Consider the following 71,119-nt stretch of genomic DNA (forward strand, 5'->3'; position numbering starts at 1 on the left):
TGAACCCGTCTTAATGTACCCTGGATGGTTGGGAAGTGTGATTCTGAGCCATGAGGTATATACAGAACATTTTGCCCAATTTCTTCTCTTTCGAGTCTCACCCCTGCTGTCGGCAGCAACAGCCTTAGCTCACCTTTCTCCTTTGGGGAGTGACTGGCAACTTCCTGCATCTGCCTGGGGTTGATTTTATTTTGAATTTGCCTAATTTGGGACAAAATGTTCTTTCCTGATTGTCTCACGACTAGTGTCACGTGAAGATTGACACTGTGCTCATTATTTGGGTCGTGCTGGCCCCCAATCACCGATGAGCCATTTCCCAGTGCACGCGAGTCCACGCGTGACGGTGGGAACTTGGAAGAGGAGATCTGTCAGTGTTGGTCTGGAACGTGGCTGTAGGTTCCCTCCAAGGCACAGGTGTGCTGTACGTGGTATATGGAAAAAAAATCAAGCGAAGCAAATGATAAATTCCACATAACTATAAAATTCTAGGCTTACAGAACAGATTGTTCTCTAGGTGAACAATCTTGTCCAAATCCCTTTAAAGTGCGAGTCTACATCCTCTGGGCTGACAGCTCAGACACTCAGGTGCATGCCTTTTATCTGTAATAACGATTAGACAGTGTTGGCGATGTTTGTAATTGCCAGGTATTGCTCAACAGCGCTGCAGAACAAGTCATCCCAAAGCTCAGGGTTCATAAAGCATTTCTTTGTGTGTTCGCACTGTTTGATTATAGGTCTGCAAGTCGTCATCGGGAGGCTTTGCTTCAGGCTATGAGTCAGCCCAAGGCCATGTCTCTTAAGACATCTGATTAGATCACTTCCACGGATCACATCACCTCTTCTGTCCAAATCAAGACACATGGCCAAGCCCAAGGTCAGTGGAGCGTGGAAGTGTGCTCTGCCCCAAGGGGAAAGGGGAGGGGAGTGAATAGTAAATTCATCCTTCTGAATTAAATTCCGACTGAACAGGAATCTAATCCTTCGTGGTGCTGGTGCTCAGATCGGAGAATGTTTTTAACAAATGAAGTTCAGAAAAGTCGTCTTTTTTTTTTTTTTTTTTTGCTGTGTTGGGTCTTCGTTGCTGCGCGTGGGCTTTTCTCTAGTTGTGGTGAGCAGGGGCTACTCTTCGTTGCAGTGCATGGGCTTCTCATTGCAGTGGCTTCTCACGTTGTGGAGCATGGGCTCTAGGTGTGCGGTCTTCAGTAGTTGCAGCATGCAGGCTCAGTAGTTGAGGCTTACGGGCTCTACGGCACGGGCTCAGTAGTTGTGGTGCACGGGCTTAGTTGCTCCGCGGCATGTGGGATCTTCCCGGACCAGGGCTCGAACCCGTGTCCCCTGCATCGGCAGGTGGATTCTCAACCGCTGCGCCACCAGGGAAGCCCCAGAAAAGTCGTCTTTTAAAGACTTTTAAAAGACATTAAAAACCTTGTTCCAACTCTAATGAAATCCCCTGAGAAATCTCAAATCATTACCTTAAAAAAAAATAAATACAGTATTCCTTGCTTTTCACGTATTCTTAATAAAATGAGTAAGCTTAGAAGGGGGAAAAAAAACGATTACAAACAATCTAATTCATCAAAATTCTATTCTACTCACACATAACTGCAGTGATACAGGTATTGTGAATCTGTAACAATACAAAAAACTCATTTTTTCAAGTTGTATATTTTGTGATATATAGTATTGGTATCTAAGCTAGACTGGTCAGGAGGCACCACTGACCCTTCCGGGATGGAAGGGATCCAATGTAATCACCTGCCATGAAGGGCCTGGTTAGTCTGCTTGAGGGACAGTGTTGTAATGGAGGGCTCAGCATCCGTCTCCATAGCAGCTGCTACGTCAGCCTCAGTGGAAGGGAGCCTGTGGTGAAAGGCAGCCGTGCTGGGACATGCCCGGCTTCTTTCTCTGCTACCATGGCTGTTCCAGTCTATGGCCATTGTACAAAGACTGGGGTAGCTGAGGACAGAGGCTGGCTGATGTCTCCTAGACAAGCCATCCTGTCTGTTCAGTTTAACGTCTCTGCTAAAGGAATGCTCTGTGGTGGACATTAACATGTGATAAAAGACCCTCACATGCTACGGCCACTCCCATACGTTTATCCCAGGCCCCTTCCCCAGACCTGCTTGTCTCTGATATCCCAGATTTGCTCCTTCTAGGTCCTGATCACCCACCAAGCCATGTCCACTGCACGAGCCTGCGTGTATCCTGGCTGTGAACCCCTCTCTCTGACAAAGGAGATGTTGGCTGGGTACCCCGCCTGGACCCCTGCGCAGTTGGGATGCTTTCCATCCCACTCGATCTCCTAACAGCCTCCCCTTCCCCCGCCAGGGGGTTGAGGTGACGCATCGCTCCTTTGTTGACTTGTACCAACACTGAACATCCCTGTGTGAACAAAGCTTGGGGTTTTCCTCTGTCATCTGGCCACAGGGGACTTCCTGTATGTGTGAGCTGACAGAATGGAACTCGTGCAGCAGTGGAAGGTGACAGGGAGCCGGAGTGGCCTGTCCGTGCCCCTAACTTGTGCCTTCTGGGCCTGTCAAGCTCGATCCTGGATATACCACTTCCATCCTGTGATAGACGGAAGCTGGCTTTGCCTCACCCTATGTCCTGGTGAGTGAGACGGTCCTCATTTAACGTGGGGAGATCTTGCTGCATAGTTACTTGATGCTCTGCAGCCAGATGCTTCATCTCTACCAGGGCCCAGCTGGACCCAGGAGCTCATTTCCTACTATGGATGGGGCGGTCTTGCTCCAGAAACCAGGAAGCGTGCCTGCATCTCTCCCGTTGGATTTCCAGTGTGATGGGGGCTTCTGGGTCGTACGGCCCAGGTAGTGGGGATGGTTATCCCACAGCGCATGCAGCTCTGCTGCAGAGCCCTTCTTATTCTAAGCCACTGAAAACCGCTAGCCTGCCCCCCAGCACTTAGTGTGGGTTGGTTGCTGAAACCCTGGGCGGCACTGAGGGAAGCTTTATAAGGAAGGGGAAAGAGCAACGCCAGGCGTGGGCAGGTAAAGTCTTACCTTGAGCCCGGCTCCGCTGGGGTGGAGGGGGCACTCTGGAGCTTGAACTGTATCACTGAGTCCACTCCTTGTGCCCCGAGTGAAACAAACACAGGCCCTGAAGGGGCACTGGCTCAGTCAGGGAGGAAGGAGTCTGAGGAGAAGGTCACAAGCATCAGCTGCTAGGAATCCCTTGCGTCGGCTGCGGTGGGTGTATCACGGGCTAAAAGGGGTCTGGGGAGGGCCCCCCGGCAGAGATCCTCATTACAATTTGAGAGATACAGGAAGGAGAAGTGGAAAAAAGCACCCTTAGTCACATTACCCACGGAGGCAACACCAGAGAGATTTGGGGTGCATGTCCATAAGCGTTTCTCCAAATGATGTTAAGTTGTTTTAAATTTTATTTTATGTAGTTATGATTATGCACAATTTGTTTTCCTATCTTTAGAAGGCCTGTATCAATTGTCAGAAGCACTTCTCAATCATCATAGGAGTTTTTAGAAACATAATTTTTAATGTAATGCAAACATGTAACACTTCTCAATGACAAGTTTAAGAGTGAGTAGCAAATCTCTGATTTCATGTGCTATTGAAAAAAATAAAGCTCTGGATGGGGCTTGTATGAGCATCCAGGTCGACAACTGTCCCTGGGCAGGTATGAGCAGAGAGCGAGGGTGCTGGGCGGGTAGGCCCAGACCTGCAGGACATGGAGGGTTTGTGCAGAGGGGCTTACATTTCCTGGCAATGCGTCCACATCAAGACAGCAAAGGGACTATATCCACAGGGAATATGACACCAGCATCCAAAATCTGAATGTCTGCGTGGGCAGGCAGGTAACGTGAACAGATAAATACCAGGCGAAGGGAAAGGGTGCATGATGCCCAGAGGGGGGAATTACCAAAGCACATTGTCATGGAACATCTTCTGAATGCTTTAGCTGGAATCCAAAAGAGAAAGAGAGTGAGAGAGAGAGCGAGAGCGAGAGCGAGAGCGAGAGAGAGAGAGAGAGAGAGAGAGAGAGAGAGAGCGAGAGCGCGCGCGCGCGAGAGAGAGAGAGAGAGAGAGAGAGAGAGAGAGTGTGTTTGTGTGTGTGTGTGTGCGCGTGCGTGTGTGATCTTAGTAAAAGAAACTCTTGGAAAATTAGGGATAAAAGAGAACTTTCTTCACTTGATAAAGTTTATATACTAAAACATTTTATACTTGTTGAACTGTAAGTGTTTGTTTGTTTTTTTTGTTTTTGCGGTATGCGGGCCTCTCACTGTTGTGGCCTCTCCCGTTGCGGAGCACAGGCTCCGGACGCGCAGGCCTAGCGGCCATGGCTCACGGGCTTAGTTGCTCCGCGGCATGTGGGATCCTCCCGGACCGGGGCACGAACCCGCGTTCCCTGCATCGGCAGGCGGATTCTCAACCACTGCGCCACCAGGGAAGCCCGAACTGTAAGTGTTTAACTGTATAAACTTTATACTTAATGAAGAAGCTTTACATACATTCCTCTTAAAAGCAATATAAAGCTTTTTTTCTTAGCTGTAAGGAAGGCTTTTATATTTATGTATTTGGACTTGTTAGCCCTTCCTTTGAGGTTTAACTAGACAGGCTTCCCCTACTCCAAGGCTCTATTTGAATTTTCTTATGTTTTTCTTCCAATACTTTCATGTATTTTGAATTAAAATTTCTCATGTTTTTCTTTATGAATTGAATTTATAAATGGAATATTCTCATGTTTTTCTTCTGGTCCATTTAAATCTTCTATTTATTTGAAGTTTGTTTTACTGTTGTGTAAGGTATCCAGTTTGTTTTCCTATTGTCCCAATTCCATTAATTTAAAAAAATCCCATCTTTCTACCACTTTGCTGCAGAGCCCTTTCTTACTCCGGGCCACTGAAAACTCCCAGCCTTCCACCCACTCTACAAATAGGTTGGTTGGTTAATACTGAAATAAAACCCAGTTAGATTTATAAATGAACTTTCATACACTTGCTCTAAAAATTTTATGCAGGAGTTAAGATCTAAGGCCCATGATAATTTAAGTCAACCTTAGAAAGAATGCATTGATGAGTTTTCCACCAGACACTGAGAAAGCGAGAGGCTTATCGATTTTGCTGATCTCCTTTGCTGCTTCCTCTGGTTTTGAGCATGTTTTGTGATTCCATTTTATCTCCTCCGTTAGCATTATATTGATTTTTTCTACTGTTTTCCTCTTTTCAGTTTTATTGATTTCGATTCTAATTTTTACTGTTTCTTTACCTGTGCTTACTTTGGGCTTAAATTGCTCTTCTTGTTTTTGGTTTCTTATGGTGGAAGCTTAGGTTGTTGTCTTGAGAGCTTTCTTCTTTTCTCATTGATACTTTTAATGATACAAATTTCCCTCCATACATTTTGCTAAGTTGTATTTTCACTTTCACTTAGTTCAAAATACGTTTTATGTTTAAGTTTCTCTTGAGACAGGTTATTTAGAAATATGTTGTTTAGTTTCCACATATTTGTGGGCTTTCCAGATATTTTTCTGTTACTGGTTTCGAGTTGAATTCCACTTCGGTCAGAGTACATATTTTATATGATTTCCATTTTTGTAAATTTGTTGTGGTATCTTTTATGGCTTGGTATGTGGTCTCTCTTGGTGGATGTTCCAGATGACCTTGAGAAGAATGTATATTCTGCTGTTGTTGGATGGCATATTTTATACTGATAGTGCTGTCCAGATTATCTGTATCCTTATTGATTTTCTACTTGCTTTATCTGTGCATTACTGATTGAGGGATATTGAAGCCTCTAACTATGATAGTAGATTTAAAATTTCTCCTTTCAGTTCTATCAGTTTTTGCCTTATATATTTTGACTCTCTGTTGTTAGATACATACGTATTTAAAATTGTTATATGTTCAGAGAGAATTGACCCCTTTATCATTAAGTAATGCTTCTCTCTATCCCTGATAAACTCCCTTGTTCTGAAGTCTGCTTTGTCTGAAGTTAATATAACTACTCCAGCTTTATTTTGACTAGTATTGTTATGGTATATCTTTCTTCATCCCTTTACTTTTAACCTGAGTCTTTATGTTTAATATATAAATTATATATGTAATATATAGTTGAGTCCTGTTTTTTTAATCCACTGTGACAATCTCTGTCTTTTAATTGGTGTATTTAATCATTACATTTAAAGTGATTATTTATGTAGACGAATTAAGGATGTCTACTGTTGCATTTGTTCTTTGTTTCTTTTTTTTCCCCTCTTTTCTGCCTTCTCTGGTTTTAATTGAACATTTTATATGATTCTATTTTGTGTCCCCACTTATCAAATTGATTATACGTCAGAAATTTTTTAACGGTTGCTCTCGAGTTTACAATATGTAGTTTTAACTGATCTAAGTCCACTCTGAAGTAAACTGTATAGTGTTCTGCGGCCTGCAGGTACCTTATAACAGAGTATTACCAATTCTTTCCTCCTGTTCTTTGTGACATTGCTGTTATTCATTCCACTTATCTACATGCTATAACCATATAATACATTGATGCTATTATTCCTTTAAACACATAATTATCTTTTAGGTCAATTAAATAATAAAACTAAAAAGTTTTGTTGTACCTTCATTTATTCCTAACATTATTCCTTTCTTTATATAGATCCACATTCAGACCTATGTAGCATTTTTCTTCTCTCTGAAGAACTCCTTTTAACATTTCTTGCTTATAAGATAGGTTTACTGGTGATGAATTCCTTCAGTTTTTGTTTGTGTGAGAAAGTCTTTCTTTCTCCTTTACTTTTGAGGGATAATTTTGCTGGATATAGAGTTCTAGGTTGGTAGTTTTTTTCCTTGAACACTTTACATATTTAAATTCCACATTCTTCTTTCTCACATAGTTTCTAATGTGAGAAAGCACCCTGAAATTCTTATCCTTGTTCCTTTAGCTGTAAGGTGTTTTTATTCTTTGGCTTCTTTAAAGATTTTTCTTTAAAATTTTTCTCTTTTTTTTTGTCTTTGATTTTTCTGTAGTTAGAATATGATATATGTGTGTGTGTGTGTACGTGTGTGTTTGGTATTTATCCTGCTGTTGTTCTCTGAGCTTTCTGAATCTGTGGTTTGGTGTTTGTCATTAATTTTGGAAAGTTCTCAGCCATTATTACTTGGAATATTTCTTCTGCTTTCTACTCTCTTTATGTTCTGGTATTCCAGTTATACTGATACACATTTGAAATTGCCCCACAGTTCTTGGATGTTGTTTTCCCCCATCTTTTCCTCTTTCCATTTCAATTTGGGAACTTACCATTGATTCGGCTTTAATTTCATTGATTCTTTCCTTGGCTGTGTCTAGTCTACTAATGAGCCCATGAAAGGCATTCATTTCTGTTACGGTGCTTTTGAGTTCTAACTTTTTTTGGATTCTTTCTTAGAGTCTCCATCTCTCTGTCTACATTACTCTGAGGGGTGTTTTCCAACACCACCAACTGAGTTGGGAAGACTGCCGCACTCACAACACTTCTGACACCAGATGTGTGGGTTTCCCCCCCCCCCACAAAGTAATCTTCCAGTTCTCAGTGGACACTGACCGGGTGTCTTATAAATTAACACAGTGCTGACACTATCTACCTGGAGATAGCATCTGATCCTACAGGTTATGGACTCGGTCCCGTAAGACTGCCCCCACTGCAGATGCCAATTGTAAGCACAGGTTGTCACCTGTGTTTCTGACCAGCTGGCTTGACACTGCAGGTTCCCATGACTCCTTTTTCCAGTTTGATTAATTTGCTAGAATGGCTCACAGAAATCAGAGAAACATTTACTGACATTTATGAGTTTATTCTAAAGGATACAGATGAGTAGCCAGGAGAAGAGGCCCATAGGGCAGAGCTGGGAAGGGTCTCGAGTGCAGGAGCTTCTGTGCCCATGGAACTGGCGGAGCCCATCCTCCAGCCATGGGGATGCATTCGCCAACATGGAAGCTTTCTGAAGGCTGTCCTTTGGGTTTTATGGAGGCTTCATTACACAGGCATGATTGATTACATCACTGGCCATTGGTGACAGATTCAACCTCTGGTCCCGCCTCCCTCCCCAAAGGTTTCCCAGGCAACCAGCTTGCACCCTTAGGGGCTTTTCAAAAGTCCCCTCGTAAATATAAACTCAGGTGTGGGTGAAAGGAACTTGTCAGATGAATAATAGGGCACCCATTTCATCTTTATCTCTCTTATCACTTAAGAATCACGAGGGTTTTAGGAGCTCTGTGCCAGAAATGGGGAAGAGGAATATATATATCTTAATCTAAATCACAGTATCACAATTATGTGCATATTTGTGCATGTTATCTACTTTTTCCATTAGAGTCTGTAATATATTAATCATAGTTATTTTAAATTCCTTGCCCAATAATTTGAACATCTGTGTCATATCTGAGTCTGGTTTCAATAATAGTTTGTCTCTTTAGACTGTTTTTTCTTGCTTTTTGGCATGCTTTGTAATTTTGGGTTGAAAGCCAAGCATGTTTTATTGGGTTATGGGAACTGGGGTAAATAGGCTTTTGGTGTGAGGGTTGATGTTAATCTATTTAGGGGCTGGGCTATATTTAATGTTTACTGTAGCTCTAAGTGCCAGAGGCATCAAATCCCTCTATGGCCTTTGTTTCTGTCTCCCCTCTGGTCTTTGGGTTTCCCTAAGTATTTCTTTTTAGAGAGAGAGCTTGTATGTTGCAATGTTTTCAGCTGTAATCCACTGTTATTAAACTGGAGCTCTGTTGGTGTGCAGTAAGGTGTGGGGAGAAGGGTAGCAGTCTACAAACTTCTGACTGAACCTCACCTTCTAGGGGACCTGTTTCTCAGAGCTATAATCTTCATAAATGTTTTCCAGGAGTGTAGCTTTTTCCCTGTCTGTCTTCTTTCCCTGGCTGCAGTGTTCCCAATCCACTTCCTGGAAGCCCTGGCCTGAGTTGACTATTTTCTCCTCTTAGGTGAGACAGTAGAGCTGGAAGCAGGTAGAATGACCTTCGTCCTGCTGAGATAAGGCTTTGGCAAAGTTCTTTCCCCTGGAGAGTGCTTTGTGTGGGGAAGGCCCTGGGCTTCTTTCACAATCATCCCTCTTACCCAGAGCCAGGAAGGGATCTTTCTCAGACCTTCACTGTGAGAAACTGCTAGGATTCCCAGAGGTAAAGCCCACGTAAGTGTGAGGGCCCTTAAGACTTTGATTCCCAAGAGTTTCTCAGTGTCATATGAGTTCATCCTCAGCCTCTAGCAGTTTGTCAGAATGGACATTTAAGTGTTCCGACCACTTTATAGCTCCAGTGGTTTCTGATCCAGGTAAGTAGCTCTTGGCTCCGTCTCTCTGAACCAACTTCTCCAGAGTTTGCAGTGGTGGTTTGCCCTCAGTTTTCTTCTTCTTCTTTTTTTAATGTTAATTTCTTTTTATTGAGAGGTTTAAATCATTAAACTAATGATCTCATCCATATTTTGCAGCAAGATAATAAACCACATGCAGCTATAATCACATTTAACCCCAAAACTACACAGAATTTGGTATAAAAGATTCCATTATATATTTTATTATTTTTTCTTAAAAATTTTAATTGAAGTATAGTTGATTTACAATGTTGTATTAGTTTCAGGTGTACAGCAAAGCGATTCAGTTTTACATATATATGTAATATATATATATATATAAATTAAATATATATATATTCTTTTTCAGATTATTTTCCCTTATAGGTTATTACAAAATATTGAGTATAGTTCCCTGTGCTGTACAGTAGGTTTTGCCCTCAGTTTTCTGACGGGTCAAAGAAAAGTAATTTATTTTCAGTTTATCCAGATTTTGTTGTTTAAGATGAGAATCATGACTTCATGTCAGAGATGAAACCTGACGTTTAGAAGACGAAACCCAATGTTTGGAAGATGAAACCTGAAACCAGAAGTTGGCATCTATCAGCTAGTCCTGCGTGCTTATGTTTAGCACTGTTTTTTTAGAAGATAAAGTTCCTTACCCTCCATGTTTACAGCTTTGTGGCTTCAGCCAAAATTTCAAGATGTCAAGAAAATGTTCCATTCAATAGCCTGTAACATATATTAAATATTTGCACACCTAGTACATAGTACTTTGCAAAGTGACTGAAATGTAATTTTTTTGAAAGGAAGAGATAGAGAGACAGAGAAGTTACAAAGGAGGAAGTCAGAAGGAAAGAGAGAACAAATAGGAACCATAAGGAGAAAGAGAATTAAGATCCAAAGTTTATCCAAAATTATATCAACATAAGTGGCCTACGTAGAGTATACTGAATAGTAACATGAATAAAAATCAAAGCAGAACATTATATTTTCTTTTTTTGGGGTATACTCCCAAAGGTAGGCAAATTCTTTTAGATAACAAAGAATTAAAATAATATTATTCTATAAAAATCCATAGCTCCAGGACTTCCCTGGTGGCACAGTGTTTAAGAATCCGCCTGCCAATGCAGGGCACACAGGTTTGAGCTCTGGTCCAGGAAGGTCCCACATGCTGTGGAGCAACTAAGCCCGTGCACCACAACTACTGAGCCCGCGTGCCGCAACTACTGAAGCCCATGTGCCTAGAGCCCGAGCTCTGCAACAAGAGAAGCCACCGCAATGAGAAGTCCGTGCACCACAATGAAGAGTAGCCCCCTCTCGCCACAACTAGAGAAAGCCTACGTGCAGCAGCGAAGACCCAACGCAGCCAAAAATAAATAAAATAAATAGGGCTTCCCTGGTGGCGCAGTGGTTGAGAGTCCACCTGCCGATGCAGGGGACACGGGTTCGTGCCCCGGTGCGGGAAGATCCCACGTGCCGTGGAGCGGCTGGGCCCGTGAGCCATGGCCTCTGCGCCTGTGCGTCCGGAGCCTGTGCTCCGCAACGGGAGAGGCCACAACAGTGAGAGGCCCGCGTACCGCAAAATAAATAAATAAATAAATTTATATATATATAAAATCCATAGCTCTAAATAAATACTAAAATACCCTTAACAAACGGGTTAAAAAATGTCAATGGAAATGTGTTATAAAGAGATTTCAAGTGGTACCAGACTCGATGCTACAAACTAGAAGTTTAAGGTCAGAGTTTACATAGGGGACATAGTAGAAACTGATGTTTATTGAGTGTTGGTGTGTACCAGACCCTACATTAGGCATTTTAGCACTGTCAACTCATTTAATCCTTGTGACAGTCAAAAGAGGAATTACAGTCATTTGCAGAATTGGAAAAGGGTTTCAGAAAGTTCAAATCACTTGACCTAAGTTGCATAGCTAAACTGATTCGAAACCTCTTCTATGACTTGGGAGCGCCTGTGGCCAAGATTACTAATGCTCCTTTTCCCACGTTTAGAAATCTCCGCCGTTATTAGACAGAGTCATGGCCGCTGGAATAAACGCTACAATCCCTAGTCTCACTTGCATCTAATACTGTTTGAAGAGAGTGTTGTGTGGCTGTTTCTAGAAATATCCTTAAAAGGCAAATTGGTGCCTATGTCATTTTCATCCTTACCCTTCCTACATTTGCTGCCTAGAAGGTCCTATGATGGCTGCCATCTTGGCGGTGATGGTAGTGGCCACACTGCAGGGATGGTCGAGTGAGGAGCTGTCCGTGGCCCAGGTCCCTGGAACTTCATAGAGCAGAACCGGCAGAGAAGGCATCACCCACTCACCTCTGGACTCTCACACAACAGAGAGAACACACTCAAAGTTCCTACCTCACTGTTATTTACGATCATTATTATGGCTGAACATCATTTTAAAATTAATATAGAACTCAGTACCTTGTCGAGCAGCGCTGCATATGGCAGAAATGAAAATATGTGGTGTAAGTTCAAGTTCTCAGGTGGGAGGGGGCAAGGGCTCAGAATCATACAGACTAGGAATCTGGTGATCGTGTTTGGAAGTGGAAACATTCCGTTCGCGTTGACCTTACTCTACCTTGAAAGCTCTGTCACCTGCTGCGGGAGATTGTAGCATGAGGGGAAAAGCTAAGACAAATTCAGAATTTTGCTATGACTTGGATGTTTCTGCTGCTTTCAGTGGAGTCTCCCAGAGTTGACCCCAGGCTGGAGAGCAGCGTGTGTAGACGGAGGTGTGAGGGAATAAAAGTCTGTTCCAGGAGGCCCTCTCTACCTACAATCTAGAGCCTCGGATGGTTGAAACAGCCAACACCCTCTGTGTCTGATGAGAAGCCCTTGGAAGTGTGGATTCCAGACAATGGCCTTAGCAGAGTAAGACTGTGGTCCTAAGCCTTTTTCCAGCACCTTCCATTAAAGGTTGTTTGCCAGACATGGTATCCAGCACAGTAGCAATCATCGAATGATAGGTTTTTCCCCTAAAGCTATGCTTCAGATGGCCCCAAGAGAGGCTTTACTAAGTGGGGAGGGACGGGGGGAGAGAGAGAGAGGCAGGGCATAGGTGCCAGTAACAGAGCAGAGCCAGGACAGAGCAAAGTTCTGCACTTTGCAAGACATGCAGTGAGTAGGAAGGGCTTTGAGGTGGAGTGGGTCTGTGGGTTCCATCTGATAAGAGGATACATAGATATCTAGGGAAGCAGACTGTGACAGAGCTGTAAGTTGACACCAACACCTGTTTTTATCCTTTTCTACAGTGATATAACCCCTGATCTTTAGCTGGTTCATTCAGGGCAAAACGGGGACCACACTTAGCCTCCATGGCAGGCTGGTTTGGTCACGTGACTAATTCTGGCTGATAGGATGTGGTGTTTGAAGGCCTGACTCCTAGTGTGATATTTGGAGATGGAGACTTGGGGAGGTAACTAGGGTCAATTAGGTCATGAGGGTTGAGCCCTCATGACAGGGTTAGTGCCCTTATAGGAAGAGGAAGAGCATGATCTCCCTCTCCGTGGCCACATACGGAAGAAAGGCCGTGTGAGAACACAGTGAGAAAAGGGCTGACCACAGCCAGGAAGAGCCCTCCCCAGAAACTGGACCAGCTGGCACCTTGATCTCGCCTTTCCCAGCCTTCAGAACTGTGAGGAAAAAAACGTTTGTTGTTTAAGCCCCCCAGTCTGTGGTATTTTGTCATGGCAGCCTGAGCTAACTCATACAACATCACAATGTAAAAACCAAGCCCCCCAAACCCCCCCAAACCATGGTCACACGATTTTCCCAGCCAAACTCCTTCTAATACCAAGCGTTCTTCCTCGTTCTTGAGCGGCGCGCCGACTACAGGATGATGCCGCCTGGAGGCCAGGGGTGCCCCCTTCTGGGGACAGCCCTTGTTTTCCAGCCTTTCCAGTCTTAAGGCCTCCCTAGGTGTTGGGCTCTCGATCGTGGCTTCATTAGGATCAGATTTCAGGTGGAAGCTGCTCGGAAACACACACTGAGGACACTTGCTGCTCAGTGGTATTAAATCAGCTTGTTATTTGTTACCCTCTAGAACCCTCTAATTTACACGTGGTCTCTTCTCCTGTGAATGCTTCGGATAAATCCGAATTCACTCAGACAATCGTATGGGTCCTGTAAGACCACAGTTAAATTTCAGGCCAAGATGCACCCCAATTAGCAATCATTGCTGTTAACGCTGTTATGTCGTGGCGGCGCCCCCTCTGCCCCAGACCTTGGTTCTACAAAACCCCCTGAGCGTCTCTTCTTTGTTCTTCAACTAAATAGATAGGCCCCCGAGAATACACGCTTTTAGCATTGTAATATAGGAGCGACAGTGTGCCTCTTAATTAACCTTGTGAACCCAGGACTTGGAACACGAGTTGGCTGGTGTGAGCGGGCCTTTGATGCTCCGAGCGCGGACGCCACCCCCGTGAAATCAAACGCCTTTGCTTCTTCGGCGCTCGCCAGATACCTTCACGACTCCACTTTAACGGAGTACCGTGCGGAGAGCGCTTAGCTCCGTGCCAGGCGCGCTGAATATGAGCTGTGGTTTTTAGGATCACAAAAGGAGTTCTTTTGAAAGGCTTTCTGAAGGGGAAGGAAATACAGGGGCGGAGGTGTCGGAGCCACGCAGGAAGCTCAAGAGGAATCAGTCCACGATGAATCCCAGACGCCGCATTCCCTGCTCCGCTAAGAGAATCTTACCCCCAAGATATTCAAACTCTGATTTCTTTTTGACTCTCACAGGGTCTTCCAGGATATACTTGTCATCCCTTCCCGCGCTCCACCAAAGGATGGGAAGAGACAAGGCTGCTCTTTCTCCTGCAAGGCAGGCGCTCCTACCAGCCTGGGTAGGAGCTCCAGGGATACGGTAATTAACGTGTTTCTCTTAATCTTGCTTTTATAGTTCATCTCCAAAGCGTGAAAAGAGTTGGCCAGTTGATTAAACTGTAAGCATACAATAGATCTGAAATGAAGGCAGCCCTGAGGAATGCAAATGGATAAAATGTTTCATTCTGTGATAAAAATACCTCACAGGGACCCCAAGTTGAAATACTAAATGAAGCCCTTGAAATTACCCACATGAATATGATTTCTGGCTTAATAGGGAACAGGTCATCTAACTCAGTAGAATATCATTTCTTCAGGGTAAGAAGCAACCATTCCTGAATCTCTTCTAGGAAAGAAATGTGACCCTATTTGGAGTGTGGTCTAGAAGCACTGCCCCTGGGTCACCCGGGGAATGTGCAGGAAGGCTCCCTGGCACAGTGGCCCTGGTGTACCCTCAGCGGGAAACCCAGGGCTGTAGAAGCAAGCATCTGTGTGGCTGCTGTGCAGAGGGGGACATGGGAGGCTGGCCTTTCTACACCAGGCGGCACAGTTTCAACAAGGCGAGGGCTGAGAGCAGGGCAGTGGGGGGTCCAGAGCTGTGTGTCCTCTGGAGAGAGGGCGCCCAGTCCAGCACTCACCCGTCAGCCCTCATCTCCGCCGCCCAGGGCGGGCTCAGCCACAGCCATTCCCGTTTGAGCCGCCTCCCCAGAGACCAAAGCGAAAGGCAGCTCACGAGAGAGAGGATTATCTCACTTTCACATCTGTCGCAAGCAAATGACAAAAACGGGCTGTTTGCTTTTTATTTAAAAAACTCAACAGAAAAGCAGTACGCAACATTATTTTCAAAGGCATTGGTTGAAAATACGAGTCCGGACAGCAGACGAAGAACTTGTGGTTTCCAGATACATTCTTCCGGACAAAGACACTTCTTCATTGAAACAGACATGATGTAGCTTTGCGTATCAGGTGACATCAGCCAGAGTTGGTCTTTAGTCTTTCTTCTTATGGCCTCGGCCAGAGAAGCCATCCATTGAATTAAAGACACCCATATACTCAGCCAAAAGCATTCCAAGCTTGGAAGGCAAGAAACTAAAGAGAACACAAGAGTGAACTTTCCTGGTTATAATTCATGAAAAGCATCTCTACCGGCTCCGCTGAGAAGCAGGGCCACTGACTCGTTGCAGAAGTCACTCACACACGCCCACCTGAACGTCCCTGCCTCACGGCCACTCGGGGCTTGTCCACCACGTGGGAGGACACTGGCCCAGGGTCTCTGTACCTCTCCTTGCTTTAGTTACACTATTCAGTCTCCAAGGCCTCACTACACTCTGTAACGATGGATAGGAAGCCGTGAAGTCCTGTGGAGTCGTGAGCCTGGCTTGCATCCTAGTTCTGTCCCTTGCAGTGTTAGACTCAGTTCCCTCCCCTGGCAAAAGAGGTCATCGCCCTCTCTTTCTGGGGCCACTGGGAGGATTAGATGCGAGAGACCCTCCGAGCTTTGGCAATGACCCAGCTAAGACTGTTCGTCTTCTCCACCCTGCTCACCCCTCCTGACACTCTGACCCCGTCCATCCCGATCGGATGTTCACACTGCAGGGTGAGGAGAGGCACAGTAAACAAACCGGAGACTTGTCCTAGGAGTGGGGTGAGGAAAAGGGCCCTGTGTTCCTTGTCCCTCCGAGGGCAGCCCAAGATATCCAGGTGGTTCCTGCCCTCCCCGGCTTCAGGCCTCTGGTCAAATGTTACCCTTCTCCATGAGACGCCCGTATATGCACCGTACTGACAATTAAATCCGGACGTGCACTGTTCCACCTCCTGCTCTGGGATCATCTTCTCCCGCTTTGTATCTCCTTCACAGCACTTATGACCACCCAGAATATCTTTCTTTTACTTTACTTTTTTGTTTGTTTGTTCCCTCCACCAGCAACCCCCCCCCCCCCGGAGGAGAGAATCTCCAGCGAGAGCAGGAACTCTTGTCTCTCTTGTTCTTTGCTGTAACCCAGATCCTGGGTTGGCCAACAGAGCATGGCACACACTAGCCACTCTAGTGATGACTGAATGGATATTTGAAGGAGGGTGTGATGTGGTTCCCTGTCACTGAACTTCTTCAGGTTTCCAAAGCCTTCTCAGGACCTATGCAGATATCTCCCCAACTGGGCCCAGAACTAACAGCTTATAAAAGTAAATGTAACCTCCATTTTCTGACTCATGGGAAGCACTGCAAGTATGCAAATTTGAGATTGTGTCAGCAAATGGGAACAATCAAGGGATGAAAATTCATTCATTTAACAGATATTTTTTAAGTGGCTCCCCTCTGTAGGATCTGGAGTAATCTGTTGATACGACTGACACATTACAGAAGTAATAGAAGCAGATACCGTTACCTTTTTAAAAACACTATGAAGTATATAAACCTTGGCATATATAAGTACGGTTTTTCTTGCAGGATAGCATCTACTGTCTTCCTGACTGCATATTCTGGTTCCAGAATCGGTAACAGATAAGGACAGCTAGGGGGTCAAAAAAAAAAAAAAAGCGCCATATATTAAGAAATTAGTAAAAGCAATTCTTAAAAATAGGATAAAAGTTGTAAGACATTATCATTTATTTGCTTCTTTCCCTGCCAGATTTGATCTTTTTCTATACTTAATTCCTTATCTACCTGGCAAATAATAGCATAACTAGGATTTGAAATGGAAAGTGATTCTAATTAATACACCGATGTTACAATATGCACATATGTGAAACCATATTAAATGCACGGTCTAAATGTTGTAAAGCGAGTCTTTGAGAAATCACTGCTGGGACTTCCCTGGGAGTCCAGTGGGTAAGACTCCACGCTCCCAATGCAGGGGGCCTGGGTTTGATCCCTGGTCAGGGAACTAGATCCCGCGCGCACGCCGCAACTAAGACCTGGAGCCGCCAAATACATAAATAAATAAATATTTAACAAAAAAAAGAAAAGAAAAAAGAGAAAAAAAGACCCGCCTGTCATCTCATGAGCGCACACTGGGTATTTATGCGCCTTCAACAATTTCTGGTCCTTCTGTGGAATCGGGGATGAAGGCGGGATGGAGTCAGGTGGCAGGAAGGGGGTGCGATGGGAGTGCCGAGGAGATGGGCAAGGAGGTCCGGGCCACGGGGGGGCTGCAACCTGGATACAGCCGTGATAACCCACTGCTATTGTACCCAGTGTCTTAAACACAACCGCGTTTGAGGAAGGAAATTCTGAAACCATTTATAACTCAGGCTGCATGCATGCTGGAAAAATCTTTTTAAACAACTTTAGAAAACAGAACAAAATAAAATGGATGGCCAATCGTTTTTCAAAACATAGTTTCTTTGACATCGGAGGACATGCTTACCCGGTAGTACAACCGTCAAACATTCCAGTTTTTATAAAAAATGGGCACACAATAGTGGTTTTGATCCCGTTTTGTTTCTTGGCAAATGTTTCCATAAACACCGATTCAGCAAATCCAAAGGCTGCAAATTTACTTGCACAATAATCTGAAAAAAGACAAACGATGCTAATGTATAGCGTCAAGTTTTAAAATGTCATTACCTTCAGGTTTCCTCGTAACACGAATACCAACAGAGAATGGGACGGCCATTTCAGAGTTCTTATTCTGTATGATCTTGGTCTGCTCCCCTGGAAGGGGCGAGGAGTGAGTGGGAAGGACCACGGTCACCTCAAGGTCAGGTTACAATGACCACGTCGATTCGCGGAGAAGCAGGGCTGCGGGGCGCCCGCTGAGGGGCGGGTCACACAGCTGGCCTTTACTCCCGTGTTAGTGATGGTCACACACTCTGCCAGCCGTGACGTGGGGCACGAGACGTGCGTCCTGTCCCTGTCCCAGAGAACTGCAGCCCAATCGGGGCAGGAAGACACACAAAAGGAGAAGTAAAATAATAGGTCAAGTGGGAGTCTAGGCAGTGGAGATCGGTGTGGGCCATGATACTCAGATCAGATTTTTCTTCTGACTCTAATTCTCCCACTTCCAGAAGAAAAACAAAGGACTCTGTCCCTTCCACCTCAACTGCTCAAGTATCTTCAAATGCAGGGGGAGGGGAAACTGCTATTTGCGTCAGTTTTGCGCTCTCAGTCCTCAGTTACACTCACTTCAAGTAAACACCTGAATATTCAATTTGCTAAGCGGAGACGTGGGGAGGAGAAGAGGGGTTTAGGCGGACTTATCCTCTCCTTTGCCTCACGTGATGCACACGTCCTGGCTCCGGCGGGAAGCAGCGCCTCCAGCGGGCAAGACCCAGGCTCCACATGCCAGCTGTGGGGGGTCGGGCCCTGCTGCTGCCCAAGACGGTGCGAAAGCCGACAGAAGAAAGGGTGGGTGGGGGGGTGTCCTGAGCCGCTTCTGGGATCATCTGAGTCGTTTGGTAGAAATGCAGCTCTCTGAGCTCCTTGACCCCCGAGATGAAGAGGTGTGGGTACGGCCCAGGGCCAGGGAATCTGCATTCTAAGTAGCATACCTGGGGTTCTGACACAGGAGAGCCACCGCTCACACTGTGGGAACTCAAAAGGCTTACACTTGTTCCTAAGGGGAGCACGGGTGGGAGAGACGTCCGTCTGAAGACAGAGATGTTGTGTCCAAGAAAAGGATCAAGAGGAGCTGTAAACACACTCGTATAATTTCAGAGACCTGTGGTTTCTCAGATGTACAAGAGAGAGGTAATACTTACACCTGATGAACTCTAAGGAGGACAGAGGAAGGGAAATCCAGGGTACAGGGAGATGTGTACAGACCGCTAATACTTTGGGTGATGGGTGGTTCCGGAAACCTATCCATGTAGCTGAGACGTAGTTGCTGAGACTAGTGTTGTGAACCTTCAACCACACTGCTCAGCTCAAAAGCACTAGGCAGGGCCCGGTCGGCCAGCTGGGCCGTCCGCTACTGAGTGCTGCGGTTAGGGTTCTGGTGGGTGAGCCTCCGGGAGGGACAGGACTTCCGCTCCTCCGAGAACCAGCTCCCCGATGGGCCGCCTTCACCTCTCTGTCCCCTCCCCACCGCTAATGTCAAGTCAGTTGCCCGGGAAATCAAAGTCACAACAAGTTCCTGCAAGTCTCCAACCAATGGAAAAGCAAAGAGGTTAATTTTCGGTTTCCTGGGGTGAAGACCTTTTCTCTAAACTCAAGGCTAGGGGAGATCACTTAATGGAAACTTAGGAGGGATGAGAGTCCTGCTGACCATCCTGATCACAGCACCGGGTGAGTTGGGGGGACGGCGAGTGTGCTGGTCACTTGTGTAAGAAATTTATCCGTAGGGTCTCGCTCGTTCTCTTTTCGTAAACCCAAGGGATTGCCTAAGACCTAATGCTTCCGAAGGGCACAGTTCAACTTCGTGTAAGTATAACCTGCTGGGTGATTTTGCTGGACCATGAAGCTCTCAACCACTTACCTTACTGAATATCCCCCTTCATCTATTATCCTTTATTATTAGCGCATAAGGTCAGTGCTGATTACTTAGAGCTATTACTCAAGTTAAAGTTACAAGAAACTTTGCAATTGTGAAATATCACATTTCTCTTACCGGCCAGTCCACTTACTCCAATCAGTCCAGCTGAACTTGAAATGCAAACCAAATGTCCATGGTCATTAGCGATCATAGCAGGTAGAAAGGCTTTATAAGTCTAAGAAGATCAAGGTAAAATGTTTAGCATTGTATGCCACATTTTATATTTTTTTCAGATGTTTACATGATCGCTGTGATTGAAAAATAAATGTTTAAGCTCAAAGAAATACCTGAAGGCACTGGGATATTCAAACTTAAACGTCTGGGAAATACCCATCTTAACTTGTTTAACCTGTGTCAATGTTTTCCTGATGGCAATTCCAGTATTATTAAAAATAACTTATTCAGACTTATATTTTGCTCATATTTGACTTTTAAAAACACAATAATATTAAGACAATAATTGCAGCAGTATAGGAAACTCCTAGTTGAGGCAGCCACAATCCACAAACCAACAAGAGCACTCAAGGATATGCTTATTTCGATTCATGGGGCCTTTTTTCCTCCCTGGGCTTATATTTGAATTTCAAATTTTTCTGAACATTGTTCACAGGACATGCGACTGCTGGCTTCAGTTTAAAAATATCACTTTATTTTTAAACTCATCTATACTTCTTTGAATAATGGTTTCTTATTTTTATTCCATGTCATAAAGGAGACTATCTGTTAGAGGAGACACACACTGTGTCTCAGTATGTATTATATAGAATACCTTCACCTTTCCTGTGGGACCTGGGAAAAAAAGGTAAAAGAGAAATAAATGTTGGGTCATGTATTCTGCAACAAAGGAATAATGAATCAAATATGGATAGTTGCATATTTATATGAAATAAATCATATTCACATTTTCAAATAGGAATAGTATGAATAAATATGAGAAAAGGGATCTCGAATAAAAGTCAAACAACCTTTGTCTGTCTGCATCTCAATGAGTCTCAGAGACGAACGGAGAGAAAGACAGAGAGAGAGAGAGAAGCGGAAAGTCAAAGAGGCGCCAGCAGCCCAGCGTGCCTCACGGCACCCCGAGTTCCGATCGGCGTCCATATGATGAGGGACGTCGCTGCTCCGTGGGACACGCCCCTGGGCGGCTCGGCCGCCATGAGCCCTCTGACCCTCAGCAGTCACGTGCCTACTCCGGGCAGGTGCTCTAAGGGCGTGTGCGAACTTGCCTGGGAAGCGTGTACACGGTGTGAGGACTCGAGGGGATGACGGGGGCCAGGGAAACACCAGCAGCTCGGGAGCAAGTAGCAGGGGAGAGAGAACGAGCAGAGCAGGACGGAGACGCGGACAGCGGTGGCGAAGGAACGCAAAGCCCCGGGCGCGGACACTCAGGAGGCGACGCCCTCATCTGCATGCTGACTGTACCTTCTCACTTCTGTCTCGAGAAGGATCGGGGCATTTGCAACAAGACATCAATCACTTGCAGTCGTTCCTGAAGGAACTCGGTGGCCCCTTAGCTCGGAATCTTTCCATCTTTCTCCCAAAAACGATACGGAACGCTGAAACTACCACCAGCAGCATTACCTTTTTGGTGAAGACGGGGGACAGAAAACCTACAAACTCCAAACGGCATGTGAAGGCCGTCACAGGAGAGGTGGGCAGGAGCCCCCGAGGTTGGCGCGGGGAGAAAGGAGGGCGTCTTGGAAACGTCCAGCAAACGCTCACTCCCCGATGCAGAGAGCTGCTCTGGGGGACGGGCTGTGATCTAGAGCTGGCGGGGGGGGGGGGGGTGCGTGCGGGCAGAACGGGGGCACGTGCGCGGCCGGGGAAGCTGACGTGACCGGTCTTTGCAAAGGCCAGGAAGACGCGGCTCGAATGTGGGCACGTCGCCTTGGAAGTCAGGGCTGTGCGTCACGTTCAAGGCACCTAGTCACCAGGTGGGACTGGTGGGAGCTCTCCTTCCCCTGGTTGGGCACCGAGTAAGGTGACCGCGTGTCCTGCTTTGCCCAGAACAGACCCGACTGATGCTTGCTTGTTCATTACGCCTCCTTTCACTTCAAGAGCCTTCTAGCCAGGAACTCTCTTAGGCAAACGATAAGGTCACGTGGTCATGTCTAGGCACGGTCACTGTTAACTTCTATGGTCCCTTGTCTCACTGGGCTGTTTTAAGGCTTCTTCATGAGGTGCCTGGGATAGTACCTGACACAGGTTGGCCTTCAGCTCATGATTATGACAGGAGGAGAGGAGAGTTGTGTCTTTGTAGGGTTCTCTGAACAGAGGCGCTGGGAGGTGCAGGTTAAGTTGGATCAGGAGAGGACAGCTCAGGCTAGAATTAAGAAGTCTGCGCTTGGGCTTCCCTGGTGGCGCAGCGGTTGAGAGTCCGCCTGCCGATGCAGGGGACGCGGGTTCGAGCCCCGGTCCGGGAGGATCCCACGTGCCGCGGAGCGGCTGGGCCCGTGAGCCGTGGCCGCTGCGCCTGCGCGTCCGGAGCCTGTGCTCCGCGATGGGAGAGGCCACGACAGTGAGAGGCCTGCGTGCCGCAAAAAAAAGTCTGTGCTTTATTTAGAGACCAATACTACTGTAAGAGAACAAGAGGAAGGTGCTTTAAAATGACAGAGTAACTTTATATTTATAATGAGAAGAGAAAATAATTACCCATAGATGTGCTTTGAAATTCACATCGAAAGACTTTTCCATAAGCTCATCTGGGCAGTCGAGGAACTTCTTGCCTGTTACGATTCCGGCATTGTTGATGAGGATTGAAACGTCGCCAACGTCTTTCTTAACCTGAATTGAATAAGGAGAACAGCACCACCAGTGCAGCACAGGCAGACCCCTCGGAGATACTTCGGGTTCGGTCCCAGACCTCCGCAGTAAAGCAAATACCGCAATAAAGCGGAGTCACACGAATTTTTCGGTTTCCCGGTACATATGAGAGTTATGTTTACACTACACTGTAGTCTGTTACGTGTGCAATAGCATTATGCGTAAGAGACAAGTTGCCTTAATTAAAAATGGTTTTTTGCTGAAAATACGAAACATCATCTGAGCCTTCAGTGAGTTATCGTAGTAACAAAGATCACTGATCGCAGATCAGCAGAACAGACATAATAATGATGGAAAAGTGTGAAATACTGTGAGAATTACCAAAATGTGCCCCCGAGACGAGAAGTGAGCAAATGTTGGAAAAATGGGGCCAAACACCGTTGCTCAAGGCAGGGCTGCCACAACCTTCCATTTGTTAAAAACCTTCAAATGGTTAAAAACCCCACAGTATCTTTGAAGTGCAATGAAACGAGGTATGCCTGTAATTCCTTCCATCACCCAGGTTCGCTTCCCCATAGTTCTATATGCTTCCTGTCCTTGTTCACTCAGACTGAGTTAATGCGCTCTAAAAACAAAGTATGTTTATCTCCTTGGCAGAGTTTATGGCGCATCAGAGATCTAAGTCTGATGCCTCTCTACTCATTTTCCTCCCGTCCTATGATGGTTCCAACACTGCAATGCGACTTTCCTTCTACACGTAGAGCTCCTCTTATTCTCAGTGATTAGTAACTTGGTCCTATGCTAAAATGATGTATAAGCAGCACACCATTCTAATGAATGCGATGGCACATCAGGCGTGACGGCCATGCCATATAAATCACGACCTGGCCCGCACTGCGATGGGGGCGAGGGGGGGGGGAACGGAGGGTGTACGATATCCACATGCGTGTTTCAAACACACCGTTGAGCTCGGAACCCGTCCGTCCTGGTTTCACCAGCTGGCTGGTTCTCTTCTCCCCAACACAGACTTTCAGGTGTAAGATCTGTGAAAGGAGGATCAGAGGGGGTCCCGTCTGCTGCTGTCACACTGGCCAGAGTTGGTGTCAATAAACTTCAGGAATAAAAATTCTGGGAGCCACGCCGGAGGCTTCCCCTTAGAGCAAACCTTCAGCGTGCGACCCAGGCCCTTTGTCAGAAACGACCAACAGGATTTTCTAGGCTTGACGGCAGGGGGTGCGGCTGTCCCTCTGCCTTTGTGTTTTGAATTTCATTCCTGTAACTTGTGTCGCACAGCAGGGGCCCTGCCCGCCCCCACCCCCGAATCAGAGGGCACCACCGGTTGCAGCGCCGCTTACATCTCTAGCTCTGTGTGTTGTGTGCACACGTGTGGGTGTGCGCGTACGGGGGTGAACCTGCCTATGGGATGGTGCAGCTGGGCACGGGCAGGCTGTACTACTGAAGCCAGGCGGAAGCCGCCACCTTCCTCATCTGCTGTCGCAGAAGGCCCGGGGCCCAGCAAGGAGGCTGACATGCTGGGTATCCACTAGCCAATGAGATCCGTGGCCTGGGGGAAATTTAGGATGCAATCGAGAAAGTTTCTGGCTCTGAAAGTTTGCCCCTTGTTTACACCTTTTTATGGGGAAAAAAAAAATCTCTGGTACCTCTCGTCTATCAAGAACGAGAAGTGGAAATGGCTGCTTTATAGTATCAATATCTTAAGGTCTTCTGTGTTTCAGTATGAACCAGGCACTGCTTAAGAGCGGCTGGAGACGTCGGTCATCGCCAGTGGAAGCCAACGTGCCGGGCGACTGGCGCTCCAAGTGCAAAGCGCTTCCTCTGTGAGCGTGGCCGCAGCAAACAGCCCTGCGCTTTGAAGGGTGGTCCGTGCACAAGCCCGTTTGTTAGGTTTGGGTCCCCAGACTCTGCTGGGCGGCCTGCGATCGGTGACGGGTGGTGGTCACGGACGTGTAAAATGTAAAGGCAAAAGACAAACTGAAAACCAAAGGAACTCACTGGCCGGGGACCTGCGCTAGGGAGTGAGGTGAGAAGCCGCAAGGGGGTAGCCGGTTAGAGCCGACAAGCTGTGCAGGAAACCCTCCCACAGGCCGGCCTGCTGCCTTCCTTCCCGCTAAACTGGGGAATTCTGAGAGCCGCAGAGAGAGGTGTGTGCCGTGCTCGTGCCGGTGAGCGGGCGGGGAAATCCTTCTCGGGGAAAAGAGGCGGCCACCAGACAGGCACGTGCCTCCGCGAGCTCAGATCGCCCTTCCCGCTGGCCCACTGGAGCTCTGGTGTCCTGAAAAACGTTCTTTCTAAGCGCACCTGTGTCACTGCCAAAGCAGCGGCTGCAGTTGAGTCTTGAGGATGAATATTCTGATTTTCACGTGACCACTTAAGAGAAATACACGTTAATGGAAAGCACCGTCGGGGGCAGCGGGGAGAGCTGGACTTACCAGGAGGCTACATACGGGTTCACATCCTGGCTTGGTCCTGTGCCAGCTCTGTGACCCCAAGCCGGTTATTCATAGCCCTGTTTCTCAGTTTCTTTACCCTCAAAGAAGGGTGCTACGGCCCATCTCTCGCACGGTAACGGGGGCCAGCACAGCCAGCACACGCGCTGGTTAGAGGGTGTTCTTCAGAGTTAAAAGACTCAAGTCCCAATGTAGCTCTGCTACTTATTACCTGTGTTTCTCAGGTAAGCGACATCACCTGCCCTAAGTTTCCATTTTCTTATTTGCGATGTGGAGATAAGAAGAGGCCCGACTTTACAGGACTGTGATATAACTCATACAGGGTGCCAGGCGTGGCGTACTGCATGCAGTGAGAACACTAATATCCTCATCCCCACCCTCCAATATCTCTCAAAGTAACGGGATGTGGGAGAGAGGCACGTCAGCGCCGAGGAAGGCAAACAGACAAAGAAACGGACGGATGTCAGAGAATTTACGTAGCGTTCTCACTACCCGTAGGAAACAGCAAGCACCAAGGTTTACCTGATCGGCCACTCTATACACTTCCTCCTTCCGGCTGCAATCACAGGTATACGCATAAACCCTCGTGGCTCCAGCTTCCAAAGCCATCTTGCAAGTCTCCTCATTTCCCTCCTGGCTGACATCCCAGAGAACAAGCACCGATCCAAGGCGGGCAAACTTGAGGGCTAAGAGCCTTCCAAGTCCACTCCCAGAGCCTGTTATAAGTACGATTTCACCAGCAACATTCTTCTGCGGCTTTGGGATTAAGGCAAACACCATAACCTCCAGAAGGGCAAACAGTGATTTTCCTAAGAAAATGAACAATTTCTTGGCTGAGTTCAGGATGGGCGCCATGTTCTGGCTGACACCTATAAAGCAAGAGAGACTCCTATAAGGACCTCGGTATCCCTTCGCTCTGAGCTTGTTTACTCCATGCTGCTCCTACTTTTTGCAACAGTGAAAGAAAGCAAGAAGCGTGATGTAAACATCTCTCCTGGCAGCAGACTCTGAACTTCGAAAGGGGAGGGAACCCACAGGGGCCATCTCGGCCAACTTGCCTTCACAGCAGCGAGGTCGTCGCTATCTGCGCGCCTGCTAAGCATCATACGTGACAGAAATGCTCGGGAGCCAGGAACTGTACACGTGCCCAGACGTAACCCAGGGGGGAAGTTCGCTATTTCTCATAGTTAACCTTTCTTCATAATAATCACAGGTCCTGTTATTCACGGTCAAAGTCTTGACCATGTGGTGTTTATGACATAACTGCTCCCTTCTGGTTTTATTTTTACCTCCGTCTAGGTTTCTATTTTCTTACTTGCACTGTCGTTCTTTAAAATCTGAGATTCAAGAGGAAAATGTAAGGAGGGGAGTAACCAGACGTTCGAAACCTTTCCCCCGCACTTGCTGTCACCACCCGGTACCCCTTCCCCACGCTCTGAGGCTCGCATACCGGATCACGTGCCACTCGGCCCTGTGACTGTAGGATATCAGTGGGAGATGGGTAGGCCCTGCCCCTGCCTAGCTGTGGAACCCTGGGCGGCCCGCGAAGGCCCTCTGGGCCTCGGTCTCCGCACCTCTCCTGGCCCTGTGGCCTCGGGTGGTTTTGCAGATGGGATGAAAATGTCTGTGGTGCGTGTGACCACAGTACTGGCCAGCAGTAAGTGCTTACGATGTTACCTTGTTTCTCAGGCCCACGGGAAGGCACTCAGTAGGTTTGCTGAATGAATAAAAGGCCTCCCCTTGACAGACGCACCCAAGGCTCAGTGCTTCCATCCTATCAGTTACTCACACTTTAGTGAGAATGAGTGTATAAGGTGCTTCACTAACAACCAGCTGAGAAAGAAGGGAAGGTCTTCTTTCCTCCGGGACAAGCAGAGAAGGGGCAAACTGTGCCGAGGGTGGAAGGCTTCCCTGAATGGCGTGGTGATTTGAGAGGCGGCGATGAGGACAGAAGATGGACATCCTTAGTGAGGTGAAGTGGATCTTCACTTACTTTGTAGCTTGCCTGAGGACAGACTAATTCTCACAGATCCATCTACAGGACGGCCTGAAGCTTGGTCAGACCCTTAGGAAATTGTGACCTAAATTGTTGTTTCTTGGCTCATCCTACAGAGGGGACTGAGGAGCAGAAGAATATGTGTGTGGGTTAGCCAGGGCCCCTGTGCCAGTTCATGCAGGCCGGGTGAGTTCATTGTCATGTTTACTGAGCAAGGACCCCGGGCAGGTACGATGCTGGTCCCTGGGGCTGAAGGCGGGGGGCAGCCCCCCATAACCTCTGCCCTGGTGAGACGCCTCTCTCCTCAAGTGTCTCCAGCACCACAAGGGTGGCCGGAAGCCTCACCACTGTGCTGGCTGACATGAAAGTTACCGGGTTCTAGACTTCGGTGTTCCGCTGTCTCAGTGCCCGCATGATGCGAGCCCTAAAGCAAGCCCCTTGTTAATCCCTGTCCTGGCAGATTCTTCCCGGGTTCTCCAGAGCCTCGCCTCCTGAGGTCTCCCTCATTCGGGGTTTAGGGTGTCTGCTGGGTACCTGCACAGGTAGTGAGGTCTAGAGATGAAAGTTTGGGTTGGAATTTGGGTTCTGCCACTGACTTCTCAGCGTCCTTGCTAAAAACCGTTGCATCTCTTCTGCCTCAGTTTCCTCATCTAAATAGGGGGATTCTACGGGTACATGCCAACATTTATGAAGTAGGGAAGGTGTGCAAGTTAAATGAGGTTAATACAGGTATTAAGGAAAGGAGGGTAGTATGGTCTAGTGACCATACTAGTTCACTAGTAGTAGTGAACTACTACCTCGTAGGAAACTTCTGAGCCGACTGGGAAAAACAAAAAATCCCCCTTGCCGCGGGCAGCCCTCTCCAGGAGGTAGAGGAGGGCGTGCCGTGGGGTCAGGGCAAGAGTCGCGCTGGGCTGGATCTCAGCCCCCGCCAGGTTACGCACCCCTCCACCCCCCCGCCCCCCATAACGTGGAAGCCTTGCCAAAACAGTGCCAGGCACATGACAGCAAAGTAAATAATGGCGTGATCGGTGTTCCTGCTAGCATATGAACTTCGGATCCTCAGCTCTGCCAAAGAAGGAGGGTTACAGCATGCATACGAACCCAGGTAAATGGCTGGTTCTGTTTCAGTGGAAAGTTTAGGAAGTCAGGGAGCGTGTGCGTTAAGTTTCATCAGGCTGAAGCCTTCTTTGGTGTCTCCATCCCATGGCTTTTACCCCGCCTAGTCCAAAAGCTGAGCTAACTTGGTGCAGCCTAAACAGGAGACTTCCGCTTCCCCGGCCAGGGCGCGGCCGCCAGTCGGCCCTGGTACCGGGGGCGGGGGCGGAATGGGGTGAACGCGGGGGGATGGCTGGCGACGGACAGGCAGAGGCACAGAGCTCCGGGGCGCAGGGCACCTGGTCAGAATGCCCCGAAGGAGACAAGGGGACCAGGGGTCGAGCCCGCGCTGCTCCGGGACGGGGCGGGAGGCCACCAACTCACTCCTCGGGGGCTCGCGGCGCTCCCCCGCGCTTGTCGCCGCCGCCCAGGCTCCCGGGCCGCGCCGTCTCGAGCCTCCCCCGCCCCGCCTTGACCCTAACGCCGCCGGCGAGCCTCGGCTACTCACCCGGGATGCGCTGCCCTCGCTGCGGCCGAGAAGCCGGCCTGCTCCGCCGCGGGCTCCGCGTCACTGGCCCGCAGCCTCGCGAGGTTCCGGGTTTATCCCCGCGCCGCCGGAGACGAAGTCCAAGGGCCGGACGGCCGCGCCCGCGCGGGGGTGGGGCGCCCGCGGGCCCCGCCCGCCGTGTGGGCGCGCGCTCTTTTTTTTTTTTCCCCCCCAGGCGGCGGGATGCAAGAGCTGGAGATTCTGTCGCGGGGGCCCACCGCGCACCTGGATTCCGAGCAGGAGAATCACCAGGGGATGTTTAAACATTGCGATGCCCAAAGCTGCACCCGGGGTTATTAAGTCAGAATTGCCGGCTTGGCAGGGGGCCCTGGTACGAGTGATTAAAAAGCTCCCCAAGTTGGGGGTTGGCAGGCACACACTGCTCTGTTTAAAATGGATACCCAAGGGGAGTTTGGGGGAGAGCGGACACGTGTATACGTACGGCGGAGTCGCCTTGCTGTGCACCTGAAACTCTCACAACAGGTGATCGGCTCTACTCCCACATAAAATAAAAAAGTTAAAAAGGAAAACAAAAAGCTCCCCAGGTGTTTTTAAAGCACAGCCGGAGGTTGGGACCCCCGGAGAAGAGAACCAGGGGGCGGTAGATGCGGGGTCCCTGCAGGGGAGGGCCAGGTCCAGCCTCTGCAGCCTGCAGTGCGGGGCACAGATACCAGTTCGGGTCACGGAGGATCAAGGTCTACAGCTTCGCTGGCCCGGACTTTGGCTCGTGGGCCTGGGAGAGCCCGGGGGAGGCGGGTGGGGGCGGAGCTAGCTGGGGGCCGAGGAGAAGCGGAAGGAGTTTGTTCTAACTATATCAGGCTGGGAAAAAGAAAGTCAGCAGTGCTTCTGATCCAACTGGTGTTCATTGAGCGTCTTCTCTGTGCGCAAGTATCCAGAAGACATAGCAATGCTACATCTGTCAGGGGAAAAAAAGAAAAAGAAGTCAGTTAAGATCCTTAGCTAATCATTTAATATGAGTCACCACTGAAATGACCGAAGTGACTGAGTACAAAGATCCAGAAGACATGGCAATCAATGCTACATCTGTCAGGCGAAAAAAAAGAAAAGAAAAAAAGAGATAAAAATCAGTTAAGAACCTTAGTTAATCGTTTAATATAAGTCACCACTGAAATGACCGAAGTGACTGAGTACAAAGATCCAGAAGACATAGCAATGCTACATCTCTCAGGGGAAAAAAAAGAAAAGAAAAGGATAAAAATCAGTTAAGAACCTTAGCTAATCATTTAATATGAGTCACTACTGAAATGACCGAGGGTAGAGTTTGATGGGTGGCATGAGGAGAAAAAACATCAGATTACAGGGTGCTGAAAGAAAAACTGGGAGTCCGGACAAGATCGCCTTTGGAGTTCAGCCCGGGTTGAGTAGGAGGCCCCGGGGTGCTGAACACGTAGAGGAGAGCTGGTTAGCCAACCTATATCTGGGGCAGACCTGGGTATGTGAGGAACTGCACATTTGGTCTTTATTCGGCTGTGAGAAGAGCCAGGTAGGCTGTATAAGCCTGGAGAATGGGGCAGGTGTGTTCATTGGTTTCAAGTCAGCGAACATCACCTGAGGACATGTGCCGTGGGGGGGCCTCTGCATGGCTGGGGGAACCGCAAAGTCTTTTGTGGGGGGGTGAGACACAGTCAGGAAGTGCACACCTGCAGATGATATAGACGTGCAGGGAGGTGCCCCGGGTGCATGGAAGAGGGTCACCTGCAAGCTGGATGAGGAGAGGTGGCTGGGAAGAGCCTTCCCCACTCGGAGACAGAATGGGTCGAGGTGCTGGGGGCACTCAGCAGGCAGTGAGAGTGGGCTAAGGCACAGAGAAGTTGGGCGATGGACTCCAGGTCACACAGCCCACCCGCAAGAGCTCAGATCGGGGGATGTTGGAAAACGGCAGCCTTATGTCATCTTCATGGTTTCTCCGAGAAAAATCCTAGGCTGTCCCTCTTCTTTCTGGTCAGAAGTTCGCAGTAGACCTCAAGAAAGAAGTCTCCAGCAGTATTAGAAAGCTCATTGAAACAAAACAGGGATGTAAAGCAGTGGGGCTCCACCGATGATGCAGTTCGGGGAACTAGAGGCCCCGCCTTTGGAGGAGGCCTCAGCCTGACTTGGTGCGGGAACGCTCAGCGGAGGACCGTAATCCTGAAAACTAAGAAAGTACTTTTAAAGGGTCCTTTGTGGCAAAGGCTAGGGACAGATAGTTTATGATGGCAGATGTACAGTAGAATGGACTAATGAACATATGAAAGAAAATGCTCTAACTTTACTCTTAGAGAAATGCATATTAAATCATTCCTTGCCTTCCAAATTGACAAATATTAAAAAGAGAGAGAGAGAGAGAGAGAGAGAGAACGTCTTCATATGGAGGTGGTATAAGTTATATAAATCTGCAGAGCAAGTAGGTATCAGAAACTAGAAGGGTTTGTAACCTCTCACCCAGTTCCACATATGGGATTTATCTTTACAAAGTAATCAGGTATCATTTGTTGATTCCAGGAATGGAAACTGGCTACCTGGAGTAGGGGTTGGAAAGGAGAATTCTGATTGTATTGATTCATGGAAATGTATTACTCTTGCTGGAAATACATATATTATTAAAAAGAAACTGATCATTACTTTCTAAGAAACATGTGCAGATGGAGTACTCTCCAGTCATTTTTTAATAAAATCATGTTCTCAAGGATATAGAAAAATACTCTTCACATAATATGAGTTTAAAAAGCATAGTATAAGACGAAATATATGATACGATCCAACATTTCTATGAAAACTGTATTTATATGCATTAGAAATGCTGGTAGTGAATTCGCCAACATCTTGATATTTTTTTATTATAGAATAGTGGGATTTTGGTTGATTTTTATTTTTTCTTTGTGTCTTTCTGTATTTTCCAAAGTTTCGATTATGTGCATGTTTTTATTTCATAATAAAAAGTGTTCCTCAGAACATATATACACAGACATTTCCATTCAAGATGGCAGACAAGCATGTGCATTTCTAGCCTACTTTCTTCCCAAATTCCATTGAAATGAAAGGGAAGATGTAAAAATGTGAATACAAACAAAGCAGTGCTAGAAAGAAGGAAAGGATCTATCAGTGAGGACTGACTAGAGGTCGGTAAGCGGATGGATCCCATTTCCAGAAACCAGAGCAAAAGATACTTTAACCTAAAACATAGCCGGGCAGGAACTACAGAAATGAGTCATTCTTCCCTGCAAAACCCTGAGTAGCTTCGATTCAGTAAATAAACACGAAAGAGTGGAAATAGGACACAGGGCATCCGGATGGGATAAGAGTCTTGATATAAACAAAACACAACACTGAAAGTACTGAAGTAAGATATAGAAAAATTATTTTGTAATTTGGGGCTAGGCAAGCACCCATCCCGAAACCATCAGTTATTGATCTGACCCCATAAAAAGTGTGAACTACCATATACAGTAAAAAAAAATCATAAGCAAAATAAAATGACAAACAACAGACTAAGGAGGCAATATTTTCACCTAAAGAATCGACAACTGATAATTAGGCATAATTTAGAGCATTTCTCTAAACCACTCTGAGTAGGGCAGTAGGAAAAATGGGTAAAGAAATGCACAGGAATTAATAGGCAAATAAATACAAATGACTGAAAACATCTGAAAAGATGCTAGATTTCACTAGTATTCAGGAAAATGCAAACTGAAAAAGAATATCCTTGTTTTAATCCATTGATATCGAGATATTAAGAAGTTAGATAAAAATCCAGGAATGATGCAGGTGTGGGAACGCAGGTGTCCTCATGCACTGAGTGTGAGAGCAGATTCTGATGTATCCTTTATGGAAGGTGATTCGGCAGTAGCTGTCATGCCTTTGACTCTGCTCTTTCACATCTAGGGATTGATCACGTAGGAACACTGACACTTGTGCATAAAGAATTCTCACTGAAGCTTGTTTACAATAGCAAAATATTAGAAACTCCGTTAATCACGGTGTAGTCATATAATAGAATTCTATGAAGCAACAAAAAGAATGACGTTAGAACTCTATATACTGACAGGGAAAGATCTCCAGGGTATAAGGGAAAAAAAAAAAGTACAGACTTATTCCATGAAAGTTAAATTTAACATTGCACTGTGTGTGTGTGTGTGTGTGTGTGTGTGTGTGTGAGTGCGTGCATGTGTGAATACAGATGGAAACACTTAGAGCAGTGGGTTTGAGGACACACACCAAACTGTTCAAGTGGTTACCCCAGGAGGGGACCAAATTCAGTGAGGGCCATTAAGGGAGGCTTCCCACTTTAGGATATAGGTTTCTTTTTTTAAAAAATTAATTTTTACTAGAGTGTAGTTGATTTACAATGTTGTGTTAGTTTCTGCTGTACAGGAAAGTGACTCGGTTATACATATACATACATCTACTCTTTTTTAGATTCTATTCCCATATAGGCCATTACAGAGTATTGAATAGAGTTCCCTGTGCTAGACAGTAGGTCCTTATTAGTTGTCTATTTTATATATAGTAGTGTCAATACCAATCTCCCAGTTTATCCCTCCCCCTTTTCCCCCCTTGGGAACCATAAGTTTGTTTTCTATACCTGTATGTTTCTTATTATTAGACATTTTACACATGTTGTGCATTATTTTGTAATCTTAAAAACCAAAATACCATTTAAAATGGAGATTCTGTCTGTTTAGAAAAGACTCATTTTAAGAACAGATTGTCAACACAACATTGTAAATCAACTATATATACTTTAGCTAAAAAGATAAAAGTTTGAATTCCAAATCTCCAGGAAAAAAAGAAAAAAAAAAAAAAGAAGGCCAGATTGCCTTTGGGGTTTACTTTGTAAAATAGTGGAAGAAGTCTAGTCAACAGGTGACACATTCAAACTATATTCGTTTTACCAAAATGTATTATTTTGGGATACTGTCTGGATTTGGTTAGAAGGAAATTATAAAATTCTCAGAGAAAAACAAAATTAGCTTAAAAACAGATTTGTTTGTTCCACGACAAGAGGAAAGCAGTGTTAGCTGGGACAGAAGTAGGAAACAAGTACGTGAGAGTCCTGCGAGTAGGTAGGAAGAAAAATACATATAAACAAGTAACCCAAGAGCTGAAGGAGGCGAGGGACAGTTGTGCTGACACGTGGCCGGGCAGAGTAACCATATACCGCAGAAACTCACAAGTTCCCCTAAGACTCCGGGAAGACGGTGCTAGGACAGGGCACGTGACTGGCATTTCCTGTGTGCTGCGTTTCTCAGGAGCGCTGGTCACGCAGCCAAACGCTCCTCATTCCACCTCTCACAGAAAAAGACAAAAGGAGGGGTTGTTATGAGTTTGTTCTTGCGCCTCTGTTTATCCCAAGATCACTTTTTTTTTTTTTTTTTTTTTTCTGAGTAATCACAGCGTGAGTGTCATGGTGGTGAGTTAATGCAGATTTGACCTGGTTTGCTATGCCAAGGTTGCTTGAGTCATGTTGGAAGACAATTCAGACACAGCCGGTGTCTCACGACACGGATAAGTTTTCTCCTCTTCATTCTGCCTTTCTGTTCTTGGATTTCTTTTCCCTTTTGATTCTGTCTTTGGTCAGGAAACACTGCTGGTGAAGGGCATTAGCTGCCTGTATTGGCTATTGATATACGATCAGATCGGGAACAAGACAGGCGATCTGCCTCCTACCTCCACCCCCAAAGCGTTACTGAAGTATAATTTACATGCTATAGAATTCACCCATTTTAAGTGTTCACTTTCGGTTTTGGTAATTTACGTAGCAAATTTACATATGCGAGTTTCGTTAATTTCGTATATTTACATAGTTGTGCGTTATTGGGCCGCCTTCCATCACCCCAGTAAGTTGTTGGAAGCGTTTTAAACCAACCTTCTGGCTGAGATTTATTGTAGGGGATAACACGAATGATATAAATTCTGGCCCCAGCTGCACTGTGTCTCTCCAGGGCAGTTCTCTAGAGAGAACTCCCTCCCCAGATCAACCCTCCGACAGTGTATCCTTTCTGGGATTCTGGGTTCATGCGGATGGTTCCCAATCCATCCTCTTGACTTTCACAGGCCTCGTGTTTTTGTCTTTTCTCCCCACTCTGGGAGACCCAGGTACACACGCCTGCCCCACCTCCTGACCAACGTCAGCACAAGAGAGGCTTAACTCTCACGATTTTCACTTTCTTATCCTTATCGATCCTTTTCAAAACAGTTCTACCAATTGTTTTAAAATATTAAAAAAATTTTTTATCCAGAATGTCTAGATCCATATTGGAAGGCTTTCTATGGACATCTGCTCCCTCATATAACCAGAAATGGAAGTCACCATACCCATCCTTAAAAACTTTTCTGAGTTTTGAAATAATATTTAGAATATTCCAGGAGTCTTCAAAATGGGTGTATGTGAAGACTTCAAGGAGGCACGAAGCAGAGTGGGCTGACTTTAAGGGAATTAATTTCCAGGTCTTAAAGCCTGCATGTGCTCTTTCCTAAGGTGGATCTGCCCGAAACGAGACCGTGCCCTGCTGCTTCTCCTTTGCCACCTTCCCTCATAATCGAGCTGGTCCTGTTGTACAAAGTCTGGGGGTACTTCTCACCCTTTCTGAATTTTACTCATGTTTTGCTCTGGATGCAAACCCCTCCTGGATGACAATTAGATAATTCTAGAATGGATAGCTCCTGAGGAAGAGATGCACGAGGGCAAAGGAAAGCTAGCACAGAGCTGAAGGGGGCAGTGCCTTTTCGTTCAGGTGGCCAACTCAGGACAATGCTTCCTGCTTTCTCTATCTTAGTGCTAGAATTTAGAAGTGAGGATTTTTAAAAAATTTTAATTTTATATTGGAGTGTAGTTGATTAACAATGTTGTGTTAGTTTCAGGTGTACAGCAAAGTGATTCAGTTCTACATATACATGTGTCTATTCTTTTTCAAATTCTTTTCCCATTTAGGTTATTAGAGAATATTGAGCAGAGTGCCCTGTGCTCTACAGTAGATCCTTGTTGGTTATCTATTTTAAATATAGCCCTGGGTACATGTCAATTCCAAACTCCCAATCTATCCCCCCCCCATTCCCCCCTGGTAACCATCAGTTAGTTCTCTAAGTCTGTGAATCTATTTCTGTTTTTTAAATAAGTTCATTTGTATCATTTTTTTTGGATTCTGCATATTAGCAACATCTTATGATATTTATCTTTCTCTGTCTGACTTCACTTAGGATGATAATCTCCATGTCCATCCATGTTGCTGCAAATGGCATCATTTCATTCTTTTATTTGGCCGAGTAATATTCCATTGTATATATGTACCACATCTTCTGTATCCACTCCTCTGCGATGGGCATTTAGGTTGCTTCCGTGTCTTGGCTCTTGTAAACAGTGCTGCAATGAACATCGGGGTGCGTGTATGCTTTTGAACCATGTTTTTCTCCGGATATGTACCCAGGAGTGGGATTGCTGGATCATATGGTAGCCCTATTTTTAGTTTTTTAAGGAACCTCCATAACTGTTCTCCATAGAGGCTGTACCAATTTACATTCCCACCAACAGTGTAGGAGGGCTCCCTTTTCTCCGCACGCTCTGCAGCATTTACTGTTTATAGATTGTTTTGATGACGGCCATTCTGACTGGTGTGAGGTGAGAGCTCATTGTAGTTTTGATCTGCATCTCCTGGTCTCGGAGAAGTGGCTTTATGTAGGGGACGTCCCGTGGGCCCAGCAGTGCCTTTCCCTCTGGTCACCAGGGTCACGTGGCCTAGGGGTGCCCTTTACGTGGGCTGCGTGGGCCCTTCTGTTGTGGCAGGCTGACTGCTGTGGGCAACCAGTTAGTTGCCAGGCCCTGACTAGTGCAGAGGCTGCTGGCCCCCTGGTGCGTGGGGCTGGGTCGCAAGGTGGCTGGCTTTGGAAGCCTGCGAGGGCCCTGGGGCTGATGCTGGCCCATCAGTGGGCGAAGCCAGGCCCCGGAGTGACTGGCTGTGGGGTGGGGGGTCCTGGAGCTAGTGTTGGCCTGCTGGGTGGGCTGGCTCCTGACATGGCTGGCTGCAGGGCCACTGTGGTCCTGGCTCACGGATGGGTGAGGCCGGGTCCTGGGGTCTCTGAGCTGGTGTCGACCTGCTGGCACGTGGGAGCGGTCCTGGCACTGGTAAGCTAGAGGGAGGATTCCAACATTGTGCTTCCCCGCACCAGTGTCCTCGTGGTAGAGCGAGCTCCCAGAATGGCTGCTGCCAGCGTCCGTGTCCCCGGGGTGAGTCCTGGTTGCCTCCTGCCTCTCCAGGAGGTTCTCCAAGATCAGCAGGTCGGCCTGACCCAGGCTCCTTTCAAATTACTGCTTCTGTTCTGGGTCCCAGAGCGTGTGAGATTTTTGTGTGCACCCTTTAAGACTGGAGTCTCTGTTTCCCAAGCCCGTTGGCTCTTCCGGGAGTAACCCGGCTGGCCTTAAAAGCCAAGTGTTCTGGGGGCTCGTCTTCCTGGCGCAGGATCCCGGAACTGGGGAGCTTGATGCAGGGCTCGGACCCCTCGCTCCTTGGAGAGAGGCTCCGCAACTGTAATTATCCGCCTGCTTGTCTGTCTTGACCATACTGCATCTCTGCCCCTCCTACCCATCTCCTTGAGGTTCCTCCGTTATACCTTGGCTGTAGATCTTTTCTGCTAGTGTTCAGGTTGTCCTCATAACGGTTGCTCTGTAAATAGTTGTAACTTTGGTGTGCCCATGGGAGGGGGGAGCCCAGGCTCTTACTCTGCAATCTTGGCCCCTCCTCAGCATATACAATTTTTAAAGTTTTAACAAGTTGGAAGACTATTGACGTATACCAATTTTTCTTTAACGTTTTTATATTATCTTTTTTATTGCTTTTGCAATGACCATTTTAGAGTTTTATCACTTTAGTCACTTTAGTAACAGGTTTTGTAATTCATATTGATTAATTTGTAAAACTTTAAAACTCTGCTTCATCTAGCGAGAAACAATGGAAAAAAAATAAACAGAGGAACTATTCAATGATCAAATACAGTAAAGCCATTGTTAGAAATTAGTTTTGAGTTGAAAGAGCTCCTACTGATTTAGGTCAAGCTCACTTTAATGATATCGACAGAGTACTCATTTTAGCGTTATCTTAATGGCTTCAAACCGGACCAGGTATCCAGATAGCCTGTGGCATATTCATACACGGGAATACTATACAGTAATGACAAGGAATGAACTACTCTGGACACAGTCTGTGGATACATCTCACAAACAAAATGTTGAGCAAAAGAATGATACGCACGGGCTTCCCCGGGGGCGCAGTGGTCGGGAGTCCGCCTGCCGATGCGGGGGACGCGGGTTCGTGCCCCAGTCCGGAAGGATCCCACGTGCCGCGGAGCGGCTGGGCCCGTGAGCCGTGGCCGCTGCGCCTGCGCGTCCTGAGCCTGTGCTCTGCAACGGGAGAGACCACAACAGTAAGAGGCCCATGTAATGCAAAAAACAAAAAACAAAACCAAAAACGAAACAAAACAAACAAACAAAAAGAATGATACACACAAGTAGATACTGTGTGATACCACTTATATAAGTTCAAAACCAGCAAGATTTATCTCCAGTGCTAAAAGTCAGAACAGTGGTTACCTAGATGGAGTAATGACTGAAAGAGGGGTCAAAGGCGGGGGTCCTGGGGTGTCCTTTATCGTCTACATCATGATCCGGGTGGAGGTCACAGAGATGAGTTCACTATAAAGAAAATCTATCAAGCTATATACACTGGGTGTACTCCGCAGAATGTATGTTCTATTTCAATAAAAAGTTTACTTTAAAAAAAGACATCGTGCTTCTTTTACCTAATTAAAACCATGGCAACTCTTTTACATTAAATACTCTTTGTTTTTCCTATCTTTTTACTGTCGCTGAGAATGATGATGATTTTCAGGTGAATATTTTGTCACTTAGAGTATCTTTTAGCCTTAGCCCGTGGAGAAAACACAGCTTGGTGATATTTTCATGCCAGGTCCCACCTTGTTAAGGATCTGCATCCTTCTGCAGCCTTTTCGGCTGAAGTAATCGCTGAGAAGCAGGTATAATTTTGAGTCTGATCATATTTAACAAGCTTTCACTTGAGCTTGGTTTCCTGAAGCACCTCTCATTTACAGCAGGACTGAGGTGGGGTCTGAAACGCCAAGCGCCCAGGAAGATTTTCTCGTCGAGTTGCAAAAGCCGGTGCTTGGTGGGGACGCTGTGGGACCGCCCGCTGGCTTCCAGGGGTGCAGGCGGGTGCAGTGAACAGCGCCCCGAGGCGGTGGTGCTGGGGGGCCCGGGCCGAGCACGTGGTGCCTCTTCCTGTGCCCACAGCTGGGACACGTGCCCACCGCACGCCCGGGCTTCCACCACCCCTACCCGCGTCCTTCCAGGGGGCCAGCTCACATGCAGCCAGAGCCCCGGGGGCCAAGACAGGCGATCTCTTTGCCTTTAGGCTTAACTGATCCCTTGAAAGTTTAGCAGTAGACTCACGTATTCTTCAAGAGATTCATTCACAGACAGCTTCCATATTATCCAATTCATAATCATGGGTTTTGCATATCCGCTGCCGCAGTCTAATCTCTACAGTTTGAAAAATGACAGTAGTAAAAGCTGGAGAAGCACCCCTCTAGGTTTACTAGGTGCGGCGCGCCTCTCTCCCAGAGTGGGGGCAACGCCGGCCTCTGCAGCTGGCGTAGCTGACTTCTCTCCCACCCTTATGGGACCGTGTCCTTCATCCTCTCTGTGACCCCAGCCACTGGCTGCTCCCGGTGAGTCGGGGGCCCAGCCTGGCCTCTGCTGAAATGTGGCTGTTCCTGAGGAGGGGGGGTCCAGGGTGCATGGGAGGGAGAGGGAGAGAGGGCAGTGGGGCACAGGTGACCCTGGACCCTGGCTCAGCAGAAACGCAGGAGGAAACGGACTGGCTGGCTTGTGGATGGAGGCTGACGGCAGGCAGCCCCATCAGGTGACCGCAGCACAGATGCCCACGTGTCTGTTCCATCCGTCACGGCCAGTTTGGGAATGTCAGCCTGTGCGGTGGAAACTTCAGTGAAATTCGAATGCAGAGAAGTCCACAGGCGATGTCGTCCGGCTTTGACTTGGGTTTACAGGATCTTAGAGCTGGGGAGGACTTTGGAAATCAGTTAAACCCAGACGTTTTCTACCTGTGGTTTTGCAGTCGTGACTCAGCTGCTGTGGGACCCTCACCACCCAGCCAACTAGATCAGGTACGTCTCGAGCCTCTTCTACATTCGGGAACAGCAAGTGGTTCTGAGTTTGGGCCCTGAAGTCAGCGGGGGCAGGATGGAGGTGCAGCGGCCTGGAGGAGACCCGAGTCTACCCCTCCTTGGCTCTGTGACGCTGGGTGACCTGCTGCTGGACCTACTGGAGCTTCAGTTTCCTTCTCTGTAAAGTGAGCGTCACGACACGTATTTATTCTGGTTGTTGTAAGAAGTAAATGATGATAATGAAAAATAGTCAAAGCTAACACCTACCGAACACCTGCACCTCGCCGGGTGTTTTTCTAAGTTCTCTCGGCGAATCACTCAATGAGTTCTGTCATAGACAGGAGACCTGCGGTGCAGAGAAGATGACTTGCCCAGAGTTACAGTTGCAATTGGTGGCACCAGGACCGGCTTCCGAACAGGGCTGCCATCTTGACGACGGTATTCTCCTGCCTCTCGCCATGGCTAATGAACGCTGGAGGACTGTACTGTATTGAGCCTGGGCCGTGTGCCAGGCACCGTGCTGAGAGCCTTCCATGGGTGACTGCCACGCGCCTCCTCCTGCAGTGTTTGGAGCTGTGGTGTGTTATTACTCTCATCTGACAGGCAAGAAAACGGCAGCCCAGTGAGTGACCTTGGTGAAGGTCAGCTAGTTGGTAAGTTGGGAGTTGACCTTGAACCAGCCGTCACGTGGCCTCTCTTGCAGGAGATCCAGCACAGTGTGTGACACAGAGCGGCAGGACCAGCTTCAAGGGCCCTCGAGTGTGAGGACACACAGGGTCCTGGGCCCGGAGGGCTTTGTATGCGCTTAGCGTCACGCTCTGCCTTTGCTCTCTTCTCTTCAACTTCCTCATCATTTACCCTTGAGCTTGTGTGTTGTGAGTTGAGTTTGATAGGACAGCAGAGTGCGTGCTTGGGCGCATACTGTAAGCAGGTAGCTGTGTGCACGAAGGGCTGTGGTCCGGCTCCGCCCTCGTGCACAGTGGGTGGTGCACAGAGAGATGACTCTGAAGGCATGTGCTTTTGCTGTGGGGCAGTTTGGGGTGCACAGGGCCCAAGAAGGTGGCTGGGCCTGGACCCGGCCTGGTGGTGGCCGCAGGGGATAGAGGGCTCCACACGGGGGCGGTGCCAAGACCCAGGGTGGAAGGCTGGCTTGTCCTTTGTCCCCAGAGCCTGTCCCTGAGGCATCCACACAAACTGAACTCTCCCACCTGAGCACCAGCATAGAACCTGCTCTTCTGTCTTGCCTCTTGCTTCAGGGAGGACATATTCATCATTCGAAGACGTTCCTGAAATTCTTTCCAGCTGACTCTTAAGGTTCATCCTAAGATGATCTTCTCTTCTAAGAAAAGACATTCTCCATTTTCTTTTTTGCTTCACTTACCTTTCATTGTTTTTCTTCCAAATTCTGCAAAGTTACCCTCAGGTTCTCCTATTTTCCTTTTCTCTTACTGAGTCCGACTAGTGAGTCAAAAGTATGTTCAGTAATTTCACAAATATTTATGGTTTGCACTTAGGTTCTCAATAAAGATTTATTACATGAATGAGCCCTAAATAAAGATTTTCCGGATTGGAAGGGATCCAGATAATTTAATCATTAACCTCCTTTGGTTTTCAAAACTGGGAAACTTCATTTTTCCAGAGTCAAACTAAAGTCATTTTTATCTCAAGCAGCTGTTATTATTAGAAAGTCTTTTCTTATGTTAAGTCAAAAATCTGCCTCCTTTCCAGTATCAAGGAGAAGAAAAGGCTACTTTAAGAAATGAACTTACGTAGAAGAAAGTGCTCTCAATTTCCAAACCCTTGCAAGATTCTAGTCATCAATTTCAGAGCCATCACAAACTTCTCCTATCTCTTCAGCCTGTAAATCTTTTTCAAACATTTAACTAAAAAATGGCTAATTCATTATTAAATACTGTTTTCACATATTTTAATTTTTACTATTTTTTATTGCACTGGATTAGGAAAACTTGTAGGATAAGAGTAACTATCAAGTATAATATGATTCTGTTGCAAAAATGAATCTTCACTTCTCAAAACACGCCCATGAAGTGTTTTAAGTACAGGGAAAGGGTGAGGGGGGCCTTCACATGTAAAGTACTAGGGTAACGGGGGTTTGGGGAACTTGGTAGAAGGAAATAATAGAGGCGACCAAACTTCGGACACAATAATCAATTCAGTTTTGCTGCTTCTGTTGGACAGAATTCATTGTTATATATGAAAACTGGGAACAGAGTTACATGGACAGCTGTTATATATTCTCAAGTTTCAAAGATACTGAAATAGGAAGAGAAAATGCAGTGCCAACCAGGAAATCTTTTTTAGGTTCAACTCCGCATCCAGACTCAGGGGACAGGTGTCTGCTCCGAGGCGGAGAGGAGGAGCCGGGGAGGGCGTCCTTGCCTCAGTCCAGGTAGCACTGGGCACAGATGTCAGGAAACTTCTCAGGTGCCAGCTCGTAAGTGCGACGTCCCTCCCCGTCAGGTCCTTGGAATTCATTCACAGCTCCTCTCAGTCTGAAGCAAGGTACCGAACATCGGTCCTTTTCATCATGAGCAACGTTGCTTAGAAACGTCTTTGACATTTGACTCTTGCCAGGTTACCAGGGGAACAGAGCTAGGGTGTCAACCTAAGGGAACATTCTCTTGAAGAAAACCAAAAGGTGGGCTAACCGTTTAGCTACAATACAAATGAAAGATAACAGAGAAACAGACTGTGCAGTTTCTAGATACAGTAAACCTAGGAGATGAGAAGCCAGACTTCCAACAGTATGAAAGTAGGCAAAACCAAGCCAAAGCCCCTACGTGGCTACAAGCTGGCACAGGGATCTTGTACCTCACTTAGTGACTGTCTTATGCGCCACTGTGTTTCTAGTGCCACACATAGTAGGTACTCAGGAAATACGTGTGGAATGAATGAACAAGTGAATGCCTCAGAGACCCTCCTGAGGCCTGACGATTGAAAATAAGACGGGCCCGAATCAGAAGTAGCAGTACCCCTCTTGGCTGAGTGACGTGGAAGGTGATACCCAGTGAGGGGAGTGGACCAGTTTACTTCGAGATAAATGGTCGTTCAAAAGCCACTGGGGGTCAGCCCAGGTGGACAAAAATATGTTAATGCTCCATAGGCATTAAGGAAAATTTATGGAAGTTTAAGAAAAATTTAAGTGGTTCTTCGAATACTTGGTTTAAGAAGGTATAGAGATGTCAAAATTTTACAAAGGTTTTACCTAAGAAATAAGCAGATTTGGTTGTATAGCTGATTCACTTTGTTATAAAGCAGAAACTAACATACCATTGTAAAGCAATTATACTCCAATAAAAATGTTTTAAAAAAAGCTTTTACCTACAAAACTGTTAAAAGAGAACTCATTTCCTGAAAGTTATTGCACTTTGGAATTTTTATCCCTCTTTTAGTTCAAAAATTTTCTCTAGTTTGTTCACGGCAAGTCAAATTTCTTTGCAAGTTAAACTTTCTTTGCAAGAATATAGAAATATTATGTCCCCAATAATGGGATAGATCTTATGTATTGAGTGCTCACTTTTTGCTTAACACATATTTACTTTACTTGATACTTTTTTTGGTTTTACCATTACTCACTAGCTCTTGACCTGTTAGAGGCAGAGCTAGGTTGCTGTTTTGTAACTCAGCTCAAGAACATTTCCAAACTCGGGAAGTCCTTTCGGAAAGTTTGCTGAGAGCTGGCAAGGTGAGGTGCACATTCGAACGAGTATATACTTTTTTAAGGGGAGTGGCTCATACTGTATACAAATCCATCAGAGTTAAGGCTACTTTATTGACTGAATTATGAAAATAAGTCTCCTCCTCAAACCAGCAGTACATAGTCTAATGGGTACATTTTTTTCTTATGGAATAAAGAAGTTAGGAATTTGGGGCATGTTCAGATGCAAACAAACATGATTAGCTGTGGACTTATTTTATCGAATAAGCAGATTCAATCTCCCTAAGGACCTTGATATGGTCATCCAGCTCCAGTAGGAATTAATAGGCAAACGGAAAAGTGTTATTTTTCTTAATTGCAAAACTAAAATGTTTCTTTACGTCTGATGTTGAAAAATTATCAGCCTAAAACCCTGATTTACAAGGTCATTACTTATAATTACTCCTTTTCTAAAAGTATCATATACTGTCTATTTAAAAATTGAATTAGTGTCAATTTGCATTAATATGTTTTTATTAATACATTATATTCTCTGAGTCCATTGGAACGGCTGCAATATCCGTATTTACCAAACTAAAAAGTGACGGGAAAAACTGTCAAATATATACTTTGAGTGCCTAGGAAATGATCAGCGTGCAGAGCACGTCCTGGGATTTAGGCTAGCCCTTCTGGAAGCCTCAGTAACCCTTGGTAGACTGCACTGATCTAAGAGTGAGGAAGAGCTCCAAAGGGTCCAGCCTCACAGCGCTTGGTTTCATTACCACAGTTGAGGCTTCAGCTATAGATGTGTCCTCTCGTTCTCAGTCTGAACTTCACCTGCTTTCTCTTGACCCGTCAAGGAAGCCACGGAAGTGTCCATTCCAGTGTTTCGGCAAGCGTGACCATCATGTCTGGAGGCATTCTTCTAGAGGAAAGCAGTGGAAAACAATCAGAATCCTTTGAAAGGAGTCAAAGTGACGTCTTCAGGGACTGCCCCGGCGGTCCAGGGGTTAGGACTCCACGCTTCCACTGCAGGGGGCACGGGTTCCATCCCTGGTGGGGGAACTGAGATCCTACAAGCTACACAACACGGCCACCGCCACCCCCCCAAAAACAAACAAACAAAAAAGGGACATCTTTGTACAGATTACTTTGAATTACACAGCGGGCGAGTGGCCGTGATTCACACTGTGCACGTGTCACCGCTGAGAAGGATGAACAAACACTGCGTCACGTGCGCTGAGCGCAGTCCCACATCCAGGGAGCCTTGAACAGTCCCAATGCTCAGGCCACAACTTAGCCTCGTTTTTTTTTTTTTTTTTTTTGATGTGGACCATCTTTAAAGTCTTTATGGAATTTGTCACAATATCGCTTCTGTTTTACGTTTTGGTTTTTTGGCCACGAGGCAGGTGGGATCTTAGCTCCCCGACCAGGGAGGAAACCTGCCCCCCTGCACTGGAGGACAAAGTCTTAACCACTGGACCGCCAGGGAAGTCCCTTCAGAGGTTAACTCACTGCCTTCTGTGGTTAAGACTGTGTATATCCTGATTTACTATCTAACACATGGTAGCAAAAAGTAGAAAGAAAACCAGACCGATTAAAGCAGAATTCCTCGGGAGGGGGCAGGCAGGTAGGGCCCAGGCAGCAGTTGTTGTAAGTGATTCCAGTATACGCCCGAGGTGGAGAATCACTGCTTTAGTTTGTTGAAGATGGAGGAACTGTGCCTTCAGCTGGGTTCTGCTTAGCAACTCAGCACAACTTAGCAATTATTTGTTGCACGCATATTCTGTGCTCGGTACTCAGCTTGGAGCCTGGAGCAGGAAACTGTGTCCTGTCCTCAGGGAGTGTGTGTGCAATCTAGCAGGGAGGACAGATATCGTACAAGCACCCCACGGGTATTGTGGGCGCTACAAAAGTCAGGGACAGATGTGAGGGTTTGCAACGTAAGGGACTTTGACCTAGTTCAGCAGCCGAGGCAGGATGAACAGGAGGTGGCCTGTGTGCCTCCTTGTTCAGTGAATGCGTGGACAAACCCACAGGCCGCAAAAATATGTCGAAGAGGCTATAAATAGTAAAGAAAGTCCTAGATCTATTAATAACATAATTTCATAATAGTGAATCACCAGTTGTGTTTTCCACTCTGCTGGTAACTTACAGCAGGGGAGGAGTACATCCGATGGTAAGAGCTTAAGATCCACAATGAGATTAAAACTTTGTTCCAGAATTTATTAGCTGTTTAATCCTATAAAAATGACTTATTCTCTTTAATCCTCAGATTCCCTAAGTGGGATAAAATGCATGCAAGGCTGTAATGCAGAGTCGGGCACATATAGTCTCCTGATGAATGTTAGATGTTGTTGCAGAGAAGACAGTGGGCCTGGCCTGAATCCATCCGCAAAGACCCCAGAACTCTTAGCATGAAGTTGCAGGCGCTCTTTTACTAAAAGCAGCGAGGAACTTGCCAAATATCCTTAATACTTTTCCGTCAACACACTCAGGTTTATTTGTCCTTTGTTTTCAAAATAGAATTTTACATGAGCTGAACCAAAAGAATTCACCAAAAAAATGGTGTTCTATTTGTTTCTCTTGAAGTTAATCATTTGTACTCTGTAAGACCCAATGGTTTCTAAATTTTCTCAGTGTCTGGAGTAACCGAGCACAGATAGAAACAGTCCAACAAATTACCCTTGAACTATTTAAATGTTACTTTTCCTTTATCTTTAAAAAGGTATGAGGTTGCTTTCTGGCAAAAGAGGAAGCAATGATGAGACAATTTGTTCACACATAACCAAAATGATAGAGAAGTCATGATTAACTTCCTGTTTAAGGAGCAACGCAACGTGCAAAAATGTGGGCATTATCGAGTAAACCTGTTCCTCTAAAATAGCATTTGAAACTTTTTGGGCAAAATGCTCCTGCCCCAGTATAGGCAGCAGAAGTGGATCCCTGGAATGAAAACAACAAACAGTTATATTGTCAGAGTGGTATCTTTTGGCTGCCATCGTAAGCACTAATTATTAAATTTTAGATATCAAGTTATTAACTTGATAATTAGTTTGCTTACAGTAATTAATTCGATGTCTCTAAATATGCAGACCAAATGTAAACATCAGGAACTGCCTTGTGTTTTCTCTCATGACCAACATTGGGACCAGTGCTAATACGTTTAATTTTTTAGAGTGAACGCCTGGCCTTTAGTGATTTTCTGCTATGTGATGGTCTACTCCTATGGAAGGAACTGCTTTGAGATTTTTTTTTCTCTCTTTCAGTCCAAACATCAAGCAACTGTACACTATTAAGAAGCAAAATTGCAAAATTTTATTACCAAAAGGAAAAATCTCCTGAGCATGTGTAAGTGTCTTTATTTTAGGCAGACAGACTATTGTTACCACGTTAAGCAGACTTAGATGTTTGTGAAGTCAGTTGGAGTTGAGGTGGGATGAGCATGTAATAAAGCTCCCATTAGGCATTAGTTTGACATTTTATACTTTTATATTACGCTTCTCTATTATTTGAACCACCCTGCCTCAAAAATTCTATTTGTCTCAGCTGATTATTGAAAGCTGATTGATTTCTTGTAATTAAATATTGGTAATTAGTCTTTACATTTTTTTCCCTAAAAGTTCCTTAGAACCATAGCCTAAAGGGCTCCAACATTTATTAAAAAACAGTTTTCCAAAGAAGAAATACAAATGGCCAACACGTACATGAAATTGAGCACCTGAAAAGGTGCTCGATCATGAGGGAAATGCAAAGCAAAACTGCAATGAGATGTCACCTCCCACCTGTCAGAGTGGCTCTCATCAAAAAGACAAGTGATAACAAATGCTGGTGAGGAGGTGGAGAAAAGGGAATCCTTGTGCCCTGTTGGTGGGAGTGTAAATTGGTGCAGCCGCTATGGAAAGCCATACGGCGGTTCCTCAAAAAATTGAAAATAGAGCTACCATATGATCCAGCAATTCCACTTCTGGGTATAAATCCAAAGGCTTTGACATCAGGATCTTGTAGATATATCTGCACTCTCATGTTCATTGCAGCATTATTCACAATAGCCAAGATATGGAAATATCCTAAGTGTCCACGGGTGGATGAATGGATAAAGAAAATCTGGAGTGGATGAAAGAAATCCACATACACAGTGGAATATTATTCAGCCATGAGAAAGAAGGAAACCCTGCTGCCTGTAACAACTTGGATGAAACTGGAGGGCATTATGCAAAGAGAAATAATCAAGGACAAATACTGTACGATATAACTTGCACAGAGAATCTAAAAGAGCTAAATTCATAGGAACAGAGAGCAGGGTGGTGATTACCAAGAGCTGGAGGTTGGGGAAATGGGGAGATATAGATCAAAGGGTACAAACTTCCAGTTATAGTATTAACAGGTTCTGGGGATCTAAAGTACAGCTGTGATTATAGCTAACAGTATTTTGTTACGTACTTGAATGTAGCTAAGAGAGTAAATCTTAAATATTCTCACCACAAAAAAGAAATGGTAATTACGTGATGAGATGGAGGTGTTAGCTAACGCTATGGTGGTAATCATTTTGCAACATATAAATGTATCAAATCAACACATTTGTACGTCTTAGACTCACACAATTTTATATGATGATTATGTCTCAGTGAAGCTGGAAAAAATATAATCTACACATCATTGCTCATTTCATACTCTACCATTTAGGATTATTCATCTTTCTTTTTCTAGAGACTTTGTTTTTACCTTTTATGAACTTAGGAACTCCAAGTTTATAAGGGCCATCATTTAATATCAGTGTTTTCATTGGCTACCATGCCACCTCCTCTTGGCTGATCACATTTATTCTGTGATCTCGACCCTCTAGCTTTTGAGACTAATGTTCTGTTAAGTTGTCAGAAAAAGTTTCTTAGCAAATGCAAAGGTCTCATGTCTGATTTTATCATTTGAAACTCTTCCTGCCATTCACGGCTGCCCTTTCCAACCGGATATACTTTATCTGCTTTGTTTACTGCTTAATTCCAGAGCTTTTAAACTCTTCTGTGTAGAGTTCTTTTGTAGACACACTTCCTTCAAATTTTCTAGAAGTCTATTTCCAATAATACTACATTTTCCCTTTATGACCATTCCTTCAGCTAATATGAATTTTTAATTCATTATTTTATTTAAAATATTTATTATAAAGAATTTCAAAGAAACAAAAGTAGAAAAGGATAATGAACAGTGATGTGATGGTAAATGGTTAACAATGGTTCCTCTGGGGGGAAAAATGTATTTATGGTTTCTAACCTCACTGACTTTACTCTCTACTTTGCTCACTGTGCTAAGACACAGCAGCCTTCTTTCAGGTTCTTAAGAATCCCCATTTCTTTCTGATCTCAAGGGCTTTGTGCAGGGTACTTAGATGCTCTTCCCACTTGCTCTTTACCTAGTTAATTCCTACCTATCTGACTTCTGGGTCTCAGTTTTCTTTTCTTTCTATCTTTTTTTTTTTTGGACACTCTGTGTGGCATGTGGGATCTCAGTTCCCCAACCAGGGATCGAACCCATGCCCCCTGCAGTGGAAGTGTGGACTGCCAGGGAAGTCCCCAGGTCTCAGTTTTCAATGTCACTTCCTCTGAGAAACTATCACTGACTCCCCCTCCCCATTCTAAAGTATATGTCCTTTATTCTCTCTCATAACACCTTTTTTCTTTTATATCACTTAATCACATATTATTATCAATTCTTACTAATATTGTTATTTAAATAATAATGTTAGAACAAAGAAGTAGAGAAAATAATTCTTAAAGAGGAAACCTACTTCAGTATAACAAAGGTCAAATATAAAGCCCAGAGCTAATAGCGTATTCAATGGTGAAAAGCTGATAGCTTTTCCTCTAAGATCAGGAAGAAGACAAGGATTCCCACTCTCACCACATTTATTCAACGTAGCACTGGAAGTCCTAGCCAGAGCAATTAGTCAAGAAAAAGAAATAAAAAACATCCAAATTGGAAAGGAAGAAGTAAAACTGTCACTATTTGGTGGATGACATGATATTATATATAGAAAACTGTAAAGAATACTTCAAAAAACTGTTAGTACTAATAAATGAATTCAGTAAAGTTGCAGGATACAAAATCAATATACAAAAATTAGTTGTTTCTATACTCTAACAATGAACTATCAGAGGGAGAAATTAAGAAAATAATCTTATTTACAATTGCATCAAAAAGAATAAAACACCTAGGAATAAATTTATGTTGCATTTATGTTGCCTCTTTGAAACCTACTTTATTACCTTTACTGGCACTTTGTGTGTGTGTGTGTGTGTGTGTGTGTGTATTAAAATTATCCTCTAGTGTCACTTTCAGTGTAAAGAACTTTCTTTAGTATTTCTTGTAAGGTGGGGAGCTAGCAACAAATGCTTTCAGTTTTTGTTTTGCCTTGAATTTTTACTTAATTTTTGCCTTGCTTTGCCTTCATTTTTTGAAACATTGTTTTGCTGAGTATAAGATTCTTTGCTGACAGTTTTTTCCTTTAAGATGTTAATTGTACTTGAGTTCCCTTGTACATGAGTCATTTTTCCTCTTTCTTCTTTCTTTTTGTTTTTGTCTTTCAACATTTTGAATATATGAGGTGTCGGGTGTGTAACTCCTTGTGTTTATCCTGCTTGTAGTTCATTTAGCTTCTTAGCTATGTAAATTAATATTTTTCATTAGACTTGGGAAGTTTTCAGCCATCATTTCTTTGAATATTTTTTCTGGTCTTTTCTCTCATTTCTTTCTGTTACTCTCCTTGTGTGTACATTGCTGTGATTAAAGGTGGCCCAGATTTCTCCAAGGCTCTGTTCATCTTTCTTCATTTTGTTTTCTCTTGTTTCTTCTGGTTGCATACTCTCTGTTCATCTGTCTTCAAGTTCACTCATTTTTGTCTGCCAGCTCAAATCTACTGTTGAGCAGCTCTAGTGGATCTTTCTTTTCAGTTACTTTTCTTTTCCACTCCCAAATTTACATTAGTTCTTTTCCATTCGCAAGTTTACACTTGCTTCTTTTTAAAGAAATCTATATTTATTGATTAATATTTGAAGTAACATTGTCATCATACTTTCTTTCCATTTTAAAAATATGGATTCCTTTAGATCTTTGAATGTATTTATAATAGCTGCTTAGAAGTTAGTCTCCTAAGTCCAATATCTACATCCTTTTCAAGGAAATTTCCACTGCCTACATTTTTTCCTTATGTATGGGTCACACTTTCCTGTGTCTTTGTGTATCTTATACTTTTTGATTAAAAAGTAAATATTTTAGGTGATATATTATAACAACTCTGGATAACAGTCCTCCATGGTTGTTTGCTTGTTTATTTACTCAGTCACTTGGCTGAACTAGTCCTGGGAGGTCTATCTCTCCTGCAATGTGTAGCTTCTGATGTCATTCTTGAAGAGCTCTCCAACCTGGGCATGCATACAGCCTTCCTGACTGTCAAGGATAACTGTGGTTTTAGCCAGGCAATCTTTGACTCTCTCTTTCTCTTAAGCCTTTAGCTGGCCTGCCTCTATTTGTATCAGATCCAGCTCTCATGCTCTTTGCTAGCTGGTTGTGCTACTTTTTTTTGGATGATGCTCTGATCTATGGTCTTATCCAATTGAAGTTGGGTTCCATGGCAGAGGCAGACAGATGCCAGTTTTTGCTGCTGACTAATGACCGTTACCTGTCAGAATCTCTGTGTTATGAAGTAGGAGTTGGGTGTAATGAGAAACTTGACTCTTCCCTGGCTTTCCGACGTGAATTTTCCCATCAAACAGGACCTGGGAGGAAGGCAGGAAGTAGTGCCGCCACCCAGCTGCTGTTACTAGCCTGTATGGATCTTCCACAACTCAGAACCTGGGAGGTTTGGATCTGCCAATTTTTACTGTCTGGTAAGTCTACCCAAAATAGGTCTTCTGCCACATGACTGCTGAAATGACTGGTGCAGCTCTCCAACAACAAAGAGCTGCTGTAGAAAGAGGAATTGCTCTCTTCACCAAGAGCCTCTCCCCAGATCTTTCTTACTCAGTGGGAGTTGGGGGTGGAGGAACAAACACTGTCTGGATGAGTCTATCCTTGCAACACAGGCCTTCTGCAGAAAATGGGATCTTCCAGTAGTCACGTGCTACCAAACTGCCCAGAGGAGTTCTTCCACTCCAGGGACTGAGGATATGGGAATTGCCACTGGTTGCCAAGCCCCTGGAGCAGTTATTCTAAGAGGCAGAGCTGTGGGTGGGTGGGTGTAGTCCCTAGCCCCAGTGCCATGGCCTCTCAGTGTTCTTACTGAATTTCCAGAGATTTTGTTAAATAAATACTTCCCAATGTGTTGCATGCCCTTTGGTCAATCTCCAACGATTTTAAATGATTGTCTTTGCTAATTTTGACTTGCATAGTAGATGTTTCTTTGTGAGAGATTTTCCCCTGCTCTACTCTGTCAACTCCACCACCTGTTTTGGCACTTTCTATTTAATTTTATGGTTTCACTAGACTCTAGATAACCTCATTGCTTTTTAGATGGGCTTTTTGTTGGCTGTCTCTGTTTCCTACAAATATAGTTGATTGATAGCATTTGGTTCATGTCAATCCCCTTTTTAATAATTGTAATGACTACACTTGCCCTAGGTCAGGTTTATACATTTTAATATACTCTACTGATTGGCTCCTTTGTTTAAAAGCCTTCGTATTTCATTTGCATCCTCATTTGGCTGTTCTATCACATGTAAACTTTATATCAAAATATCATTTCCCTAAACTTCCCCACATATATTAATCAATCTTTCAAAATATTTTATCCTTTGGACGATTTTTACTTCAATATTTTTTTTTAGAAAAGAAATTATCTTCTCAACACTACAATGGTAAATATTTTAATAACTTCTCACTACCAACTTTTCTGTTGCATTGTAATATTCTGATTAACAATTTAGGTTTATGTTTTCACAGTAACATATGCTCATAACCGTATTATTATCCTTAAATTGAATAAACTCATTAATTTAATACATATTGAATGTCTTCTTTTACTAAATTAGGCATTCAAATCATTTCTTTTGTTTTACTTTTCATATTTCAAAACTTTAAAGTGAAAAGATGATCATTGACATATATTGGAAGAGCAAAGATTACTGTAAGGTTCACTTACCTGGTTGCACAGCCATCAAACATTCCAGTGTTGATAAAATATGGGCAAACAATGGTGGCTGTAACGTTACTTTTTTGTAGTAGTCTTAATTCAAGGTAGAGAGATTCTGAAAAGCCAAAAGCTGCAAATTTGCTTGCACAATAATCTGAAACAAAGTGAAGAACTGTTAGCAATAGAATTTGATGAGTTAATTTAGGGAATTATTTTAAAAACTGAAACTCCCTCCCCTTTCTCTGGCTTATTTTGGGGGCAAAACGTCTCTGTTAAAGTCACATTTATGGCCACTCTACTCCTGTATCTCCACACTACATACCCAACAACAAAATGAAAACTATTTCAATTTCTCTTAACCCAAGAAGACTACTGAGCCAACTCGTACATTCTTCTCTTTGTTTTTTAAACAGACGGGAATATCTTCCCTTACCACTGCCATTTTAAAGAGAGGAGTGGAGCAGCAACATGGATGGACCTAGAGAGGATCATACGAAGTGATGTGAGCCAGACAGAGAAAGACAAATATCATATGATATCACTTATATGTGGGATCCAAATTTGGGAAATGGGGAGCAATCCTGGTGTTAAAAATGGAGCCAAATGTACTGGAGATTTCTCCTTGGTGCAGGAAGAGTTCTCTGTACCTTGGAAGAGTCCTAATTTCTGGATGCTGTAAACTGGGGAATTCAAAGGCACATGGTGAAGTACTCACCTGATAGTCCATTGATACTAACTACTCCTGCTATACTTGAAATACAGACTAAGTGACCATGGTTAGCTTTAAGCATGGCAGGAAGGAAGGCCTTAAAGTCTGGAAGATATAAATACATTGGGTCAATATTCTTTATTCATTTATTATTTTATTTGCTCAATAAGCATGTGGTCAATTTACAGGTTCACTTATTAAATATTTATTTAACACTTATGATGTGTTAAATTCTGGGGCAGTACAAAATAGTCACTGGTACCATGGAGTCACTGTTCCCAAGGATCTTAACATTTATTATGTGTTAATCTAAAAGAGATACTTTTTTTTTTAAAGAGCTATTTATACACGCATGTTCTTAGCAGCATTATTTATTTATTTATTTTTGTGTGTGGTGCGCGGGCCTCTCACTGCCGTGGCCTCTCCCGTTGTGGAGCACAGGCTCCAGATGCACAGGCTCAGCAGCCATGGCTCACGGGCCCAGCTGCTCCGCGGCACGTGGGATCCTCCCAGACCAGGGCTCGAACCCGTGTCCCCTGCATTGGCAGGTGGATTCTCAACCACTGAACCACCAGGGAAGCCTGAGATTTATGATTTTTAACAATGTCAGAGTTTTGCATTAAGAGTTTTGGAGAGTCTGCCAAGGTGTGCTTATATACAAGGAGCTGGTAGAACACAAAAGCAGCTACTGGATCAAAGAATATCACCTTTGCTTTTGAGATCTTTTGAGTCTCACTAACCTTTCTCAGGACTGCTGAACTGATGGGTGAGTTTCTGCTTAGATGCAGACAACTGGCCTCTTTTGACAGTTCACGTCTAAGTGTGGTGGCATTTTACATGTCTGTCTCTTGTGCTTACAGCATCTTTGTTTTTCAAAAATTAAAAATTAGGGCTTCCCTGGTGTCTCAGCAGTTAAGAATCCACCGGCCAATGCAGGGGACATGGGTTCGAGCCCTGGTCCAGGAAGATCCCACATGCCGTGGAGCAACTAAGCCCGTGCGCCACAACTACTGAGCCTGCGCTCTAGAGCCCGCGAGCCACAACTACTGAGCCCGTGTGCCACAACTACTGAAGACCATGCACCTAGAGCCCATGCTCCACAACAAGAGAAGCCACCACAATGAGAAGCCCGCGCACCACAAGGAAGAGTAGACCCCGCTCGCCACAACTAGAGAAAGCCTGCACCTAGTAACAAAGACCCAATGCAACCAAAAATAAAATAAAACAAAATAAATATTGTTTATTTTAGATCTCTGTGAGTAGATAACTCACAGAGATCTAAAATTAGCCTGAAGTCATCAGTCATGACTGCAGGCTAGTTGGCAATAGCAAGAGTGGGTTATTGTCTTTAAGCACAAGTGTGTGAAAAATCCAGCCTGAGTCCCACAGGGCTTCTCCCGGGGATCATCTGTTATACCGCGTGGGGTTTCAGCACTGGGAGCCTGGGTGTGAAGGTCCAGCTGTAGTGTCTCTACGGGTGTCTGAAAGTTTATAAAACGCTCAAGAAGGTGAACCTGAGTAATGGAGATGAAGGTGGGTGTCGGCATTACTTTTGATGATGAATTTCAGGGGTCGAGGCCGTGAAACTCCCCAGATTAAAGGGTGAGAAAGTAGTGGCCTATAGCAGTCTGTGAAATTGGAAAAATGATAAGAGTTACCCACTCACAGAGATCTAACCAGCTGCAGGAGTTCAGTTTTGTTTGTTTTTCTCCACAAACGTTTTTTATTTTTTGAAATGTATCTGTATTTTCTTCTGAACTGGGGCCAAAGTTGCTACCATTTTTCTGTGTTACCAGTTGAGAAAAGTTTTCCTTCACAGGGGGAAAGTGACTAGTTATTTCACGGGTCTGTTTCTAGCCCTATGTATCAGTGGAGGGCTTTTTAAGGGCATTCTAGAAGATAAATTTATCATATAGCAACCATTATTTGTTCTTAATATATAGATAGCCAAGGGAAGAGAAAGGAATGCAATTAAGTGTTGAGTGAGCATTTAGTCAGCAAAAAGGTATTAATGAAATTTTGGGAAAGCATTTTTAACCAGGAACTCAGTAGAGAATTATATATGGATCCAGATTTACATATTACTTATAATCAAGGTAATTCTGTGAACTAATGACACTTGTTTGATAAATAGCTATATCTATTTTCACTGATTTTATCACATGTGGGATGTAATACAAAAAGCATCAGATTTGCTTGACTTTATTTTATCCCATTTGTTGTAAGATTTGGTTTTCTTATGCAAAAGTCTAATTACTGACTTCCTAAATTTTTTCACCCTGGTTCTGGGTCAGATAAGTTATCACTGCTTTCATAAAGTATCTCAGGTAATGAAGAAGGCAACTATGTCTTCAGTTAAACCGAATTACAACAAATAATGACTTTATTGTAAAAAAAAAAAAAAGAATTGGTGTTTTTGAACTTCAGACAGGTTTCCCAATTATTTGAACTTAGGCTCTCCACCTGCATTGTCTTTTACAATTTTTTAAAATTATCTTTTTGACAACCTTTTAATATCACCAGTGATCGTGTTACTCCGTAGTGTCACCTTAAATGACTTCAAGGCTTTAGAAGAATATTAAGTTGGGTAAATTTATGAGAAATATTTGGCTCCCCATAAAATTTTAAAAGAAGTTAAAATTCATAGAGCAGAGGTATGGAGTAACCAGCACAGTGTGTTGAGGATGAGGAATGTCGCTTGCCATATCAGCAAACAAAGGATGTTGCGGCCATTGAACCATCAATCACTGCAGCCACCCCCCAACTCTGCCCCCTGAGGGGATTCAGGATGGAGAAAAGCAGGACACTGGCCCTAGAGAGTTAAGGTGCATACCAAGAAGGAAATCTGTCATAATTGGAAATACCGCAGTTGAAACTTCATGGAGACATTTCTTGATTTTGGTTCCCTAGCGTTGGAATACATGAGCTAATAAGAGCAGTAGAAAATAAAAAGTCCTCGGAGTTTTAGAGCGGTGAATGACGATGCCTTCCACAATCATTGATGGAAGTTGATTCCCTGGTTTTAGGGGTTGCTCAGCACCGTCTCTCTCAAGATTTGGGGGCATTCAACAAGAAGGCTATGTGTGCCTGTTAACCTCCTTTACTGTAACTCTGTACACGAACCAGACCAAATAGAATAGCAAGCATAATACAGAGGTACAAGTTCAGAGACTACAGAGAACAGCTCGTGCAAAGACCCCCATATGGGAAAGAGCTTGATGTGCTCTGGGGTCTCATCAGGATCCTTGGGGTGTAGGAAGCGGGCAGAAAGTAGAGAAAATGGGAGACGGGAGACAGATGAAGGACGATGTTACAACCTCGCGTAGGGCTTATAGGCCATGATAGGTGACTGTGTGTTATTCTAAGTGCGTTTGAATCCTCTGAACATTTCTGAGTGGGAGTGAGACGATTTAGTTTATGTGTTTCAAAGATCGCTCTGTTCCTGCATGAAGACGGGCTCAAAGGCGCCAGCGCTGAGGAGGGAAGGCCAAGCTGGGCTGCTGGTGAGTGGTGACATTGGCTTGGGCCGGGGGCTGGTAGAAGGGGAGGAGTGAGTGTACTTGAGCATGTTTTATGGGAAGAGCCAGGGATGTTGGAGTGAAGGGAAAGGCAGGAACCCAGGATGGCTTCTAGATTTGTGGCATGGTTAGAAATGAGTGTGACCTAGTCTGTTTGCCAAGATGGCATTTCCCCCTCCCTAAAAGAAGTTTTGGGGTGGGGTGGGTGAGCAAAAGAAATCAGTGATTTTTGCATATGTTTATGGAATACCGGTTGTATGTCAAGCTGTGTGCTAGGTGCTCAATAAATAGTGCTGGGCTCCAGTGGGGGGTCCCCAGAAGGAGATCGAGAAAATTGTTCCAAGGACCTCAGAGAGTGAGTGTAGAAGCGATGAGTAGAAGGAAGGAGGCGCCTGGGTACCTAAAGCAAACCCATCCCAAGGGCCCACCCTCAGAGACTCAGAGGGCTGAGGCTCCCTTCCTCATGGTTCCTAAGGCCCTGGTTCCAGCAACCTGTGCTTCCTGCATCCCCGTCACCGCCAGTACCTGCTCATTCCATTACAGCTCCAAGTAACAAGGACCCAACGCAGCCAAAAATAAAATTAAATAAAGAAATAAATGTATTTTTAAAAATAAATAAAATACATCTAGGGATCTATATGTAATCCCTAGGTTATATTCTCATTAGCTGGTGGTGCATTATAAAGAACAAAGCCTATGGGGCCCCAAAGAAAAAAGGAGGTGATAGAAATTGAAGGAGAAAAGTGAAGAGGAGGCTTCAGGAAGTAAGTGTCTCAGAGCAGGGAGTTGATCAATGTTTTTTGAGCGAATAAGTAAGTGCATTCTACACTTGGAGCATGGGTTGCCAGAGGGAAGGACAGTCTCTTGGAGATTCTGCTGTCAAACCGAGCTGTGTGCACCCGTTCAGATCGTGGTGCAGAGGATGAGAGAGACTTTGACTCCAGGTCCTGGTGGGTTTGGCTCCGCCTGTGACCAGTTTCAGGATCTTGGGCAACTTACACATTCTCCTCACTCCTCAGTTTCCTCACTTGTAACTGGGGAGGGTGATGACAATATACTCCCAAGAGGGCTGTGTGTGTTTCATTAAATGAGTTATTAGGTGCCTATAGTGCTTAGAATAACAGCTACTGGTAATATAGTGTTTTGTCTTGTCCCGTCTTCACCTAGTTTTGAAGCCCTGGCTAGAGGCTAGTCCATTCTCCCTCTTGATCAGCTGATCAAGTCTGCACCCCAAGCACCTCCCTTCCCGGGCTCTCATGCTGTAGACCACTGTGCACCTGTCCTAATCGCCCCAGGGTCGGGTATCAGATGGCCAGGGAGGCCCTCTGTGGCCCAGATCCTGCCGACATGATTCAAATCAATGCATCCTAAGCCTGCCGGTCCTGCCTCACCTGTTCCTACTTGTGGAAACCACAGTAAAGTCTCTGGTCCACGTCCTCTGTCTCACCTCCCTCCTGACCAGCCTGGTGTTTCCCCTGGTGGCCCTGCGTGGCATGCCGTGGTCTCCCCAGGGAACCGTTGATCTAACAGAACTGTGACACTATTTCTGGTTTCTCTGTCTTGATCTGTGTATTTAGCTTCACGGCACATCACCCGAGGCATATGGTCAAAACAGCACTCAGCAGCTAGACCGTTGTTAGAGTGCGTGGAAACTACAGAGTAAGTAGCTGTTATTAGTAAAGTATTTATCGATATTTAGTGTGAGGTTAGAATGAATAGCCACAGGCTGAGTCTAAGAGGAAATTTCGTCCAGAAACATGCTTAATGCTTCTTCCCTATCCTCCATACTTTCTACCCTCAGTACAGGTTGACAGTGGACGTACATTGGAATCATACAATGCGGAGACTTAAGTTAAAGCTGAGTGTCATATTGAAGATCATCTGGTCCAATCTTTTCATTTTACTGATAAAGAAACAGAGACGTAGAGAGGACAGGTAACCAGGACAGGTAACTAGGTAAATGAACAGCAGAGCCAGTGCTAGTTCTAGTTTCTACTGGCGTCTGATGGCAAATGAGTCACCAGAAAAAAGCAGCTGGGCAACAACTCAAAAGGCTCAGCAAATGGCCACTTGCATTGTTTTCTCCCGTTTCCCTTTCTGGAGGCCACAAAGTCAGATTTCTGACATGCAGAATCAAGCGAGAGGCATACAGAACTCTCAGAGGAAGTGGATGGCAGATTTTCTCCTCTTCTCTTTGTAAAAGCTTACGAGACGCAATGCTTTTCTTGGGCATCGAAACGAAGAAGAACAGCAATCAGCTTACCTGATCAGCCACAGTTACACGTGTAGGCAAATACTTTCACATCACCCTTTTCTTTGGTCATTGGACGCGTTTCCATGTTTCCTTCTTCGTTAATGTCCCATAGAACTAAAATGGCTCCCAGGCTGCCAGATGTTATGGCCAATAACCTCCCAAGTCCACTTCCAGCTCCTGTTATAAGGACAATCTCTCCAGCAACATTCTTTTTCTTCTTGGGAATTATCCTGTAAACTAAAGATTCTAAAAAATAATATAAAAATTTTCCCCAAAACATGGAGGTGTCCAAAATCGTATTCATCTTGATTCACTGAAGAAAGGAATGTCTTAATTAGGAAAGAGGTAACTGATAAATTCATGACATTATCACAATAACTGCAAAACACGTAAAGCACTTAGTCCAAGGGAACTTACCTTTGAGACATCAGTTCTTCAAAATACAAATTTCAGCAATAACTGCTACCATCTTTGAATGCTTAAATTATATAAATAATGAGTGTGAAAATATTTTATGTTAACAAGAATCTTTCCAACTTACAGGGCGCTTTCTAACAGGTAATCTAATTTGACCTACAGGTAGATCGCATGTTACGAGCAGAGCTTCACAGTGAAGGACATAAAATCTTTGAGTAGCCACTTGCCCAATATTATGTGACTTGTACACCAAGACTTTGGATTCTTAGTCTGGCCAGTTTTCTATTACATGAACTCGATTCATGATCTCATATCTAATAGAAGTTTGCTTTTCATTAAGAAGTTGTTCAATAATGTAGAAATAATATTTATTGTAATACAAATAAAGTCTTTTTATGTTTTCACATGGTATTTGTAATATCCCTCTGAGAGAGTCAAAACAGGTACAGTTATTGCTGGTTTATAGTGAAGACCTGAGACTAAAATGATTGAGTAGATTTATTCAAGGTCACATAGCCAGCTAATAAAAATAGGTAGTGTCAGGATCGGGCACAGAGGTCTCCTGAATGTAGCCCAGGCCTTTACCATTAGAACAGGCTTTTTCTGGAGCTAACGTGCCCTTTGCCGAGACCCACCTTTTAAAAAATAAAATACTGGAGCATTTTTTGTTTTTGGTGACACTTCCTTGATTTTTGATAATCATATTGTTACATTTGAACATTCTTACATGATCATTTCTGTAGAAGTTATATGTGGACACCTAAAAAAACCCACATTAAAGCAGATCACAGCTCCTACGCTGTTGGTAGAATTTGGTGCAGCCACTATGGAAAACAGTGTGGAGGTTCCTCTGGAAACTAAACATAGAACTACCATGTGATCCAGCAATCCCATTCCTGGGCATACACCTGGAAAAAACTATAATTCATAAAGATACATGCAACCCTATATTCACAGCGACACTCTTCACAGTTGCCAAAGCATGGAAACAACCTAAATGTCCATCGACAGATGAATGGATAAAGATGTGGTAATATGTACAATGGAATACTACTCAGCCATAAAAAAACAAAATAATGCCATCTGCAGCAACATGGATGTAACTAGAGATTATCATACTAAATGAAGTAAGTCAGAACACAAAGACAAATACCATATGATATCGCTTATATATGGAATCTAAAATATGGCACAAATGAACCTATCTATGAAACAGAAACAGATTCACACACACAGAGATCAGACTTGTGATTGCCAAGGGGGAGGGGGGGAGGGAGAGGGATGGATTGGGAGGTTGGGGTTGTTAGATGCGAACTGTTACATGTACAATGGATAAACAACAAGGTCCTATTGGAGAGCACAGGGAACTATATTCAATATCCAGTGATGAACCATAATGGAGAAGAATATGAAAAAGAATGTATATATATATGTATAACTGAGTCACTCTGCTGTACAGGAGAGATTACTGCAATATTGTAAGTCAACTATACTTAAATAAAAAAGCAAAACAGAAAAACAGACCACAGCTTCTTGAGGAAATAACAAACACTAGCACCATAATAATAATAACAACAGCAATACATTTGGACTCTTCCTACACACCAGGCAAGTTCTAAGTGTTCTGCATGTGTCGATTCATTTAACTCTTCCAAGGGCTGCCCTGTTTTACAGTTGAGAGACCAGAGTTATAAGAGGCTAATCCAACTAGCCCACGGTCACACAGTTGAAAATAATGAGGATGGAATTTAAAGCCACACAGTGCCTTCACAGCCAAGCTCCAGATGACAAGAGATATAACAACAAAAACAAAAATGCAAAAGTTGAGTCTGGTAAAAAGAATTATTTTTGCATTACATCTACTTCATTTTAAGTCAGTGAGGAATTAACGTTGAGATGTCTCTGGGACCCAAGTGAGGATGCCAAAAGACCCAGGCTACTTTCATCTTGCTGTCAGTCCTGACCAGCCAGAACTTTCCACTGAGAAAAGATATAAAAGAGCATTACTGCAAGAACACTGTTATAAATATTTATGTGAATTTCCAAAGAGACACAAAAAGTCCCCAGGAAAGCATCTGGGCCTTCACTGGATTAAATGAGTTTGTACTGAACCTGAGTCGCTTTCAAAACATTAGGCATTGAGTTTTAAAACTGCGAAGTTACAGTCCCTGGCCTTGAGGAGCATGGAGTCCAGTTCTGGAAAATGACAAGTAAACACAGGCTTGCAGAGTGAAAAGGGCTGCAGATAAAATCTGGACAAAGCTTGGTCCCAGGGTTGGGGACAGGGAATGTGTTTCTCAGTAGAGGAGTGCAGAAAATGGACAGGAGGATTGCATTTGAGTTCTCGCTAGAAGGCTACCTTTAAGACAGAGCAAGAGAAAGGCATTTCAGATCTCTCCCATTAACCTATTTGCATTTATGAAGAATATTAACTATATCCCTAATGGTATTATCCTAGGAAAAATTTAGAGACTTCCACTTACCTCAATGTTCATCAGGAGTTAATGCAGATGTCAAGTATTCAGTCAGGAAAGAGATCAAGCTATGGAAAATTCTCTCTTCTCCAAGCTTACGTAGACTTTTCTGGCTTAAGCACAATCCTGGCAACATGTAGTGTGTTGCAATCATGAAAGGAAACCATATCTTATCATCTATTAAAAACAAATACAAACACAACAGAGAAGGCATTCTGGATCACAGGGTTCTTATGTGGAGAACAAGAGAAGACTTCAGCTTTCCTCTCCTCCTACTTTTTCTGTAGGAGGAAGTTCATTCTCGAAGTAGATGATTTATCTTGAAAGAAGTTCAAGTAGCTTTCTCTAAAAATTATTAAATTTCAGCAACAGATTGTTATGCTTTGGGACCATTCTGAGGACAATAATTTTGGCATCTCTCCAATCATTCATTGTTTAAATGTTCCCTGAACTAAGAGGCCGCACTCTCGGGCCTCGGAAAGCGTTCAGTTTTGGAACAAAGGGAAAAAGGACGTGTGAGCCCTAGATGTAGGAAGTACTGGTGAGAAAAGATTACTCCCACGTGGTCCTTGGGCAGTCATGGCAACCAGGCAGTTAGAAAAACAATCATGAAACATTAGGATGAGCAAACATTTATCAAGTTCTAAACCACATCACACCTTCCATTACCTCGTTTTTTTGTGAGCCTCAGAAAGGCCCTGTGGGCTGAGTACGAGACTCAGGTAGAGACAAAACCCAGCGGCACAGAGTTTGTGAGTAGAACTGGGACACGAACGCAGACTGTGATTCTGGAACTTCTGCCCCTTTGACCACCACCCCCTTTAACTTCCCATTCAGTAAACTGGACTTTGAATCACAAGGACCTTCTTTCATTTCTCAGGCCCTCCTGAGCCCTTGGGGTTACAAGGTTGCCTGTGAGCATGCAATATGTATTTGTAGAAATCTCCGACTCTCAGGAATGTGAAAAATATTGAAATAACCCGGATAACAAAAGCATGTCGTAATTTGTGAAGTGCCGCGCAAATATTGATTTTTATCTTTTGCATCAGCAACCTGGGTGATGAGGCTGAATCTGCAGCCAGTCATCCGTGAGGATACCCAGCAGGGAGGTATGGAAAGCTTTTCTTTACTGCGGAGGGTGTGCCTGCGCTGTGACCTTGCTGAGTGGGGCCTGGGAGCCGGGTTTGCACAGCATTTCATCTGAGTCGCAATCCTCTCGTTAGCTGTTGGTGAACAAAGGCCCTGTTGCAAGGTCAAACGCATGCAGCCGCCCGCGTGCACAGCGGTGCCCGGAAGTACCAGCCCCTGGGCTCCTTCTTGGCTCTCTCCGCTGTCCTTTCACCACCTTTTCCCTCACCTCGCCCAGAGCGAGCAAAACCAGAAAAGAAAAAAGAGACCCTGGAGATGAGAACAGGATTACCTCATGCCCCTATTTGGGAAACAGCACTATAGGATGCCCAGAGAAACTGGCTCTCAGCAGCGGGTGCCTAATATTTGCTCCTGAGTGGCCAAGAAGCCCAAATCTTATCTGCAGAGACATTGAACTCCAGTGGCACAAGAGTCCTCCTTACAGGGGATGAAGCAACAGAGCTCAGGTCGGCAGCTAGACGCAGTCTTTTTAAATGATTTTGGTTTTACGTGTCTTCCCACACCTTCTGCTGTCTCTGTGGCTCTCAGATAAAGGAGTGTCCACTGTGAGAGCCTGCCTGAATTTCACCCACTTTGACCTTACCGCAGCGGGTGATATACACCATAAACTTTCAAATCCCACAGTGACCTGGAGTGAAGGTGTGCCCTGTGAAGGGACACGTTTAAAGTGATTTGCAGGCTTACGCCCTCCTGAAGGTGTCCTGAAATTTTACTTCTAGCTCAGTTAGGAAAGTGGGAGACAGTGTTTGACTCATCTCAGCATCTCGATGATCAGGATACATCATTTTCCCCCAATTTTTATTATGAAAAATTTTCCAACACACATAAAACTTGAATAGTACGTAAGTGTTCCAAGAACCTACACAAAGACAATTTTAACATGTTACCATATTTGCTTTTTATCTCCTTCACTCTGGGTGAACTATTTCAACGTACGCTGCAAGCATGAGCCTTCACTACAAGCACCGTGCACTCATCTCCTGCGAAGGAAGTTACCGTACATAACCACAGTAAAATGATCACACCTCATGAAATTAATATTAATGCTATAACATCATCTAACATGGATCTATATTTAAACTTGCCCACTTGTCCCAAAGATCCAATTAAATTGTATGCACTGCTTATGGCTGTCATACCCCTTTAGTAATTTTCACCTAGGACAGCTCTGTCCATCTCAAAAATTTTTGAAAAATATATAGTCACTGACTTTTTGAAAAGTCTAGGCCAGGTTTCTTATAGAATGTCCTATAATTCTCTATTTGTCTGTCTTTTCTCATGGTGTCATTTAACTTGACCTCCATCCCCTGTATTTTTTTGCAAACTTTAAGTTAGACTTAGAGCCTTGATGATATTCAGTTTAAACATTTTTGGCAAGAAAACATCATACATTCTGTTGAACACTTCCTGCTGCCACCTGGCGTAATGTCTAGCGTCAGGCTCTTCCACCATCAGAGATGCTAAATTTGGTCCCCAGGAGAAGGTGGCAGCACAAGCTTTCTCCATCGAAAAGGCATATTTCTCCTTTACAATTCATAGTGGTCTGGGGGATGGCACCTGGGACTATATTGCTTCCCACAATCTTTTACTTACTAATTTAAAAAAATATATAGATTTTAGTTTGTAGAGCAGTTTTAGGTTAATACCAAAATTGAGTGGAAAACACAGAAAGTTTCTGTATACTCCCTCCCCTGCCACACAAACACTTCCCCCACTACCAACATCTGCACCAGATGGTACCCTGGTTATAATCGATCAGCCTACATTGACATGTCATTCTCTCCCCAAGTCCATAGTTTACATTAGGGTTCATTCTATTCTTGGGTTTTCACAGATGTATAGTGACATGTATCCACAATTACAGCATCATCCAAAGCAGTTTCACTGTTCTGAAAATCCTCTGTATCCCTACAACCCCTGATCTTTTTATTGTATGCAAAGTTTTGCCTTTTCCAGAATGTCATAGAGTTGGATTCATACAGACTGTAGTCCTTTCAGATGGACTTTTTTTACTTAGTATTATAGAATACATTTAAGTTTCCTCTTTGTTTTTTATGGCTTGAGAGTGCATTTCTGGTTTTATTGTTTTATTTTATTTTAAAATTTTTATTTTATATTGGAGCATAGTTGATTCATGATGTGTTAGTTTCAGGTGTACAGCAAAGTGATTCAGTTATACATATACATGTATCTATTCTTTTTCAAATTCTTTTCCCATTTCTTTTTTTTTAATGTATAGATTTTTAGTTTCTTTTAAAAAATTTTACTGATTGATTATTTTTGACTGCATTGGGTCTGTTGCTGTGCACAGGCTTTCTCTAGTTGTGGTGAGTGGGGGCTACTCTTTGTTGCAGTGTTCGGGCTTCTCATTGCGGTGGCTTCTCTTGCTGCAGAGAATGGGCTCTAGGCGTGTGGGCTTCAGTAGTTGTGGCTCGCGGGCTCAGCAGTTGTGACACGTGGGCTCAGTTGCTCCGCGGCATGTAGGATCTTCCCGGACCAGACCTCGAACCCGTGTCCCCTGCATTGGCAGGTGGATTCTTAACCACTGCGCCACCAGGGAAGCCCCGCATTTCTTTGTATTGTGGAATAATATTCTACTGTCTGGATACACCGCAGTTTATTTATCCAGTTACCCACTGAAGGACACCTTAGTTGCATCTTGGTTGACAAATATGAGTGAGGCTGCTAAAAACATCTGTGTGTGACTTTTTCTGCGGTCATCCATTTTCAGCTCCTTTGGATAAATACCAAGGAGTGTGATTGCTAGACTGTATGGGAAAAGTACGGTCAGTTTTATGAGAAACCGCGAGGCTGCACCCCTTTGCATCCGCATCGGCAATGAATGGGAGTTCCTGTTGCTCTGCATCTTCGCCAGCACTGAGTGCTTTCAGTGGCTTCATCTTAGCCATTCGAATAGGGGTGGGTGCACCCAGTGATTTTAACCTCCACTCATGACCCTTGCCTGAGTCAATGTTTATACTGGGGCTTGCAAAATGGTGAATTTCTAATTTAGCATCCTTTACTACATTTATTAAATAGCAGTCTTCTGTAACAGGAAACATTTGGCCGTGTTTCTTTCTCTCTTTTTCAATCTCTCTTTCACAGTGGGGAATTCTAAAGACAAGAATGCCTCTCTTGCCCATGTAGCTTTAGCCTGCTTTGTGCCCTCTGGGACTCACAGAAAGCTACATGAAGATTGACTGTTACTCCATCGTTTTTTTTTTTTTTTTTTTTTTTTTTTGCGGTACGCGGGCCTCTCACTGTTGTGGCCTCTCCCGTTGCGGAGCACAGGCTCCGGACGCGCAGGCGCAGCGGCCGTGGCTCACGGGCCCAGCTGCTCCGCGGCACGTGGGATCCTCCCGGACCGGGGCACGAACCCGCGTCCCCTGCATCGGCAGGCGGACTCTCAACCACTGCACCACCAGGGAAGCCCCATCATTTTTTGTATTCCCCATAAAACCTAGCCCAATGCCTTGCATATAACAAGTATTCAGTAATTACTTGTTGAATTGAGTTGAATTGAATAATGAGCTTCAAATGTTATGATGGCTGTGGTCAATAAACTCTCAACGTATTTTCAAGGTCTTGGAAAATAGAAAATGACATGAAGGAAATATAGGATAGCAGAAGAGATATATTTTGAAGTATAATAACTATAGAAGCTCAGCATTTGAAACATCATCTTTCAGATTATTTATCATCCTGTAATTGCTGGTTTACACGGCTCTCTCTTCCCCTAGACTATAACGTTAAGGGAAAGGACTGGGCTGGTTCGCTCTGTCTACCCAGCACCTGACGAGAGGTGTGACTCACAGTCAGTTCTCCACAAACATGTGATGAATCCCTGAGATGAAGGTGTCAGATTGGTTCACCGTTGAGCTATTGTTCTGTAGTCAGCACTGCTCTTTATTTTTTAGTTATTTATTTTACAAATTTTTATTGGAATATAGTTGAGTTACAATGTTGTGTTAGTTTCTGCTGTACAGCAAGGTGAATCAGTTATACATATACCTATATCCACTCTTTTTTAGATTCTTAAGTCAGACAGAGAAAGACAAATAGCGTATATCTCTTATATGTGGAATCTAAAAAAATGGTATAAATGAACTTATTTACAAAACAGAAATAGGATCACAGATGTAGAAAAAAACCTATGGTTACAAGGGGGGAAAGAGGAGGGAGGGATAAATTGGGAGATTGGGGTTGACACGTACACACTACTATATATAAAATAGATCACTAATAAGGACCTACTGTAGAGCACAGGTGCTGCTCTTTAGATGTAGATACACACACAATGGCTAAGTGTTCCTGGACTAGAATGGTAACTCCCCAGTCTCGGGGGTTTCAGGCTCCTTCTGTCCTCCGAGTCTGTGTTTTCAGCCCCTGGCTTCAGGATTCACTGATTTCTTGCTGTGAGCCGGTATTCCAAATCATCATTTCGCTCTCTGCCCTAATTAGCATCATCAAAGCGCTGTGTGTCCATCCCTGTGGTCGGGCAGGGCAATGCCTCTGCTCCGGCCATGGACCAAGGAGCCCAGGGGAGCCCAGCGCCCAGCTCCAGAGGAGGCCTGAGCTCAGTGAGGGGGTCTCCTCCGTGCCTCCGGACACCGCCGAGCACAGGAGGGAGGCCACAGACAGACAGGTTGCCCTCCACCTTCTACCCCTTATACCTTTGTCCGTGGAAGTCCGTCCTCTAAACCCTACCGCCCCAAAGACGCTTCCCCTCTGCCACCGACATCTTCAACATCGACTAACCAGTGCACACCTAACTTCCACTCTTTCTCCAGGTGCCACAAGACCCAGGTGCAGAAACAGCACTTTATTCCCCTAGAAATAAATGGTCTTTGTTCTCAAGCCTTCATTTCTACTGATGGCAGATAATTCATCTTATCAATTCAAGGTGATGCTCTATTTCTTCTAGGTTCGAGCCTAGTCTTTTTTGGAAAGGCAGTCAGTTCAAAATACTACTCCTGCCCCACGCTATGGGGCAGACTCTAGGGCACTGCAGGCAGCTGGGGGGCCTCTCCTTGGGAGACTCTCTCCAAGGCTTTTGCCACTGATGTGACTCCCCTTTCTATCTTGTGAGCTTCTACCCCGCGGTGTCTCCTGATGGGATCCCCACACGATTCTGCTCGCCAGGGGCCAGGCCACACACGTCACTCTGCTTCCTGTTGCCCATAAGCGGCTCTCTCTCTTTCCTGAGCTCCCTGTAGACCTTCCCTTCAAAAAGGAGTGGCCGTGTCCTGTCCATGGTGTGGGCCCCTTGTACTTGCTTTGTCCCGAGCTCCTTCCTTTCCTCAGTGCAGTCCTCCAGGCTCAACCTCCAGAAGCTCGAAACATGTTTTCTCACTCATTTGTTTGCTTTCTTTAGATTCCACATCTAAGTGATAACAGCATTGTCTGTCTTTCGACTTATTTCACTTAGCATAATACCCTCCAGTCCATCCATGTTGCTGCAAATGGCAAAACTTCATTCTTTTTAATGGTTGAGTAATATTCCATTGTGTGTGTGTGTGTGTGTGTGTGTGTGTGTGTGTGTGTGTGTGTATATATACCACATTTTCATACATTCACCTGTTGACACTTAAGTTGCTTCCATATCTTGGCTATTGTAAATAATGCTGCTGTGAATGTAGGGGGTGCATGTACCTTTATGAATTAGTGTTTTTGTTTTCTTTGGCTATATACCCAGGAGTGGAACAAATGAATGGATATAACAAAATAGAAACAGACTCACAGATATAGAGAAGAAACTAGTGGTTACCAGTAGGGAGAGGGAAGGGGGAGGGGCAAGATAGGCCTAGGGGATTAAGAGGTACAAACTATTGTGTATAAAATAAATAAGCCACAAGGACATATTGTGCAACACAGGGAATATAGACAATATTTTATAATAACTATAAATGGAGTATAATCTATAAAAATATCGAATCTCTATGTTTTACACGGAAACTAATATAATATTGTAAATCAACTATACCTCAATTAAAAAGAAGTGTTTTTTTCCCCGCGGTTCAGGTCTCCATCACTGCCTTCAAAGGCCTATTTAGCAATGCAAAGCCCTGAATTTGAGGCTTTGTTCTGGTTAAGTAATTTTTCCTCCTTCTTTCTCTTGGATTGGACAATAAACCTGGGAGGCTCAGAACCTCCCATGAGGAATGCTACTTTGGGCAATGTTTCGGTTCTAGACGGCATCTGGGGACGGCCTCTAAGGTTACAGAAGCAGTGCCTTGGGAGGAGAGATTGCTCTTGAGGAAAAACCCAGTAACAACCTTATCAGAGCCTCTTTAGGAAGCCCCTTGCCCTAGGCCTGGGGTAGGGATGCAGCTGGCAAAACATCAGAGGCAGAAAAGTTCAGCGAGAAGAGGGGTCTGAGAAGTGGAATGTTGCCTGCCATATCTGTAAACAAAGGATGTCACAGGCCATCAGTCATTATGGTCCGCTGGTGAGCCCTGAGGAAACTCCGGAAGGAAAGAACACCTGCCATCGAGCAGCCATCAGACTGCAGCCTCTCCCTGTGGTGAGCCCTGAGGAAACTCAGGATTTGAAAACACAGGATACTGGCCCCAGAGAGCTGAGGTGCATGTCAAAGGAACCATTTCAGTGAGCCCAGACGCTTGCATCTTCCCATACGGAGAAAAGAGCTAAATTCCTTAACTTGAGATACCTGGTTTTCTTTAATTAACAATACTCTTGACATTCAGACTACCTGCCCTTTGTTGCAAAACTCCTATATAACCTGGCTCCCCCTCACCTCCTCAACTTGAGATGCTGTCTCTGGGCTTGAAGTCCTAAAAATTCCCACTGAATAAAACAGAACTCTCTACTTCTAGGTTGTGCATATATTTTTTTTAAGTCAACAGGTCTAAACCCGGCCAAGCCTGTCTCCCATCCAAGATGAGCCACCCTCCCAGGGGACCCCGCTTGCTCCCCGCCTCCCCCCACTGGGCTTCCAGCAGCTTGAGCAGGGTTTGGGGTGTGCATGCAGGGCTCTTTAAATTTAAAGTGTAATTACATCAAATCAAATTAAAAAATCAGGGCTTCCCTGGTGGCGCAGTGGTTGATAATCTGCCTGCCGATGCAGGGGACACGGGTTCGTGCCCCGGTCCGGGAAGATCCCACATGCCGCGGAGCGGCTGGGCCCGTGAGCCATGGTCGCTGAGCCTGCGCGTCCGGAGCCTGTGCTCCGCAACGGGAGAGGCCACGACAGTGAGAGGCCCACGTACCGCAAAAAAAAAAAAAAAAAAAAAAAAATTAAAAAATCAAAAATTCAGTTCTCAGGTGCACCAGCCACATTTAAAATGCTTAATTGGGATTGACATATATACACTAATATGTATAAAATGGATGACTAATAAGAAAGAACCTGCTGTATAAAAAAATAAATAAAATAAAATGCAAAAATGCAAAAAAAAAAAAAAAAAAAAAAAAAAAAAAAAGCTTAATGGCTCCATACGGCCGGTGGCTACCTTGTTGGATAACAGAGATGTTCACCACTCACCATTCTGGGGTCTTTGAAAGTTGAGGAAGACCTGCCTGACAGGAAGAGGGCAGGCCACTGGAGAAGACATTTATTGCCTTCGATAAATGGCTGCTTCTGAAATGAAGCAATTTTAACAACAGAAAGACTCCTGGGATTCTTGTCCTGGAGTTCTGTTTAGGCTTTAACTCTGTTCTGTTCTCACATTAGTTTTTTGACCAAAGCCTGGTTTACCTGGACACCCCCCCCCCCATTTGTGACTGTTAAAAAACAGGACAACAGGCTCCCAACAGTCACGCATGCTAAGTCCCCCGTGACCAAACCGAGACTTAACTACAGGTTGGGTTCCCGCAGAAATGGAATGTGAGTCCAGTCAATTGGGAATCACCCGATGAGCACTAGTGGGGTCATTTGTCTGCCAGACCCCTGGCATCCCCTAAAGGAAAGTGCGACAACCAGTCCGCTTTTTTCCAGTAAAACTTCCTTGTCCCTGCTCCCCTCTGCCTATACAAGTCTTTCACCTTGGGCAGCTCCTTGGAGCGCCTTTCTATCTGCTGGATGGGATGGTGCCCGATTCATGAATCACTAAATAAAGCCAATAAGATCTTTAAAATTTACTCAGTTGAATTTTGTATTTTTTAACATGACCAAGCATAATGC

General features: G+C 44.8%; 2 protein-coding genes and 2 long non-coding RNA genes across 4 annotated transcripts; 1 reads left to right on the forward strand and 3 right to left on the reverse strand.

Moving 5' to 3' along the window:
- The first annotated feature begins 739 nt into the window (after positions 1–739).
- Positions 740–17,061, forward strand: LOC136792938 (uncharacterized). Its single transcript, XR_010837573.1, has 3 exons — positions 740–874; positions 12,003–12,193; positions 14,060–17,061. It is a non-coding gene; the product is annotated as an uncharacterized lncRNA (long non-coding RNA).
- SDR16C5 (short chain dehydrogenase/reductase family 16C member 5) lies at positions 14,930–28,576 on the reverse strand. The gene is made up of 7 exons (XM_059043402.2): positions 28,448–28,576; positions 25,368–25,714; positions 22,267–22,398; positions 19,690–19,789; positions 17,509–17,653; positions 16,528–16,653; positions 14,930–15,232 (listed from the first exon to the last, which is right to left on the reverse strand). The coding sequence occupies exons 2-7, from the start codon at positions 25,698–25,700 to the stop codon at positions 15,133–15,135; spliced, it is 936 nt and encodes a 311-aa protein (XP_058899385.1). The 5' UTR covers positions 25,701–25,714; positions 28,448–28,576; the 3' UTR covers positions 14,930–15,132.
- Positions 20,242–22,260, reverse strand: LOC136792939 (uncharacterized). The gene is made up of 2 exons (XR_010837574.1): positions 21,811–22,260; positions 20,242–21,176 (listed from the first exon to the last, which is right to left on the reverse strand). It is a non-coding gene; the product is annotated as an uncharacterized lncRNA (long non-coding RNA).
- Positions 28,577–43,875: 15,299 nt separating the features above from the next.
- On the reverse strand, positions 43,876–59,240 carry LOC131744197 (short-chain dehydrogenase/reductase family 16C member 6-like). The gene is made up of 5 exons (XM_059043559.2): positions 58,958–59,240; positions 53,171–53,269; positions 52,465–52,609; positions 46,109–46,280; positions 43,876–44,220 (listed from the first exon to the last, which is right to left on the reverse strand). The coding sequence occupies exons 1-5, from the start codon at positions 59,238–59,240 to the stop codon at positions 44,134–44,136; spliced, it is 786 nt and encodes a 261-aa protein (XP_058899542.1). The 3' UTR covers positions 43,876–44,133.
- Between the last annotated feature and the right edge of the window lie 11,879 nt (positions 59,241–71,119).

Source organism: Kogia breviceps, chromosome 17 (assembly GCF_026419965.1).
Source record: "Kogia breviceps isolate mKogBre1 chromosome 17, mKogBre1 haplotype 1, whole genome shotgun sequence".
NCBI lineage: Eukaryota > Metazoa > Chordata > Mammalia > Artiodactyla > Physeteridae > Kogia > Kogia breviceps.

Bases quoted from the DNA above. Each gene is read 5' to 3' on its own strand.
- SDR16C5 (XM_059043402.2), bottom strand. From the start codon at position 25,700: ATGGCGCCCATCCTGAACTCAGCCAAGAAATTGTTCATTTTCTTAGGA. The intron at 17,654-19,689 runs GTAAGAGAAATG...GTCTTTTTTCAG, and splicing joins TGGAGTAAGTGGACTGGCCG to ATTATTGTGCAAGTAAATTT. The intron at 15,233-16,527 runs GTAACGGTATCT...TGTTCTCTTTAG, and splicing joins TTCATAGTGTTTTTAAAAAG to TTTCTTGCCTTCCAAGCTTG.
- LOC131744197 (XM_059043559.2), bottom strand. From the start codon at position 59,240: ATGAATACGATTTTGGACACCTCCATGTTTTGGGGAAAATTTTTATAT. The intron at 53,270-58,957 runs GTGGCTGATCAG...TATATCTTCCAG, and splicing joins ATTTGCCTACACGTGTAACT to ACTTTAAGGCCTTCCTTCCT. The intron at 46,281-52,464 runs GTAAGTGAACCT...TTTTCATTCCAG, and splicing joins TTTGATGGCTGTGCAACCAG to GGATCCACTTCTGCTGCCTA.